Raw genomic sequence first — 72089 nt, 5'->3', positions numbered from 1 at the left:
TAAAAATAAAAGGCATCAGGGGATCATACAGGGGTTACCTAGCAAAGTATGCACTGACCCAGGTTCCACCCCAGCACCACTAGACTTCCTGAAAATCTCTGGATATGGCCTTGGAGACTCCAGCACCACGGGATGATCCTATTGGTCCCCAGCACCACAGGGTCAGAGCAGAATCACATCCTGGGACCTGAGCACTAAGCCACCAGCCTGGTTGGCCGAATAGCAAAGTGACTCCTGAGCCCTGCTTGAGCACCCCCTTCTTTTATTTTGAAAATAAAATCAATGACTTGTGCTGGAGGAAAGTTGTGGTAGATAGGTAAACTTTCAAACTAAGATAATCTAAAATGTTTTATTTATTTTAATAAGGTATTCTAAGAATGAAAGAACTTGGGACAAATAAGAAGGAAACTTGTACCAAAATCTAAGAATACAAATCAAGACTACAAGAGAGAATGTGAGAAAGATTTCCATTTATCTTGTTGCTTGATTTATTTTAGTCTATAGCAATAGCACAGGGGTAGGGCGTTCGCCTTGCACGCAGCTGGCCCAAGTTCAATTCCTCCGCCCCTCTCAGAGAGCCCGGCAAGCTACCAAGAGTATCTCGCCCGCACGGCAGAGCCTGGCAAGCTACCCGTGGTGTATTGGATATGCAAAAAACAGTAACAATAAGTTTCACAATAAGAGACGTTACTGGTGCCCGCTCGAAAAAATCAATGAGCAACGGGGTGACAGTGACACTTGCAAGATCATTCTTGGGGGTGGCAGGCTCCCAGGCAGGGTGCAGGGCCTCAGTGATACTTGGTCAGGTGGGCCAGTCTGAGTGGCCTCCAGGGCTATTCCCATGAGTGCTCTACGGACCAGGTGGTATTGGGATTCAAAATTGGTCCAGGCTGACATGGAGCATTTTTGTGCCCCTGAGTGCTACACCATGTCTCTGGTCCCTGCAGTAGCATCCTAAATGGTTGTGCTTATGTGAGATATTTAAATAAGAATGAACACATGAGGAATATCATGAAAAAACTGTTAATCACTCTTTTTTTTTTTTTTTTGCTTTTTGGGTTACTCCTGGCTCTGCACTCAGGAATCACCCCTGGCGGTGCTCAGGAGACCATATGGGATGCTGGGAATCGAACCCGGGTCAGCCGCGTGCAAGGCAAACACCCTACCCGCTGTGCTATTGTTCCAGCAACTAATCACTCTTTTTTTTTTTTAGCTACCAAACTAAAAGGCCACTTGGAACATTGAGATAGATCATTATGATAAAGTGATTGGCTACATTGTTTTTTTGCTTAAAAGGATAAATTCTCCAGACAAGTTTAGCTATTTGTCCCTTTATCTGACTTGCCTCATTTCTCCCTTATTATATTATTCCCTCCTTCTCCCCACCCCCATTTTATAGCATTTCCAGGTGAAATCTAACCTAATGCATTTTGCCTGGACTAAGTTCAATGTCATGTGTAATATAGAAAGAAGAAAGAAAAATCACCAGTGCTTGTCCTGGGAAAAGTAGTAAGAAATGAGAAGGTACTGGAGGGGTTGTGGGAATGGACAGATTTTAAGCCTAGAAAATACATTTAAAGGCCAGAGTCTTGCTCTCTGCTTTCCCTGATTCACATCAGAAAGATCCACATAGAAGAGAGAGAAGGGGGTGACAGAGTATGAACTCACAGTTATGCCCTCTCCTGTTGAACTGCAGGGGCCTTGTCTGAATCTGTCCCAGGAGGCAGACTTTCACCCAGGAAATTTCCCAAGTCTCTTTATTCCTCTAGATTGCAAATGTTTTCTCAACTTTTGGAAACTTGAAGTCAATATATTCTGAGCCCGGTCAGAGAAAGAGTCAACAACTGTTTATAGAATTCCCATCACGACGAACCTGTCACTATTCCAGCTCCCAAGGGACATAAAGCAAAGCAATACCATCTTTTTCTACCAGGTAGCCAGGAAAAGGGTGGCAAAGAACTGCAAAGCCCTTGATTTTGTGGTGCTTAATATCTGAAGGAAAGTCTGACAATTAAACCAGTCTTAGTGAAAGTAGAAAATTGTAAAGCCAGATATAGAGCAAGTAGACCTGACTCAGTATGATGACTTAGGAAGCTCTTCCCAGAGTGGAGGACATCTTGGTGATACCCTAATGATGAGCAAGAGTTAGTCTGTGAGGAAGGAGGTAAGAAGATTATTAAGCAATGGGAACAACATGGGGAAAAGCTCAAAGGCAAAAGAACTCAAGTATGGATGAAAAATTGTGTGTGTGTGTGTGTGTGTGTGTGTGTGTGTTTCAGGTTGGGGTCAGAGCAGTGAGAAGCATCTTAAACTGAAACCATTGCTAATAGCCAACCTCACCAAATGATTCCTTGGTGGCCTTTCTCTAACCTCAGGGAATTGTTTACCCAAAATTTTCAGAACAAATCATGACTGGCCTAAACTTTTTTTTAACATTTTTTTTATTTTAATGAATCATCATGAGATACAGTTACAGACTTACAAATTTTTGTGATTATGTTTTAATCAAACAGTGTTCGAGTACCCATTCCTCCACCAGTGCCCATTCTCTACCACCAATGTTCCCAGTGTCCCTCCCACCACCCTCACCCCTCCCCACCCCCTGCCTCTGTGGCAGACACATTCCCTCTTACTCTCTCTCTCTCCTTTTGAGTGTTATTGTTTGCAACATAGGCACTAAGGTCCATAGCCTACTTTCAACACGCATCTACCATCCTGAGTGATAATTTTTCTTTCTTGACCAACGGTTCATCTATTAGCCATCAGTCATATGAAAAGCCCAGCCTTAAAGAGTATGTTAAAGCACGAAAAAGAATAAGTTACTCTCCTCATTACTATTCAGTGAGACAGTTTATTACAGGACAAGTTCCATGGAAACTTTGAGTGGGAAAGAGCAATGGAAAGTTGAGTCAAAGGCGCAGTATGCAGAGTTGGAAGTGGAGAGGTGGATGACACCAAACTGTGGAGTGAGAACATTGATGTAGCAGTGTGGGTTTAGTGAATTAGTGGAAAAGAACGGAAATTCCCTTGATTTTGTATATTACAGAGAACAAAGATCCTGGGGCTGAGGTAAAAGGAAACAGGTCCATCATGGGAGAGCAAGGCAAAAAGCACAGCTCCCCCATGGAAGAAGATGGAAACAGGACTCAATTTTGTCTGCTGTCTGCCCATGTTCAGTCTTCTCTCTGCAGACTTCTCTGCTTCCTTTTCCACAGCATGGACATGAATCTCAAATTTACACATCCTATTATAACCACTTTAAACCCAATTTCAGAATCTGAGGGAAGAAGATCTGATTGTCAGAGTTGAGGTAAGTGTCCTTCCCTGTCCCAATGAGCCAGGCAGTCATGGGACAATATTATTGCCAGGCTGGAGTTCCTATGAGTCATATATCAACCCAATTGGTGTAAACACAGTAGGATGAGAATCTTTGCAGTATGTTGATATCCTGAGCATAAAAAATATAGAGGAAAGAGAGGAAATTTCAGACCACTCTTGGAAACTGCCTATTTTGAGAGTTTCATTCATTCTGGGTGAAAAGAGACACACACAGAGAAACTGGGGTCTCCACACCCAGGCCCAGTCTCGGCAATTCCGAGTCTCTGGTTTGGTACAAAGCCAGAGAGTCATTATCTGAAAGTAGTTGCTTCAAAGTCATAATCGTAATTTGAGGAATTTGGTGCTACTTGCTCATGGCAATGTTCAGGATTCTAATAATGCAACCAGCTAAAAGTTGTTCCTTCAAGCTATATTTTAGCATTCTATAGACCATATATGAATCAAGTTATTTTCTTTGTTGACTCAAATCTGCTTGAAGTACAAAAACATCTTTTTTGGCACCATATTTCATTGATATTTCCCAATTTCACTCTCAGTGCTAAAATTGCTGCTTCTTAATCATCCTTGATGAATGCATCTGACTATATTTTCTCAGTAAACTCTTTACCCAAAGAAAAGAACTTACTGCTAGTGACAGACTTAATCGTCTGTTGATCTAACTTTTTATATCACTTGGCTAATTAACACTGTTGTAGCTGGGGAGTATAGGAATATTTTGCCTTTTGAATGAAGAATGTTTTACTTCTACTCCTTTTTGGTATAGGCATAAAATAAAAGTCTTGCCATAAATAAAAATGTTAGACTGAATACTGAACTAAGAGCAAGAGATCTAATTACTTATTTTTCCTAAATGAACAAAAAAACAAATAAGCAATAAATTCCTGAAGTACCTAAATTGGCAGAGAACGTCAAGTATATATATTTCAACCTATTATTATGTTTGCTGTAATAGTATGGAATATTTATTAAGTACCTACTAAATGCTAGGCATTTGTGTTATTTACAATATATTATTTCATTAATCTTCATACTATCATTTGAATAGCAGAATATTGGGACTGGAGAGGTAGTATAGAGGGTAGGGCACTTGCCTTGCACACAGCCAATGTGGGTTCAATTCCCAGTACCCCATATGGCCTCCAAGCCATCAGGAGTGATCTCTGAGTGCAGAGCCAGCAGTAACCCCTAAGCACTGCTGGATGTGACAAAAAAAAATTAAAAGGAATATTATGTAAGATGGAAACAGGGCTTTAAAAAAAGTATTGTGAAAGGGTTCATCAGTACAGACAATCAATGAATATAGGAATAATATAGAGCCATTTGCTGTGTCTCCAAGCCCAGCTCTATAAACGTGGGATGAGTGAGACTGGACTCTAGGGCCGTTTATATTTGACGATATGTCTATCTCTAAGTTAAATGGAGGCCAGTGGGATAACTGCAGCCACGTGTTCATAAGCACGTGGACAGAAGCCTGCTCCATGAGTTTGACCTCACTGCTCATTATGTGGGGCTCATTAAGGACCCTACAATTTAAAAAAAAATGTTTCAAGCAGTTAGAGAAGAGAGATGCAGGATTTTAGAAGGTACTTCTTCAGAAGAACATGTGAAGGACTGGGGAATATTTAAGCCCAAATTACCTGAATGAAGATTCAAACACTTGAAAGGATGTGGGATGGTCTCACAGAGGGAATCCATCCGACTCAGACAGCAGCAAGAGGGACAGCAGGTGGGCCCCAGAGGGAGACCAATTTCAGTCATGTGAGAATTTGCTTTCCAACAATGGTGAATTGTTGGACGAGTAGCCGGTTCCCTGTCCTTAGAAACTTCAGGAGAGCGGCTAGAGAACCTGGCCTGGAGCTTGGGAGGACAATCATCACGAATAAGGAATTAGGTCCTGTCACCTCCCAGGTCCTTCCAGTCTTGAGAATGTATTTGTTCTTCTTTTTTTTAAAAGTTTTTTGGGTCACACCTAGCAATGCTCAGGGGTTATTCCTGACTCTGCTCTCTGGAATCCTTCCTGACAGTGCTCGAGGGACCATATGTGGTGCCAGGAATTGAACTTAGGTGGGCCACATGTAAGGCAAATTCCCTACCCACTGTATTATTGTTCCAGCCCAAGAACAAATAGATTCTTGAACAACAGACCGGTTTCAGGAAATTCCTAAGCAGGAGTCACCATTTCAGGGCATTGAAACAGAAAAGGAAACGAAGGAAGCGGATGTCTTGCTTCTAGGTGGTCTCCAACCAGCAGATGAAACAGTATTTTTTTTTCTTTAACTTTTTATTAAATCACCATGTGGAAAGTTACACAGTTCTCAGTTTTATGTCTCAGTTATACAATATTCAAACACCCATCCCTTCACCAGTGCCCATATTCCACCTACAAAAACCCCACTATACCCCCCGCCCCCATCCCCTACCCCCTACTGTATTACTAATGAATTTCACTTCATTTTCTCTTTACCTTGATTACATTCCATATTTCACTATAAAACTCACTATAGTTGTTGGAGTTTCCACCCAAGAGAGACAGACCTACTACCAAGGAAGTATTTGATAATTAGTTTTCCATTGCTGGAAATGAAGAAATATGTAGCCCCACTGCTACAAGTACATAACTCTTCTCTCTTTTTTTTTTCCTTTTCCCTTTTTTTTTTCCGTCATCCCCCTTCCAGCCTCATAGTATGGTGTACGCCACGCCGCGTCGGCCAGCGTGGGGCTTTTGCTTAGTTCACAGTCCAGAGAGGTGGCTACTACATTAATAACCTTCAATATTTCAACAAAAACTTACTGTTATTATTTGGAGTTTTCCCCCCCAAGCCAGACATGTTCAAAAGGAACCATTTCACATTGCTGACAATTAAAAATGTTCAGTCGCGCGGACGCTACCGCGATTTTGGATTTCTGTATAAAGTCCAGGGAAAATTCTGCCAGAAATCACATAGCACAGCTCACAGTCCCAGTGCATTGCTGTTCTGGGGACATGGTTGGGAGCACTTGCTGGGTTCAGAAGTCATCTAGGTGGCTCCGGATGTTGGGTATACAGCAGCAGAGCGGCCGTGCAAACGCATGGCCACCCGGTTCGAATCCCCTGAAACAGTATTTTTAAAAAGTAACAACACTCAGATGCCTCTTTCAATGTCTACTAACACCTCATTGAATAAAGCATGGAGATAAAGGTGATAGGATAAAGACTGAGCCTGGTGAGCACAGATAAAATGGAGACCCTACCAAAGGATGACATGAGACTTATTAAAGTCATGAGCTCAAGGCATGACCAAAGCTTACACTTACCCATGACACCTCTTTAAGATATTCTGATGATTACAGACAAAGGACAAAGTAAACAGAAGTCAAGTAAAGCAATACCGTGTTGGCATCTATAAATTAGTCTCCAGATTCCAGTGACCTAAGCTGTGTGTGCCCCAGCAGAGAAGCTCTCAGGCCTCAGTTGGGGGCCTTGAATGACCTCATTTATTTCCCACAAACCTAAGCCCTCACCATGAACCTCACAATTCTAATAGACAATGAGGAAAAGATCAGAGTGACTCCGTTCTCATGTGAATTTGGTCTCCTCTGCTTGCCTGGGGTCTTCTCAATCCTGAGCCCAGATCCTGCCATCATGTGAGAGAAAGGAAGATGGATATAGAGGCCCAGAAGAAAACAAAAAGGAAGAGGAAATATGGCATTTACCTATGCCAAAGCTGTTCTCTTTAAGGGCACCTGCAGATCACCATTCCCAGTCTGAACTCCGCCTTCATCCAAGGAGGAAGCTCATATGGGGCCCATCGCATCCCATGACAGGCAGGGAGAGAAGCACTGGGTGAGTGAGAAACCAAGGTGGGCTTTGACTTTCTACTCCTGGGGTCAGCATCGCTGTCTTATAGCATAAAGTTGATAAATCTGTTTCTCATTTACCTAATAGGGCTGCTTGGTGCGTTTTATATGTGCTATAAACTCCTTGAAAAAACATTAGTTGTACTACGGCTTAGACTGAATGTTGGAATCTCAATTTTTTTTAACTGTAAGGCAATGGTTCACTAAACATAAGCTACATAACAGGCACTTTGTCAGGACCTGCTGTTAAATACTAAAATTGATTCTCATAATAACCACATCATTTAAGGATAATTATTAGTCTGATAAAATGGTTTGCTTTCCAGCACACAAACATACTTCTGTTCATTTCCTTGCATACTATTTAAGCAAAAATTTCTTAGAAATCTGCCGTGTGCTCATGTTCTGCAGTTGTGTTTGAGCTACACAGATTTCATTTATCTTCTTTGTAAATGCCCAGACCTAGGGGACTCCTTATTTTGCTGCCATTTTTAGGCTTTGAGAATTTCCGAGTAACCACACAGCCATATGCTTGGGGTCCACTCTGATCCATGCCATCTCCCCAGAGCTGGACTCTCGCTGTTGTCCAAGCAGTTACTTTTCTCATCACTTGTTGATTCCCCCGTACATTCCTCATAGTACTGCTTCCATTTTCCCCAGACTACTTAAGACATCATCCTTCTCCCAGAGCACTTTATTCCTAGCAGATGGTCATTCTGCTAAAATATAGCTCCCCTATTCCTTCAAATGGATGTTACCCTGACTTCATTCCATGGAGATACAATCACTATGGCAACCACTGTCAGCCTTGGTTCATTTCCTCATAAACCCCAACTAGCAGAGATGGCCAAATCAGGGAGCCACTGCAGAGAAATACATGGAGAACTTGGAACTGGGTGCAGAAATTTCAGAAGCCGATCTGAGTTTAAACAGAAAGAAACATCCCAAAGAGTACAATAGGGAAGCCAAAAAGAGTCTAAAAGCAGCAATTTCTTTTCTACTGGCTCCTTGGGGGAAGTCAGAGGTTCAGTGAAACAATAAAGATGTCAATTAGAAACTGATATCCTGAAGTGAAAAGATATTGTGATGTCTGGTATCATAACTTTGAATACACATTAAGAGTGTCAAATTTAAGGAATAAGCACCTGGCATTATTTCCCTTTTATCATTTCAACACTGAGTGATAATGTTTGGAGGCTTGACATGTGAAACTTATTGAGCAAACACATGTCACAGTATTCTATGTGACAGCCACAGTGCCAGGTGACGGGAAAGAATGAAGACAGTCTAGAATCTGTCCTAAGAGAAGAGACAGGTGCACTAGCAGGAAAGTTTCAATGCAAGTTTAGAATCGAGGGGTGGAGCCATGACTCCAAGAGCCTCAGGGAGCCTCAAATTTCATCCCTGGCACTATGAGATCCCCAGAGCACCCCTGGAAGTGGTTGAAGTAGCTCCTGAGCAAATGCTAGAAATACCTCTGTGCATCACTCGGTGTGGATCCCTGAAATTTAAGAAAAGCAGAGTTCTTACTTAGACTTAAGTCAGGTCTTTCTGAGACATTTCTATCATGAAGCCCAAATATTTGCAGGCCTGCTTTGAGAATGCCATGAGTCTTGGGAGATGCTATTCAAGTGACTATTCAAGTGACCAAAAGTGATTCTCTTTGAATCATTGTACCAGGAGGCAGTATTTTCCCTAGAGGTTCCCCTAAAAGGCCTTTTCCTTCAAAGTTTATGGGTGTTTGAATTTTCTCTCTCCTTCTGTCAATCTCATGTGTCAGTAGCTCAAAAAGAAGTTCTCTCTCCATCACAACCTCACCTTAACAAGTTGAGATTACCCAGTGAAAAGCTGCAGTACAACATGATGACACCACGGTTCATTAAAGGACAAAGCATAACGTGAAACAGGATAGAGGTCATTCACTTGGTCCTAAGGTAAGGGAGAGGACGAGATAGCAGCATTTCATGGAAGAGAAAATATTTAAATTTTCTCCTCCTGAAATTTGAGCTGAAACTTATCCTCATCATATAGTTTTTTAAATTATAAAAATGAAAATGTTTTCTATTACAAGTTTAACATGCATTCATAGAAATTAGGAAATCCCACAATAATTCAGATTCTGATCCTCTGCTATATATGGGCAGGTGACCATCAAGTCAAAGAGGCTGTTGTCAGTAACTGGGTACAGAGGGCTTAGAAGTCAAGCGATTTATGTATTATAACCAGACTTAAAAATAAAACAGAAACAAAAACTCAACACACACAAAATAGGAAGAGAAACGGTGGAAAGGAAAAGGAACCATCCAAAAAGCTAATTCATTTAAATTCTGTTTGTCTTTACCTAGAATTGTCAGAGCTTCTTTGTTAAGTTTTGTATTTAAATTTTTTTATTAACAACCATTTTGGATAGAGCCTTATTCTTCTTCTACCCCCTGAAGGCAGCAAACAGTTACTGATTCACTTCCATGTCCCTTAAGCTTGCGTTACTTAATTTCTTTCTCGCCATTAAATTAGATTTTTTTAATCTATTAGTTTCCTCAAAGTGTTTTTGGAAAGATCAAGGAAATCATCAAATCTTAAGAGTGCTGGAAACCTTGGGGACACACATGGCATTCAAATTCTGGAGACGGTGTCTAATGATATCATTTTTCAAATGTCTTTCATTATTTTGCCATGTCCTGAAATCCCATAAAAGCATAACAGAAATGGACTTGGGAATTTTGCTAAATTAAAATTTGCAAGGAAGGAGAAAAGGGAGTGATGGTTTCCCTGGTTTTCATTATATATGTTCATCCTAGGGAAAATCCAGGAAGTGTCAAAGTTTAGTCAAGACTCACAATTAGAAGACACCAGGTAGAAAGTCAAATAAGGTGTTCAAAGCAGAAAAAAAAAAAAACAATCATTTTAAATTTAACAAAGATTCAAGTTTACCAGTTCTAGAATTTTCTCTGCTACCCCCAAAATTGTTTTTAGGGCCCCATGTATTATATTCAGATTCATCAATATTGCTGAAAGCACTTTAAATCTATTAATTATTCTACCTGCCTTTCTAATTAGCTGTGGGCACATCTCTGGAGAATTGGAAGGGAATGGTTATCAGGAACCCCTCCTTGATAACTGGAAATCAAATGATTTGTCCCAAGACAGCTAAAAGGCAGATTAGAATTGACAGCTAAATCCAAATTTGGTTCAACCTGAATAAAGAAAAATGCCACCTCATTTACTGACACCAAAATACTTGCCTTCACCTACAAAATGATTATTTTTCTGGCATTATTTTTCCCTTCGTTTAGCCTCAGAGATAATACTAATGATTACCAGCAATGGTAGTGAAAGCCAAGCTTAATCACCATAATTGACAATTAAGTTGGGTAACAACATAGAGACAGGTGATTTCACACAGGCTAATGAAAATGGGCTATTAAAATCCGCACACGTTTGGCAGCAATTATGAGCTCCTGGAGCCATTTGCTTTGAAATGTGCACATTTCACAGGCGGCTGCCTGCCAACGAGACAAGTCTGAGCAGGACCAAGAAAGAGAGGAAAGGAGTTGCCAGGGATTTCTGGAGATGCCATTTCCTTCCAGGGCCTTGCTGGATATTTATGGTTACATGCCTGGGATTTCAAAGCCAAAAAGAGATGCACCTTGCAGCTGTAGAGAACAACCTCCCATTTTCCTACAGAACTTTGACGCGACTGTCAGAGGACAAGAGAGGAAGTAGGTGTCCACAAACACATGGGGACAGATGAGAGGGCATCAGGGACTAAGGGCAGGGTGTGAGAGGACAGATTTTTTTTTTTAATCTGTTTCCTCGTCTAGGATTACCTATTCTAGGGGGGTCCTGTTTAGAACACACTAGGGCACTTCAGCAGTTTTCACACAGTGTAGAAGTAACAATCAGCCTCCAATAAAGGACAGTAGCTAAATGACTCAGTTTCTTAAAGAACCTGGCTTACCAGATTCTTGGTTTCACTCTGAATCTCCCTCTTTACTATCTTTATTTTTCTTTAATGTAGAAAAAAGTGGGAACTGTTGACACAACTCTAGGATTAAAACTGGTTAGATAACAAAATTGCAAAAAAATCAATAGATCTAGAAGATAAATTTATGTGAACATTGTTATATCTGATTGCAGGATTGGTAAGTCCTTGTCTAAGAATCGATTAAGCCTTTTGTTGCTTCAGGAGGTGTCAGACACAGCCACATGGTCCAGATACCTCCAGATCTATGGTCTGGGCCAAAGAGTCAACAAGGTGACCGATGTGGATGGTGGCCGGGGCTGCTGGGGCTTCTGGAAGTATGGGTGTTGGGAGTTGGGGGAGAGGCTACCCTCCCCCACTCCGAAAAAAACACCAGACTTCTCTGCCAGGGTGCAAGTACCTGAAATTATTGAGATTGGTGTCTCTGCAGAGAATATTCATGAGGCGGTGAGCTGAGCCCTTGGTGTGCTGTAATGGTGGGGCCGGGTGCAGCTGCTGGAGCCTTGGTGCAGTGTGTATTTGGCCAGCCTGGCTCCTGTGGGTGTTCTGGGGTTTTCAGCAGCAGGGCAACAATTCCATAAAGTTCAGCTGCTCGCCGTGCATCTTCTGATAGATTGAGTCAGGATTTAGTGGAACAGGGCTGGCGAGTGAGTTGACATGGCAGCAGACATGGGGAGTCGGCCTCCCTGTGCTATCTTTCAACATTTGGCCCAAAGTCCCTTTCCTTTATGGGCTTGTGACGGCATCTTCATGGGCTTGTGACGGCATCTTCAGCCAATCTTTGTCTTGTGAGCCGGACCTCTCACCTGAGGAGCCGTCTCTGTGTCTGAGTAGACTGCATCAGATTTCTCTGGCATTCTCTGAGCCCCGCTGGTGTCTGGAGTGCTTGCCAGTTTGAGCAAGCCTCCCATACTTTCATTGAAATCAGATACAATTGCCTTAAACAACACCTTTCAAAATTTTTGTGACCAATTGTGGAAAAAGTGTTTTCATTTCAACCATCTATTCTCTGAAGGAGGAACTTGGTAGTAACAGATATCAAGGGGGAGAAACTCACGTGCTGCTTTATCTTGCTGCTTGTTTCTAGCTTTTAAGAATAAGTTATTTAGTTTATAAGTTTAAAATATGCTTGTAAATCAAGAATCTATAGGTTTGAAAATTGCTAAGAAATTAAATTTAGATTGAGTGCATAACTTTCTTAAATAGTAGAAATTTATAAATAGCACTCCAACTTCCCTTCAAGTTATCTGATTCTTTCCTCAATAGTGTCTAGCTTATTTATGAGCCCACCAAAGGCATTCTTCACTTCTGTTCATTTTTTCTTATGGTTCCTTTTGATTTTTAGAATTTCATCCTCCCTACCTACATTACTCAACAGTACTTACAAGTTTCCTACTTTTTTCACCACTAGAGTCCTTAACCTAGTGGGGAAAAAAGTCCCTCTTTGATCATTACAAAATCTATTTCATATATGAGTTTGGTTCTTTAATTTTTTTTCTTTTAGTGGGTCTTGTAACTTTTGTTGAAAAGTAGGCATGAACTGGGGAACAGGAACTGAAGTAAAGTATGAAGTTTCATGTAATTTTAGTGAAGAATTGGGACAACAATGTTTGCTTTAGTTATAGGTGCTAGAGAGCTCAACTTCCCCTATGTTCTTGATTTTATATCCTTAAATTTTGACTGTGCCTCGCATGTCTTTCAACTATATGTTGTAGTTATTCTATAGCCCTGTTATATAATAGTGGGAAGGACAAGCATTCTATAACTGCATGATTTCATCTGTCTTTGAATGGACCAATGAGCCTATATGAGACAGAAAGGCTAAAGGTAGCTCAAGCTGGGTAAATGTCTTTTTCTCCTGGCTGCTTTGGTCTCTGATAAAGTATTTGGCCTTGAAAAGTTAGCCTGTATTCTGTAAAGTGCCTGGGGAATATTACAAAATGATCACTTCTGCTCTCCGACTTCCAAAGATTCCAGAAACTCAATAAGATTTCTGGAAGCAAAACCCATGGAAACACGGCCTCAGTTGTTGGGTATATTTGCACACTAAGCCATACTCAGCCCCTGACCAGTATGTCAAAAGTTGTCGTTTAGTCTTTGCTGTTAGTTTGAGGCAGCAGAAGCTGTAGTGATCGTGCAGCTGGTAGGCACTTTCCTTTGTTCGCGACTGACCCAGGTTCTATCCCCAGCATCCTATGTGATCTCCTGAGCCCCTCTAGGCATGCCCCCTGAGCACAGGGGTTACAGGAGTAACCCCTGAGTACTGACAGGTGTTGCCCAACCCCCCAAAAAATAAAAGGAGAAACATGTGATCCTGATAGGCAGATCTTGGCTATAATTCTCTGTATTTGCCCATCTCTGGATTGGGGAGGAAGATTATCTTGCCTGCAATCTCAGCTCTCTGATGAGTCCAGGATAAGTCACTGGATTTCAGTTTGTTGTCTTATAAATTTGGGAGTTACTAAATCTCTGAGGAGATGCAAACCAAGCAGCTAAAATTCATGGACACACTGGTCCCCACTGCTGAAAACTCTGGGGATCTCAGGGGTTAGGAGGTGTCATACAGCCATGTACATGGATGTGCGGTCCAGAGACTTCAGGATCTATGGTCTGGGCCAATGAGTTGACATGGCAACAACTGTGAGAAGTGGGCCTGGTTCCCAGGGCTTCTGGAAAAACAGAGGTGTGGATGGGAAGCTGCCCCCCCACTCCAAGAATACCCCAGAGCTCTCAGCCTGAACACTGGGGTACCTGAAAGTTTTCAAAATTTGGTTTCTCTGCAGAGACTATTAGTGCAGTGGTGGAGGTGAGCTGTTAGTAAGGCTGCAGCAGTGGGGTGTGGGCATGGCTGCTAGAGTTTCAGCAGGGTAGGGATGCAGACCTTCCCCTCCCAAGGACACCCCAGAATTTTCAGTCAGGCAAATAGCTGGTGTGTCCGTGAATTTTACCTGCTTAGCTTACATCTTCTTGCAGATTTAGTCATAAATTAGTAGACCAGGACCAGTGGTTAAGTCAACTTGGTGGCAGCTGTGTCTTTTAGTTTTAAAACTCCATTATGTGGGGTCTTGGTGGTATCATACAAATTTTAATAGAATTCTGTAGTCATAGGACTGGAGCAATGGCACAGCGGTAGGGCGTTTGCCTTGCATGTGGTCGACCCAGGTTTGATTCCTCCATCCCTCTCGGAGAGCCTGGCAAGCTACTGAGAGTACCCCGCCCCCACAGCAGAACCTGGCAAGCTACCCATGGCATATTCAATATGCCAAAAACAGTAACAACGTCTCACAATGGAGACTTTACTGGTGCCCACTCGAGCAAATCGGTGAACAACAGGATGACAGTGCTACAGTACAATCATAAAAAAAGTCACTGGAACTTTTATCAGGATTATATTGAATCTTTTTTTTGAGGGGGGAGTCACACCCGGAAATGCACAGGGCTTGCTTCTGCACTCAGAAATTACTCCTGCTGTGCTCAGGGAACCATATAGATGCTGGAATCAAAGCCAGGTCTATCGCCTGCAAGGCAAACACCCTTCCCACTGTGCTGTCGCTCTGGCTCCAGGATCGAATTTTTAACCATTTTAACTATGTTAATTCTTCTATCCCTTCTATCCCTTGAATCCCTTGTATCACTTGTCATCCCTTTGCTCATTGATTTGCTCGAGTGGGCGCCAGTAACGTCTCCATTCATCCCTGTCTCGTGCTAGTGTACCCAATGGCATCTGCTCGCTCCAGGAACACGAAGAGCCTCAAACCGTTCACTCAAGGTCTTGACAAAGAAGTCTGACCATCTCGTAGGTGGGAAGCCAGGCATTCTTTTGATGTCCTGTGGAATCCAATCTGTAACATCTCTAGTCCAGTGGTCATCTCCAAATCACATTATGTGTCAGGCCCATCTGGTTTTTGATGCTTTGGCAAACATGGCAGTGTCCCCAATCCTTGATCATTGATGGAGGTCAGAGCTCTGGATTGCTTCTCTCACTTGAATGAAACATGATACTCCAAGCATAGCTCTTTCGATTCCTCTTTGGAATACTCGAATAGTGTTACTCATCCTGTTTTCGTAGGGCCCAGGTCTCTGAGGAAAATGTTCACGCAGGGAATAGTGGAGTCGAAAAGATGTGCCCAGACTCGGAGGTTCTTCGTCCTCTTAACAACTTCTTTGACGCTCTTGAAGGCGTTCCACACCGCTCTCTTCCTCCTGCGAAGTTCTGGTGCCAAATTCAGCAAGATGGATATGTCATTCCCAGTGTTCTCCCTTCTGAACTCCAACACACCATTTTGTCAGTAAAGAAGCATACAGCACCTGGTCCGAACAAGGTCAGACCTGAACACCTGAAGAATCTGCCACCAGTTCTTGTCAATACACTGGCTCGGCTCTTCACAAGCTACCTGTCTGAATGCAAGGTTCCGTCCCAATAGAAAACCAGCAGGACTGTCCTGTTGTACAAGAAGGGAGACATTCACGACATCGGCAACTATCGCCCGATCTGCCTGTTGTCCGTCATCTACAAGTTGTTCACTCGAATCATCCTGAATAGGATTGGCAGAACACTGGACAAAGGACAGCCATGCTAGCAAGCCGGGTTCCGAAAAGGATTCAGCGTGATCCACACGGTGACCAAGCTCACTGAGGTTTCGTGAGAGTTCAAGATGCTGCTCTAACATTCATTGATTTGAAGAAGGTCTTTGATTCTGTTGAGACTGAAGTGGTCATTGAAGCCCTAACCAAACAGAGCATTCAAATTCAGTACATCCAGATCCTCTTCAAGTTGTATTACGGCTTCACCACCAGGATCTCACCATTCTACAAGGAAGTCATCATCGACGAAAAGAGAGGGATTCGGCAGGGCGATACCATTTCACCGAAACTCTTCAATGCCACCCTCAAGAAGTCATGTGACGACTGGAATAGGAAGGAATGGGAGTGAAGATAGATGGTTGGCAACTACACCACCTTTCCGCTTCACTGATGACATCGTTCTAATAACACTAAACATTAGCCACGCAGCAGGAATGCTGGCTGACTTCGACCGTGATTGTGGAAAGGTCGGACTGCAGCTGAATCTCACGAAGACAATGTTCATGAGAAACAAACTAGTTCCTGACATTCCATTTGCTCTCAATGGAACAAACATCTCCGAATGAAGCAATTATGTGTACCTGGGTTGAGAACTCAACATTCTATCCCTTAAGTATAGAATATCTTTCAATTTCTCCATCTTCTATTCCTTTTAGCAATATCTTGTACTTTTGATTTGTAAGTCTTTCACTTCATTATTTGTAGATATTTTATGTAATAAAAATAAGATTGTTTTCTTAATTTGTATCCTGTTCATTTGCACATAGAAATGCAACTGATTTTTGTATATTTCGTAAGCTGCCACTTTTTTATATTCCTAATTATTTCTAATAGTCTGAGTTTTTATTTATTTAGGCACTGTGGTTTCAGACATTCAGTGTCCCAAGTACATGTGTTGGCATCCCTCTACCAATGACCAATGGCTTCCTCCCTCTCCCACTCCATCTAATTGTTTTTCTTTTTTATGGACTCTAGGGTTTCTATTTATATCATGATATCTGAAAGTAGTGACAGCTCCTTTTCAATTTTAATTTTTTTTCTCTTTCTTGTATAATTTCTGTGGCTAGGACTTCCAGTATTACATTGAATTAATAATATTGATGAGAGTGGCGATCCTTGTTTCTGATCTCAGAGTAAAAGCATGCAATTTTTGTAATAGAGTATAATGTTAGGGGGCTGGAGTGATATCAGTGGGTAGAGCGTTTGCTTTGCACAGCCAACCCAGGCTCGATTCCCAGCATCCCATATGGTCCCCTGAGCACCGCCAGAAGCAATTCCTGAGTGCAGAGCCAGGAGTAACCCCAGTGCATCACTGAGTGTGACCCAAAAACCAAAAAAAAAAAAAAAAAGAGTATAATGTTAGCTATGTATTGTCATAAATGGAATTTATTATTAAATTCCTTCACTTCCATTTTAGTTTTATCATATATGGATATATCTTGTCAAAAGCTTTTTCCAAATTTAAATGATCACATCACTATTACTCGATATTGGTTTATTATGCTAATTAATTTTTCTGTGTTGAACTATCCTTGCATCCATGGTGTGTGCATGTGTGTGTGTGTGTGTGAGAGAGAGAGAGAGAGAGAGAGAGAGAGAGAGAGAGAGAGAGAGAGAGATGGGGGAGGGTATGTTGAAATTCTGTTTCTTTGTTTGAGGCCATACCCAGCCATGCTCAGGGATTACGCAGGGATCACTCCCGGTAGTGCTCAGAGGACCATCTGGGATGCTGAGGCTCAAACCCAGACTGGCCGCATGCACAGTAAGCACCCACTGTATGATCTCTCTGGCCCGAAGTTGATATCCAACATTTAAGATTTTATTGAGGGGGCTGGAGCGATAGCACAGCGGGTAGGGCGTTTGCCTTGCACGCGGCCGACCTGGATTCGATCCCCAGCATCCCATATAGTCCCCTGAGCACTGCCAGGAGTAATTCCTGAGTGCAGCCAGGAATAACCCCTGTGCATCGCCAGGTGTGACCCAAAAAGCAAAAAAAAAAAAAAAAAAAGATTTTATTGAGGACTTTGCTGAAGATTTTTGCATCATCAGACATAGTGATAGTTTTCTTGATGTCCTGGTCTGCTTTTGGTTTGAGGGCAGTATCATATTCATAAAATATATTTAGAAGCATTCCCCCCCCCTCACTTGTTTAAGGAATCTAAGGGACTTCTGTATTAATCTGAAATTTTGGTAGGATCTCCTAGAGAAACAGTTTAGCTCTGAGCTTTTGTTTTGGGGAAGTGTTTTGATTACTATTCAAATTATATTTGTGATTGTACGCCTTCTTGATTTCAGTCTTGGAATGTGAAATAATTCTAATAATTTATCCATTTGCTTTAGATTTTTCAGTATATGTACATTATAGTTTCTTATGATTCTTATATTGTTTTTTTGGTTGTGTTGTTTTGGTTTTTGGGCTACAGCTGACAGTGTTCAGGGCTTACTACTGTCTGTGCTCCGGCAGGTTCTAGGGACCATATAGGATGCTGGAAATTGAACCCAGCCTGGTCATATGCAAGGCAAATACCCTACCTGCTGTACTATCACTCCAGCCCTCTTATGATTCCTTTATTTCTCTTCTTTGATTCATCTCGACAAATTCTACTTCTACATTTTAAAAGTTTCTGCTGTTAATGATACTCCAATTCTGACATTTTTGTCACTGCCCGAGGTTATTCATAATTCTATCTTCCATTTCTATTATTCTTATGTTCCTTTTACATTATGTATAAATGACATAAAACATATTAACAATGTTTTAACATCCTTGCCTTCTAATTTCATCATCTCTTTTATAGCTGAAATAGTGTTTATTGTCTAATTTATTTTACCCTCCTGGTTTGAGACCAAGTTTTCTGAACCTATGCATTATTACTGTTGTGATTCTATAGTGTTGACTACTAGATTCTGCTTTCAAAGACTTAAATTTTGTTCTCCACTGCATTTGTGTTCAGTTCGATTCTTTCGAGGCTTATTATTTGTTCTTTCAGGGAAGGCCTTTAGTAGTGTTTGCTCTGGAATTGATTTCCAAGGTGTGGCTTTTTTCAGTTCTCAACTTAAATGCCCTGGGTATGCTGACTTTTCTCCATCTTCCCACTCTGATTTTAAAAACTGAAGCTATCATAATCTCTAGAAACTCATTTCCTTGACACACTCTTTTGCCTAGAGTATGTTCTTCCCAATATTATGAAAGTAACCCTACCACATACATATTTCTATTTATTTATGAACTATAGTACCTACTATGTATACTTCTGTACTTTCTTTGCATATCTCCATTATCTTAGAAACAAAGCTCTGTGAAAAAGTTCAAGGGTCCTTGAACTTCCAACTCTTGTCTTTTAGTCATTGACTTTCATGGTTTGGGTTGGGTTCCTCTATGCCATCATGCGGCTTAGGTGTGGTAGAACTCATCTTTTGTTTTTCTTTTCTTTTAGGGATCACTATTCTGAGCTTCATATTGCTCCATGTCTGTAAAGCTTCTCCCCACCACCATAACTTTCTAGTTGTCTGTGATGGGAAAACAGTTGTGAATTCATTTGCTTCTTCGAGGCCAGAAGTAAAAGATGCCAAATTGAAACAGCTCATAATATTTGGAGCTATTTCTCATAAAGCTGATTCAACAGCTTCAATCTGTATTGTCATTAGCCAGAACTTAGTTATACAAACACCTCTAACTGCAAAGGCAGTGGTAAAGTGTAACTGTATTACTGGATACTACACACACACACACACACACCAATACAAGTTTTTTAACTGTTCTTTACATGAAGAAAGTAAAGAAAAAAGCAAACATCAAATTTCTGCTTCTGCTGTAACTTTCCTGTTTTTTACCAATAGTATAAAACTATTGGAATGATTAAAAATGCTTTACAGTAATGGTACATCACTTATGTGATCACTCCACTTTTGTTAATGGACATTTAACTTCTCTACAGTAGTGATGCAGTTGTTTTGTTTTGCTACTATAAAATCTCATTCACTTCCACTTATATTTATTATACATTCTCTCATTCACTTTCACTTGATACATAAGAACAGACATCCAACAATACAGTAATAAGAAATATGTTATTTTTATTAATCATTGTAATCCTTGACCTAAAAATAAAACAGAAAGTCAGCATTAACAAAAATAATCAAATAAAATAAAATACATCAGGGCAAGTTCAATGGTTACATTCAATTAATACTTACAGTAGTAATCAACACTGTTCTACTCCCAATGTTAGAAAATCCTCCCTTTGAGAAGAAATTTCTCTTTGGGAGTTCAGTATTGCTCTGTCCCTGGGGTTCAAGTATTTAACTGGAATGGATGCCCTCTTAATATTTCCCTTATTTCAGGCATATTTCTTTCTCCTGAACTTCTAGACTATTTAGTTCAAAACACAGTGACTTTAAGGGATTGTTGGGCCCCCATGCAGTGGGTGACTTGGCTCCAAAGAAAGTGCTTGGAATAATTCTAATTTATTCAACCTTCTGAAAGAATGTGAGAGTTAATAGTCAACTTTTGAGGGTTTGGTGGTATTCATGAACAATACCTCCTGGACCACGACTTGTGTTCTTGTTCTGCCCAGTAGTGAGAATTGGAGGTTTGTAGGATAACATAGCCTCAGGTAGTTTAGGTTTATTGGGTTACTCCCTGGTGCTCCCATTCCTCTGTGTTTATTTGTAGCTTCTTTCTTAGTGTTCTGTTGACTTGTAAATGTTTTTCTCTTCTCCTTGAGTCCTTTGCATAGTTTATTCAGAGCCATGTCCTTTTTGTATGGACACAGGAAGACTTAGGAAATGCCATGCTTTTGTAACCTGGGAGTCATTTGACTCTACATGGTATTTTCCTCCTGGGCATCTGCTCTCTCGACCTAAGCCTCTGCTCCCCTTACTTCCTAGCACCCCCAAAAGCAGGGTCCCGACGAGGGACGAGACGGACCCAGGGCAAGCGGTGAGTTGTGTGCTACCCTGGCATCGAGATGGGCCTGGCCAAAGTGCCTAATGCTTAACTATAAGTTAAGAGCTTGATCATGAACAAATGTTGTCATGATCCAAACAGTGATAACTAGATTCGGACCCTGCTAGGGTTAGGAATGATTAATCTGGCCTGAGTGCTGTAGTCTGAGTCTGTGGCAAGATGTTGCCAGGAGAGCTGCCTTGCAAGCCTCAATGTATCTCTTGCTATGTCCATCCAAAAATAACTAGTATTAAGATGGTAATAAGTGTTTGGACTGAGGAAAGGAGAAAAACACTGAGTAAGGAAGGGCTTTGGAATGCCAGGCCCTCAGGAAGGGCTTTCTTATGTTGATTTTGCTACCTGGCTGGGTGTAGCCTAGAGGGCAAGGTGGGAGAGACAAGTAGGGAGAGAGACAGAGAGACAGGAGAATCCAGAGAGGCTGCAGCAGATCCAGAGAGAGGACAGAGCTGAGAGTGCGGGAGATGAGAAAGATGGAAGATTGAGTAAATGGTAACTGATCAAACAACCAATTTGGCCTTCTTCCTTCCGTCGCCTGCCCTTGACCAACAGCCACACACAGAGGTTCCAGGGCACCGAACGTGGGCAGTGTGATAGAGCCGCCCAGAAAGCCCGAGAGTGCACACGCCCCCCTTGGTGTGCCTTAGTTTTATACAGAGATTAAAGCCCCCTACTGCTATTATGTTGTGGCCGATGTGAATTGGTGGCACCTTTGAAATACTGAAAGACATGTCAAGTAGATACACAAGCACAGAGTAAACAGCTAAGCTGGAGATACAAGATGATTCACATTAATAAATGGATAAATTATAAAAGATGCTTTATAGTTGATTTTTAAAGACATGATGAAAGTGCGGTGGCTCAAATGAGGCCTATTTCAACCTGGTGTCCTTATAGAAAGTAAATTTGGACAAGAGGGCTATGCAGAGAAAAACTGTGCAAGGAAAAGGCAAAAAGAGGACCATCTGCAAGCCAAGGAACAGGCCTCAGAAGAAACAAAAACGCTGACATCCTCATTTTCACTTTTAGGCCTCCAGAATTATAACACAATTTCCAGGCTATTATTGATTTTTTTTTCTAATACAGGCTATTTCTAAATATGCTGAGGAAGGCAGACTGGAGTGATAGCATAGCGGGTAGGGTGTTTGCCTTGCACGCGGCCGACACGGGTTTGATTCCTTCGTCCCTCTCGGAGAGCCCGGCAAACTACCAAGAGTATCCCGCCTGCACAGCAGAGCCTGAAAAGCTACCTGTGGAGTATTCAATATGCCAAAACAGTAACAAGTCTCACAATGAGATGTTATGGTGCCCGCTCGAGCAAATCAATGAACAACGATGAACAACAGTGCCACAGTGCTGAGGAAGGCAGCTTTGTCTTACAGATCTAACTGCACCTTGCACGTAGCCTGTGCTCTACCTCTCGAGCCATCTGCCCAGCCTCTGGGTTTTCTTAAGTTACTTGTTCTGTGATCTTTCGTCATGACAGTCCTGGTTAAAAAGAAGACAATGTAAAGATGACGACAGCTCTCACAGATCAGCCGTCACAAAGAGAAGTGGTAGAAGCCGGCAAGAATGAGGAAGAAGTGAGGTGCAGACTAAAACGCTCTCTGACATTAGTGATGGGAGGTACTGGTTAAAGAGAAGGGTGAAGAATAAGTCATCATGGACTTCTCAAGTTTGGAGTTTGGCTGTGACAGAGGGAATAAGGAATTGAGGGAGCTGTTCTTTTTCTTTTTTTTTCTTTTTTGGTCACACCCGGTGATGCTCAGGAGTTACTCCTGGCTCTGCACTCAGAAATTACCCCTGGCAGTGTCAGGGGATAATATGGGATGCTGGGAATCAAACCCAGGTCAGCCGTGTGCAAGGCAAACACCATACCGGCTGTGCTATCGCTCCAGCCCCGAGCTGTTTGTTCTTAATGAGAGACCTTCATCCTGCTTGTAAGTCAACAGAAAGGGATTTAAATGGAGAGATGAACTATTTAATTGGTAGAATAAAGTTAGAGAGGGTGAAAGAGCAGCGTTCACAGCACCAGTGGAGTTGATCGCTGTGCTAACACAGAAAAGAGCCGGGTGCAGACAGAAGAGACCCTCAGGAGAGGCGGGAGAGGGGAGAGGGCTGGCCTCCATTTTTTGGTTGATAGAGGTCTTCAGTCTAAGTTGTCTGTGCTGCCAAAATGGCATCTTAGTTCTACTCTACCTTATAACTGAAGTTGTTTCTGTACATTCTGCCATTTAATTGACTGCTTGTCTATTTTCAGTGTGATCTGAGTCTTCATCGTAATGTCAAGAGTATTTTAGGGAGAAGTCAGAAGCTCCAAAGGGCAGTTCCTAGTCACACACCATAAAAATGTCAAGAGTCTTTCCATATTCTCAAGTTTTATATTTAAGTATTTAAGCCATCTGGAGTTTATAATACAGAAGAAGTCTAATTCTTTTCCCAAACTGCTAGCCAACTGTTATACCATTTCAATTCAACCGATATTGTAGTGCTTGCTAATTGTTTTGTGTGATATGAAAAATAAACCAGAAATTATCTTTCTCACAAACCTTATTAATTAAGCAAGGGTTAAGGAAATATACCAACAAGTAGAATATAAAGTGCAATGAACTAAGTGTCATAAATAATCATTAGTAGTTCAAACACAGAAAGACTACATTTTAGGTAGGACTACGGGAAATGCCTTTTTCAGCATTGTCAATGAGCACCCAATTGGGTAGGGAACAATACTAAGCTGAAGAGAAGGGATAGGGTTTAGAGGAGCACTGTGGTTCAGGCAGAGATGTGAATGAAGAAATGAGGAGGAAATGCAGGTCTTTGGGCAATGAGAAAGTAGAGCACAGACCTGGGATGTGGCTCAGCCAAGCTTCCTCATGCAAGGGGTGTACTGGGTTCAATCCCCAGTCTGTTTCTTTCTCTGTCTATCTCTCACTACACACACACACACACACACACACACACACACACACACACACACACACACACACACGTGTAATAGTAATACTGAAAGTAAGGCAAGTAATGTGGTAATATTGAAAGTAAGGCAAGTATTACTGAAAGCAATTAAGCAATTTTCTCCTCAGTAATTAATGAATTTAGGACCTAACAGGTCTTCATCACAGATGCTAAATCATTGACAGGTGAGAATTATCAGAAAGGCGTGGGAAGGAATTATATCCCCTTGTGCTAAAGGCTCTGCTTCCCTCAAAAAATTTTGATCCTGACCAAGTTCCCCTAAGGCCAGTTCAGTCAAGAGTCCAGGGCTAAGGGCTCTGGAGAGGCTCCACCCTGTGCCCGGGGCCTCAACAGCAGAGATAGGCTCCTTGCGCAGGGTCAGCCAAGGCGGAGACTCCCTCAAGAGGCTCAGCTTCAGTCTTCTCTCAGACACTTCCTCAGAGGCTCCCGGCCTCCACGCCCTCCAGTGACCACTGGCCATTCCAGGCCGGCTTGGTGTCATGGGAAGAAAGTCTCTGGCTTCTGTCACCACATTCACAGGTCCCTAGGCCAACACACTTTCTTCTAGATTCGACGCTACAGAGTGCTGCTGAGGAGAGCACAGAAGGTAGCCGCGTGTGTCTGGATCAGGAAACTCACTTCTCAGCGGCTGCATCCGAGGCCTCTCAAAGCTATGGATTGGCAGACAGCGCTTCCTTCCCCTGAAGCCGCCCTGCTGTCCAACTGCCTTTCATTCCTCCTGCAGCCACAGAAATTTTCATTCCATTTCTCTCTAAGGAAATCAGTCTGGGGCTGAAGCAATGGTACAGAAGAGGGCCAGGTGCTTGCACTGCCCACGGCTGATCTGGTTCGATGCCTGACATCCCACATGGTACCCCCGAGCCTGCCAGGAGTGATCCCTGAGTGCAGAGCCAGAAGTAAGCTCTGAGCACTGGCAAGTATGGTCCAGAAAAAGAAAAAGAAAGAATTCAGCCCGTGGAGAAGAAAACTAAACCAGGGGTGGGAAGCAGTAAAAAAGCCATTTAAGACACAATGTTTATTGTGATGAAACTAGCTGTAGGAACCCAGCAAGTCCAAGCAAGCTGCCCGAAGCTACCCACAACACCCCTATATTCCAGGCACCACAAGAGGCCATCCCGGAGAACAAAAGCAGAATTCCAAAAAAAGAGGCCTAGAGGACGCTGAATCCTTCCTCAAGTACGCATCCACGGTGGCTCTATGCAAACGTCAGAATAGCCATTGCTGGAGGCTGGACGTGATGCAGGACCATCTAAGGCACCAGGTGTCCTGAGGGAGCAGACGGGGCTGCCTGTGCATGGGGAGGCTTCCGGGGAAAGTAGTAACTGTTGCGAAGGCTGTCAAGAAAGACACTCATTGCTTTCAATTTTACCAAAACTTCAGTTCCCTGGTAAATATGGAAATACCCACACCAAAGGTAGCAGGCCTCAGTTCCCTCCCCCCCATCAGGAATACTGTTAGTACTTATTACTTCAATGGCTCGGATGCACTCAAACTCGATACGGCCCGGACTATGTAAGACACTGTTTGAATTGTGCAAGGTACCACTGGAATTGTACAGGCACCTAAAACACAACTTGACAGAACAGAGCGATAGTACCGTGGGTCAGGCATTTGCCTTGCATGCACCTGACCCTGGTTCGATCCCCAGCATCCCATAAGGTCCCCTGTGCACTGCCAGGAACAATTCCTGAATGCAGAACCAGGAGTAAATGATGAGCACCTCCAGGTGTGGCCATTAAAAGAAAAAAAAAAAGACCAACAAAATACTCAACCTAAAACACAACTTTCTCTGAGTGTTTATAGTGATTTAAAAATCTTAAAAACAACAGCTGGGTGAATTAATTTTGGTAAGTAAATAAAAAGATGGAATTTCTATACCATTATAACAGTTGGGGGTCAATTCAGTTGCTTCAGTATAGTAGTTCAAACAACACTAATTTATATAGCAAGGAAGTCATCAAAAGAAAATACCAGTTGGGCAAAATTAGATTATAACCTAATGGTTAAATGAATTTCACACTGCTTCTTAAGAACTTATCAAATAGGTTCAGGAATCAGTGAGTTCACTTGTGGTATTACAGAGAAACCAGATGAGAGTATGGCCCGGAGAGAAAGTACAGTGGGCAGGGCACTTGCACATGACTGACCCAGGTTTGATCCCTGACACCTCATATAGCTGTTACCCTGAGAACTGCCAGAAATGAGCCCGGAGCAAGCCCTGAGCACAGCCAATAAATAAATAAATAAATAAATAAATAAATAAATAAATAAATAAATAAGAAGGGAATAGTACTTTTGTTTTGTTTTGTTTTGGAGGGCCATACCCAGCTGGCTCTGTGCTCAGGGATCACTCCCTATGGGCTCACAGAACCATCTGTGGTGCTGGAGATCAAACCTGTGTTAGCCATGTACAAGATAAGCATCCTACTCGCTGTACTATCTCTCCAGCCCCCAAAGTATCAAATGATGGCAACCTCTGTCCTTGCATTACAAAACTGAGATTATCAAGTAGAGGTGGGGGGCAAAGGGGGTGGGGGTGAGTTTGAGAGATGGATTAGAAGTGTCATAAAGACAGTAGAAGGGTCTTGGGCACTTTGATGGTGATGAAGATAACAGCAACTATAGACATTAAAACCACATATGTTAACACCTCTATAGCTGTGTTACCTAAACTATATTTTAAAATCACTATTTTAAGAAGAAAAGAAATTTTTTTGGCTTTTTGGGTAACACCCAGCAATGCACAGGGGTTACTCCTGGCTCTGCACTCAGGAATCACCCCTGGCAGTGCACAGGGGGCCATATGGAAATTGAACCTGGGTCGGCTGCATGCAAGGCAAATGCCATACCCACTGTTGCTATTGCTCCAGCCCCAAGAAGAAAAAAATTTTAATTCTAAGAAGCTCTGAACTAATTCAAACCTTGCAAAATAACACAACTGTTTTTATAGTGATATACTGAAACTCGTCAGATTCATGATACTTATTGTTACTTTACAAATCTTATTGGGGCTGGAGCGATAGCACAGCGGGTAGGGCGTTTGCCTTGCACGTGGCCGAACCGGGTTCGATTCCCAGCATCTCATATGGTCCCCTGAGCACCGCCAGGGGTAATTCCTGAGTGACGAGCCAGGAGTAGCCCCTGTGCATCGCCAGGTGTGACTCAAAAATAAAAAAAAAAAAAAAAAGTTAAAAAAAAAAAACACAAATCTTATTATTTCTGATTCTTAAAAAATATTTTTAAAAAGCTTAAAAACAGTTCAGTTGTTTGCTTGTTTCAGTTCAAGCTCTTAGAATTTGCCTTTGTCCATAGATCTAAAGATGCTATAGAGAAGAATCATGAAAATTCCACACAGGGTAGAGGGGAGGGAGGGAGGGGGGGGGGAAGAGAGAGAGAGAGAGAGAGAGAGAGAGAGAGGGAGAGAGAGGGAGAGGGAGAGACAGAGAGAGACAGAGTGAGCGAGTGAAGGCTTGTATCCCCCCAACCTGTTGTCCCAAACACTGGCAAGTGGGGATCTGGGTCACAGCACTGATGACACAAAAGAGGAGGTGAGGGAACAATGAGGTGGGGCTGGAGGGAATGAAGGCAATGGTCTTGGATGCTCTAATAGCTAAATGTTTTTTTAAAATGAGTGTCCTAAGGAGGTGCAGTAGGGGCAGGAGGGGACCTTGGGACAATGACACTGGTGGAGCTACAAGTCTGGAGCTGGAACACTGAGGGCTTGAAATTCTATTCACAGAACTGTACATCATGGTTCCTAAGTTTAAATATTTTTTCAAGTGACACCAGAAAAGGTAAGACATGTGCTTTGTGAGCGGAGAGAGCACTCCACCCAGGGTCACAAAGGATACATGTAAGTTGGGATGCCTTTCGCAGCCAAGTGCTTCCTGATGAGTCGTTCAGTGCCATACCAGTTGAAACCTTTTGTGGCATGTCCAATACGTGGAAGATGAACACTTGCTGTTAAAAGAGAAGCATCACTCATCAAAAGCTGGTAGGACCAAAACCCATCGCAGTGTGGAGTGTGGAGGTGGGTGCAGACTGTAACAGAGGAAAATTCTAAGGACTTAAGTTCTAGAAATCGGAGCGGGGTGGGTACAATAGAAATAAAGCATGACTGCCATTGAAATGTAATTAGCCTACGAAGTCAACAGACACACTCTGGGTTTGGAAAGCAAACTAAACTCAGCAGAGGAGTTGTCTGCTAAGGCTGACTGGGACTCAGGAGGAAAGACGACGCATATGGCTCACTTATTACATGTCTGCATCCTCTGCTTCCTCATCTGCAGACTCATGGTATATAAACACCTGAATGAGCAGAAATGGGCCCTGGGTAACAGATACAACAGTGATTGACAGGAAAAAGAACCAGGGCCAGAGCCATAGTACACCAGGTAAGGCACCTGCCTTGCATGCATCAACAGGGGTCCAATCCCCAGCCTCCCATATATGATCCCCAAGCCTGCCAGGAGTTATTCCTGAGTGCAGAGCCAGGAGTAATCCCTGAGCACTGCTGGGTGTGGTCCCAAACCCAATATTTTAAAAAATTTTAAAAAGGAAAAAGAACCATATAAATACAAGCTGCTGGGGAGGGAACTTCTCTGGTCCCTTATATTGGGGATTTACCTTTCTGTTGGGTCAAATGTGGTCCTGACATTTCTTAGCCCCCTTTAAAATTCACTTCACATGCCTGGAAACAAACTGATCTACTGCTGAGGACAGTTGATGGGGCTTACCTTTCTTTTTCTTTGCTGCTGAAAATATCTTCCTCAGGCCCTCTTCTAGGGCTGCCATCTTAATGCCAGACAGGGCATTGGAGGAATCCCGGTGCTGAGCCACAATCAAGGCCAACTAGGAGGAACAGACACTGAATGAGTGACCTGACATGGAGGGGGCAGCATGGCCACCCTGGTGACCAGCCTGTGGGGGATGAAAACAGGCCTCTGGAGGACATGGACTTCATGGCGACCTTGGCTTTCACCCCAACCGTGAAAAAATGTGCCATCACTGCACACACATCCAACAGTTTTCTCTGTTTATGACAACTATACTATCTTTTCTATAGTACATAGAAAAGTAAGTACTATAGTATAGTATTTCTTCTTTTGACGGAATTTTAAAACCAGTATTAGGAACACTGTCCTGGGGGCCAAGATATAGGACAGACGGGAAGCACCTGCCTAGTAGGCAGCTGCTTTAGTACCCCGAAGAGTTCACCAAGCCCCGCCAGGAGTGATCCCTGAGCTCAGCGCCAGGAGTCAGCCCTGAGCACAGCTGGGTGTGACCCAAAAACCAAACTAAAAAACCAAAAAGACTGTTCTTTCTAAACACTCTCAAGCATGAAGATGATTTTTCAAAATCTTATGAGCAGAAAGAACTTTAGTGGTCCTGCCCCCAGGTTCCCAGGAACCTCTCAGCCCCAGAACTTGTGCACAGTCTTACAAATCTTTTCAAATAGTTCCCATGGGGGATCAAACACCAGATCTCTCCACTCCAGCCCTAATCTAAGTGTGGGAGAGCTGGCAAGACCAAGGGCTGACACCACTACACTCATCAGAACAGCATGTCCCAAAAGTCAGAAACCATTTTCTGGAGTCACTGGCATCTGGGCTGTTTGTGGGCACCGTGCTGCTCTCCTCTGCACTGTCCTAGAAATGCCTCAATGAGGTCACCAGCCATTGTTTTGTAAATTTCTTCTGTCAATAAGATTTGGCTCTAATTTAAATATGAATTCAGGGGCTGGTAGCACACCGGGTATGGTTCCCTGAGCACCACCAGGGGTAATTCCTGAGTGCAGAGCCAGGAGTAACCCCTGAGCATCGCGGGGTATGACCGATAAAGCAATAAATAAACAAGTAAATAAATATGAATTCAGGTCCTGGAGGTGGAGTAAGTCAAAAGCTCACAGAAATTTCAAATGACAGGAAAAACAGAGACATTGAGGATGCCAGAGGAGAATTTATTTGCATAGAAGAAATATGGTTTGGGGCCCCGAGAGATAGTACAGTAGGTAAGGAGCTTGCCTTGCACGTGCTGACCCGGGTTCAATACTCAGCAACCCATATGGTGCCCAGAGCATCATCAGTGATTCCTGAGCGCTAGCCAGGACTAACCTCTGAGTATCAAAGGATGTGGCCCAAAAACAAACAAAAAGAAATGAGTTGGTTCCTTTTCTCTGCTTACTTACCAAATCTTGTCCCTTGTTTCTTGACTCTTTGTCATCAATGGGAAATAAAAGAACACCTCCCAAACTCAAGTCTAAGGGAAAATAAAAAGGAAAGAACATTATGGTCTTCGGCTATAAGCTAAGAACCCTGGAGAAAGACTATTGTGAATTCTCTTTAGATACCTGTCGCTTCAACTCTCTCTCCTGGTCTCGGCCTCTGCATTAACCAGACACTTGTCTGAATGTCTTTGCTCAAAAAATTTTACTTGAAAAATCTCTTAACTGGGGCTGGATAGTACAGCAGGGAATTTGCCTTACAGTTGATTGGGGTTCAACCCCCAGCATTCCATATGCTCCGCTGAGCCAGGCAGGAGTGATTCCTGAGTGCAGAGCCAGGCATAAGCCCTGAGCACTGCCAAGTTAGGCCCCCAAACAAAATCTCTATGGGCACCAGGATAGAGCTCAGTGGTAAGGTATAGGCTCTGCGTTTTAGGTCCTGGGTTCAATCTCTGGTCCCATCTTTCCTCCCAATAGTCAAACTGTGGTAGAATACATGTGACAGTCAATATAACATTCTATTTTTAAGGGTACATATAGTTCATATGTACTAAGTACAGTCACATCATTGCATACCCAATCTAAAACTTTTCAGCTTGCAGAAGTGAAGCTGAAGAACACGCATACCCTCCTGGCTTAGACACTGGCAGTCACCAATCCACTTTCTGTTTCGGTATTTGTGCTTTTCATGTTGTATCAGAGAAATTCATGCCAAGACCAATGTGGACGAACTGCTTTTTTCCTGTTTCCTCCTGAAAGTTTTATGGTGTCAGATTTTACTTCTTGGGTCTTTGATTCATTTTCAGTTTGTTTTGTTTTATTTAAATAAAGGGTCACATTTCATTTTTCTCCATGTGATTATCCAATTTTCTCAACACTGTTGCAGCTGCTGAAGTTGCATGCAAGGCAACTGCCTTCCTCCTGCAGTATCTCTGGCCCCTGTGCTGCACTGCTCAATTACTAGATATCTGCAGACATTTAGTACATTTGAATTTAAGAATAAATTCCGGCCTCTCCCTCCTATTTCTAGCTCTTCCTACTCACTTTGCTCCTCAGTAATGTCCTCATTTGTCAATAAATTCCTTCTATTTCCCCTTCTTCCTCTGCTCTCTCATTTTTCTGTCCTATTTCTCTCAGTTTCAAAGGAGGATCCAAATAGGACCCCTTGGTCTCTATAGTACCAACATGCCTGAAGTCTCCACTTTCTCAACTACATGATTAATCTACATCGCTTCAAGATGCTGAACCCTTCTATCAATAATCTGTTTTAGGAAGAAGAGCATTCTGAGTCTTTATGCATCCCTTACCCCATCCCCGCCCTCCCCACCCCAACTACAGAGCTGTGCAGAAGAATCAGGAAAAGCCATCTGAGAAATCAGGGGCCAGGTGGTTGGGAAATACACATTAGTGAAAGCACAGGTGACGGAACACTGGTCACTGAACCCCAATCATGAACAACTCTGAAACTGTGGTGGTGGGGAAAAAGTGTTCTTTCAAAGCCGGAGAAAGCTCAATGGACTGACACAGGCTTTGTATACAGAGGCCCAAACTCAATCCTCAGCACTGCCAGGTGAGACCCCAAAACAAACACACTCAGACCTCAGTGCCCTTTTCTATGATCATCAACAACAAGGCTCTGCGTCCATTTCCCCACAGCCCAAACCGCCTTGCTTCCTTCTCGAGGGAATACTGAACCCCAGCCTGTCTTAACATCACGATATAACCTCTTTTAGCACTCAACTAGCTCTTTACATTCTCATGGTAAGTTTGATTTTCTCCCAAAGGTCTCTGACGTTTACATGGGATATTCCCATACGAAGTTGAGTAAATAAAGGAATGTTCTTAATACCCATATTTTAACATGAGTGCAGAATCCGAGATGATCAAAATATACACATATTCAGTATCTTCACCATGTGTCCCATGAGATAGGTAAAGTATTAATAACTGTTACAGATTACAGGTGACAAATCAATGGTAAGAGACAGTAAGAGACTGATTCAGTCGTGTATAACTGGGGGCTGGAGCAATAGCACAGTGGGTAGGGTGTTTGCCTTGCACGCGGCCGACCCGGGTTCGATTCCCAGCATCCCATATGGTCCCCTGGGCACCATCAGGGGTGATTCCTGAGTACAGAGCCAGGAGTAATCCCTGTGCATTGCCGGGTGTGACCCAGAAAGCAAAAAAAAAAAAAAACAAACAAAAAACAAAGTTGTGTATAACAACTGTGTGACTGACAACAGAATTCAGACTCCAACCAACTCTTCTGTCTCCTGGTCAGTTGCTCTGTACCTCAGGATCCCTGCCCTAAGTGTCCTGTCCTCAAAAGCCACCCAATCATTCTCTTATTTTTCTTACCTTTCATCTTCCCAGCCAGCTCATAGACCTTTCTTGGCTCTGCAGATCGTGTTTCCAGAGCTGTGAACAAGCCACCTCTGCCCCAGCGGCCAGAATCATCTAATAAAAGAGACACTTTCATCCATAGAAGGCAAAAGAAAATAAATAAAATCTATTCTCTAAGAGAACAGGAATATCATAGGTGGGACTTCTCAGGTATGTTTAGGTCTTTCTACAATGTACCTGGCATTGTGACTAAGCAGCGAGCAAAAATCACCATCTGGGAAGAGTGAAATCTCTGGTTGCCTGCAATAATCCTAGGGAGGTGGCTGAGGAAGGATGGATGTCAATATAAGGCCCTAAAGTACTGGCACGGTGGTGATGCCACAGCACACAAGTCCCATTTATCAAGGAAGAGGGAAAGCACAGAGACTAACATACATGTTCTACTTATAATCATGTAATCCTTCTACAAATCGCTGTCAGTATGTGTTATATGTCAGGCACTCTTTTAGACAATAGGAGATATACATATACAAACACATACACACATATATATACACACACACATACATAAAAATAATATTGGTGAGAGAGCAGCTTCCCTTGAATCTTCTTGGCCACTGCAGTGAGTCAGACACATAAATGCATACACAGAACCACCTGAAATATCATGCATACAGCACGAAGACGAATAGAGCAGAGGCCTTAAACCAGGGTGTATTTTCTAAGAGGCAATCAGAGACCTCCCTGGGGAAAGCATATCCAGGCAGAGGCAGGAGCCACAGGGGACACACGTGGAATTCTGTTTTTCTTCCTGCCTCCTCTAAAAGTACTAGTGTTATCTAATGGCTGCTTCATTCACACTTCTTTACTCCTGTTCGTTCTCTTTGAGCTGTGAAGAGAGCTCAATGGTAGCCTAGGCTAGGCAGGGCCCCCTGACCCACACCCAAGCTCTGCCCCTATTAAAAACAAAAAGGCCTTCAGCAGCCAAGAAGGCAGATGTTATCCCAACACACAGTAAGGAAGTTGAGGCTCCGGGAAATCAGACTCAATCATCTGCCTCTCATTTACCAAGGCATAAATCTGAGGGTTTGCATCTGGGCCCCCTGCTCCTACCCACGCAGTGCACGATGACAGCATCCTCCGGCCCGGCCTGAGGGTGGGTGACATCACCGCTGATATACGTGATGGAGTGCCCATCCTCGTCTTCCTCACTCGATGGGCCAGCGTGCTCATCTTCACCATCCTCCAGGTCCTCTGGGTCGCTCTCCTCGGAAGGCAGGCAGGAGGACTGGTAATTGTTGGACTCCCACCAGGCCATCCTGCAGCAGTCCAGGGAGAAAAGGAAATGACCAGGGTCGATCGCCACTGCCCCTGGTGCACGCTCGGCAATGCCCATCACAAGCACTGAGTGCCCAGTGCAAACTCAACTAGAAATAACCCAACTGAGGACACTGGGTATTTATTCACAACCAAGAAGTCTCATGGACTGTCCTTGACTACAAAGATCAGTCAGAAATGTCCATTGGCTTTGTTTGGTTGGTTGGTTGCTTGGTTTTTTGGTTTGGGGGCCACACCTAGCGATGCTCAGGCTTAACTCCAGGCTCTGCACTCAGGAATTACTCTTGGCAGTGCTTAGGGGACCATAAGGGGATGCAGGGGATCGAACCAGGGTCATCTGCGTGCAAGGCAAGCACCCTACTCACTGTACTATCACTCTGGCTCCACATCCATCGATTTTTTAATAGAAAACAGAGGCACTTTACTGACATGATAATAACTCAAGGTGGAAGGACATGCTCCAGCTTCAAAGAGAAGGGGAGCTGGGGTCAGTGTTAGGCTGAGTAGAAGAAAGTACATCACAAACTAGAGTCCAACCGATTTTCAGGAACTACGTCCACAGTCACAAAGGAATACAGCAAACATGCACAGCTGAGGAGCACTCGATGGACCCACATCCCATGTAGAGAGGAAAAGGCAGAGAAATGTCAAGGGGCGTGTAGCTTGGTGATGAAGAGGAAGGAGATGGGGGCCGATAAGGGCTCTGTGGTGCTGTCTCCACAGGTCAGTACTGCCTGGCGGGGGCCTGGGGTCTGATCGGTGCAAGAGTCTTAAACTTCTGCTCTGGCTCAAACAGAGTCAACTGGAGGCAACAGGGCAGCTTCCCCCAGAGAAGCTGTCACACTCACCAAACTGCAAGCTTCGGGCCTGTCTGCTATAGCTTTTTAATAAGCTCCAGGCAGAGAAAAGTGGTGATGTTACAATATTTCACTCTTTCAAAAGGAAAGCAAGCAATATGCATTCTTAACTCTTGTTCTGTTCTATACCAAGTGGGTGTCTTGGTCTTTGCTCTGAGAGAAGATCAGTTCATCATCTTATCTGTCATTAGTAACGCAAGTAACCACTGACAGCTTTGATCAAGCTCATTCTCCCCTGCCCATTCCTGGGATACTAGTTTCCTTTTGCTTTCCATTTCCTTCCCATCTTGTTTTCTGCCAAGTGAGAGTGCAATTTTTCACACGAGCCCAAGCTTCGCCAAATATGTCTGTTTTATAAGAGCATGACTATTCAAGGAAACTCTTTTACTTCAACTGAATATAGTCTCTGCCTTGGGCACTCCAAGACTTTTCACTAAAAGTTTAATTTCTTTTTAAAGGAGGAGGAACAGGAAAGAGGAGGGAGGGACAGGGAAGAGGGAAAAGAAGTGAGAAAAGAAAAGGAGGGAGAAGATTTTTTTAAAAAGACAAAGAAAGGGGCTGGAGTGATAGTACAGAGGGTAGGGCATTTGCTTTGCAGTCGGCCGACCCAGGTTCGATTCCCAGCATCCCATATGTTCCCCCAAGCACCGCCAGGAGTAATTCCTGAGTGCAAAGCCAGGAGTAACCCCTTAGCATTGCCCAGTGTGACCCAAAAAAGAAAAAAGAAAAAAAAGAAAGAAAAGGACAATTCTTGTCCTACAGATACTGATGTGACCGGTGTTAGAATAATAAACAGAGGGGCTGTAGAGATAGTACAGCAGGTAGGTAGTTTTTGACTCAAATTCAATACCTGAAATCTCATATGGTCCCCCAAGCACCACCAGGAAAAATTCTTGAGTATAGAGCTAGGAGTAACCCCGAGCAATGTTGGGTGTGGCCCCAAAAGGGAAAACAAAAGGAAGAATAAGAGGTTCAGGTGCCCAGTGCAAGCCAGCACCGCAGGGCACTGGCATCCCCAGGTGGCCGGGTCATTCTCAGCTGATCACACTGAGCTGCCCACTCAGAGGACCCCGGGCCTCCGAAGTCCCACTTGAGAGGCGGCCCCCAGTTAGAATCTCACTGGCTATTACCAGAAGGAGCTCTGCCAGTTTTATGGAGGCTGTCTGCCATTTTAAGGTGAGTTCAGCTGTGAACTCACTCTTCACCCCTGCCTCTCTGCATCCTCAGCAGCACACTTACTTCTTCTGGTGTTCAGCTTCTTCCCTTTTCCTTTTTTTCTCCTCTATCAGTCTCCTCCGCTTGGCTGCTGCTTCTTGTCTTTTCTTCCTTCTGTCTTCCAGCTCCTCTGGGCTCAGAATTCGCTTCCTTCTGGTAGCACCTTCCACCAGGCCTGGGACGAGAACCTACAGAAAGAGTAAGATCCACTCCAGGTTTCCCTCAGGAACTCCAACCATCCCTGAACATGCTTTGCTGGAAGCAACATACCCCGTGCTTCACAAAACACTGCATCTGCACACCCCTGTGTGTGACAGGTGGTGGTATAAAATACTTTCATCTACTGTTCATGATCCATAGCTCAGGCATGGTGATTAGGACATGATGCTTTGAAAACCACAAAAGCACTGGTGTACTCTGCACCACGACATGCACCGTTCCCCCCATTTCATTAGGAAGACGGCCCTCTAAAAAAGTAACTTCAAGGGTCCAGAGTAATAGCATAGCAGGTAGGTGACCGACTCAGGTTCGATCCCTGGTACCCCATATTGTCCCCTGAGCACTGCCAAGAGTGATTCCTGACTGCAGAGCCAGGAGTAACCCCTGAGCATCACCAGGTGTGCCCTCAAAACCAAAAACAAACAAACAAAACACACACAAAAAATAAAAAAAATCCAGACAAACCAACCAAAACTTCAAATGTCCCTAAGTGTGCCTTGTAGAATGCCATTTAAAGCTTAGCCATTTATAAGTGCAATTTCCCCATAACTTATGATTCTTTCATATTATTTCCACATTGTGATTATCTCAATGATGCATGTACTTAGCCAATGACAAGTGCCAAGTACTGTGGATCTGACATATACTTTTATTGCCCCCACCCTCAATGACACAGCATACAATTATCCACAGTCCAGCAGCAGGATTTGAGTGTCCCAAACCGCTGGATGAAGAGGGCCGCTTCCACCTACACTCAATCAGAAGTACACTTTTTTAAAGCATAGTTTGTATACTGACGCACAGTTCACTATACTTTTCAACGTATCCATACTTATTTAACAAATCACTCGCAGCATCATTTTTTGTTATGTTAGAGTGAGAGTTAAGAATTTACATAAATAGCTTACACTGCCTTTATTTCGGAGTAACCGGCCCTCTTGACTAGTTTTCTCCAAAAGAGTTTTCTGAAGAGTCACTAGTTGTTCAAATGATTTTCTGTCTTCTTTACTAGGCTCCTTAGAGTAATCTTTACCTTCAAATAAGTACATGTGGTCTTCTAAAAAGCACAAAACACAAGGAGACGTGTTAGAGACTACTAGAAAGAAGGAAGGACTGGTTCTATTTAAAGCAACATCTAGGCGAGGAAGGTGTCACATTCTGATCCCACTGACATGTGAGTTTGGAATCCCATGCATGGAATTTCCAAAGAACTAAGCATGACTAAAGTCATTCGTGCCCTTCCCTAGATGGTCTGGGAGTTTCTGAGGGATAATCTACTGACCTGAGTCTCTGGTCACTAATTCATTATACACCAGTAGATTTCAACAATTTTACACCAATACACCAATCCAAATCAGCAGACCACTGGTCAGAAACCACTGTTTAAAGCTATTTCCCACCATAAGTCTCACTGACAGTAAGATCACTTCATAAGACTTAACCAGGTGCATACAAAGGTCTCTCACCCACAATGACATAAACTGCCAAGTCTGTGACAATCATGCTCAATGGAATGATGCATACTCAACGGAAATTCTGCACACTTGTTTCTCTTCCCAGGCCAACAATATACGCAGTTATAAAGACTCATGTGTTCCCGGTCCAGCCGAAGGAGATAAACCCATAATACACTGAGTTGTCAGCGTTTTCTACCTGCCACAGGTTTACCATGATGTAATCTCGCCATAAGCTGAGTAACATCTATACTGTTTCATTCAGAACTCTTCACATTCTAGGAAAATGAGGTAAAACTATGAGGAAATGAAGCACAAATAAACCCTTAGATTTACAAATTGCATGAAGCATCTTCAAGACCCCACCATGATCCTGGTATAACAAACCTCAGCCCCATTTAAGACAGGGGAAACTAAACCTCAGAAGGGGTGAGGGGACTCCTAGTTACCACTGCTAACAGATGAAACGACAGATTTTCTGACTGGAGGCTAATGTTGCTCTTGTCAGTATATTGCTGTGTCTATGGAAGGGTGGCGTGGTAAGAGGCCAGCTAATAATAAATGCGGCAAAGACCATGAGGGAAATGGTGCAATGCAGAGCTGCACTTGATGCTCACATCTACTGTCACATCTGTATAAGAGCAAGGAAGACACTCGGCACCACTTCTCAGATGAGACATAAAGGCTCACAGTGGCTGCTTGATCTGTAAAAGATCGTGAATCAGTGAAGAAGATCATGACAAGTCAAAGCCAGCAACCACACTGAGGTGAGAGGATGATGCTAAAGTGAAGCATATTTAATAGCCCATGTTACCAGGGAATGCATTTTCACAGCATTAGAAAATCAGTTATAAGTATGTTTTCCCTAGAGAGCATGAAAGCAAAACATTTTCACTCTCAAGAGATCAATCGCTTCGCACTTGTACCCAAATCCAACCAGCTGTAATTCTAATTGGCATTTGCTAATTAAATCAGCAGGGGGCCTTCAATGAGGTGTTTCATCAACAAGTGGGGGAAAGCTGAGAAGTGTCAAATGTGATCAACATATGTAGCTTCATACTGCACAGCCACTCTCAACTTAGAAACATGCTCCATAAAAACAGGCCTTCACAGTAAAACAACTGTTTTTTAATTTAATTTTGATTGTGCAGCTATAAAGACTGGACTCTCAGAGTCATTAGAAATTCCTAGTGCTCCCTGTCTTTGGTCTACAGCCAAGAGGCTGGAGCGTGCAGGACAGGCACTGCCCTCCTCTGTGTCCTGCCAGTGGACAGTCCACCACCAAGTGAATTTGAACTAATTTATTCAAGACAAAAGTAACAATTTTAATACAACTAGGGAATCTTTTCTAGCAGACTGGAAAATATACATATGTATATTTATATTTTTAGCAGCTGGACTGAGAACTATCTCTTTAGGAAAATCAGATTTTATTTTTTTTCCTAGTAAACATTAGAAAAGAAGCTGAAATTCATCTAGATTAACGCAAAAATAGGTGCAAGCTTCAGTGTCTAAAATAATCAATATAACTTTAAAATAGGACCATGTGCATCTATTCTTTCTCCCACCTCAAACTACTAACTGCTGGTAAAGGAATTTGGAAAAAAGGCATAATGGGCAAACAGTGATAAAAAAATTTAACAACTCTTTGAAAAATCAAAAGGAGCTGGCGGGATGTTAACACAGAACGAAGGAAGCAAAGCCCAAATGCCAAGCCATGGGGCGGTTCTGAGAACAGAATTGCTTCCAGCCTCAAAGCTCAGCATCCAGACGGTGGGGAGGGCCAGGAGAAGAGTCCGTGCACCAAGTAACAGGGACACCAGGAGCCCCCGCCTGGGCTCTCTTTGATCTGAGCAAACATACTGACTCCAATTCTGACCCCACATCTTCTTCTTTTTTTTTTTATTATTATTATTGAGTCACCATGAGATGGTTACAAGCTTTCATGTTTGAGTTTCAATCATACAATGATCAAACACCCATCCTTCCACCAGTGCACGTTCTCCACCACCAATGTCCCCAGTACGCGCCCCCCATCCCACCCCACCCCCTGCCTCTATGGCAGACAATTTCCCCCAGACTCTCTCTCTACTTTTGGGCATTATGGTTTGCCATACTGAGAGGTCATCATATTTGGTCCTTTATCTACTTTCAGCACATATCCCCCAACCCGAACGATTCCTCCAACCATCATTCACTTAGTGATCCCTTCTCTATCCCAGCTGCCTTCTCCCCCAGCTCATGAGGCAGGCTTCCAACTATGGAACCCACATCTTCTAAGGTATTAGAGGATCCATGTCAGAAGCTGAGTTGTACAGTGAGGAGACGGCAAACATGGACTCTGGAGCAGGCCCTGCAGGGCAAAGGGATGCAAAGTGATGCACAGAGCAGTGATGAGGGACAAGGGCCAAGGCCCAGATATCTGCCAGCCCAGGGCTGCCCGCCCGCCCGCCTGCTTTGGTCCACCACCACTCACAAGATCAACAGAGAGAGGACCCCAAGATTTTCAGAAAAACCACCAAGAAGAAGAGATTCCTAGACAGTTTATATTTCATAAGAGAGAGAAGCAACTAGAGGAAAGACAATGTGGTAGGCTGAGGAATACTTTTTAAAAAACTGTAATATTCTCCCTGGGGCCATTTTTAAAGACCATAATAAAAGCCCTTAGAGAGGATACTGTCATCCCTGAAATGACAATACAACTTAAAGAGCAAAAGTGAGGGACCGTAGAGATGGTACAGCACGTAGGGTGCTTGCCTTGCACATGGCCGACCCAAGTTCATTCCCTGGTATCCCATACAGTTCCCCCAAAACACTGCCAGGAGTAATTTTTGAGTGCAGACCCAGAAGTAAGCTCCGAGTACCACTGGATACGGCCCCAAAACCAATAACAGTAGTAGTAGTAGTAGTAGTAGTAGTAGTAGTAGTAGTAGTAGTAGTAGTAGTAATAATAGAACAGAGACATCCCTTGGCAGCTTTGGGGTGAAGGGAAAGAAGGAAGTGGCAGGTCCCACAGAGGTAAGAAAATCTTCAGATCAGAAGCCAATGCCCAACCCAACCCCCAGCCATTAGGAGGATCACAACTGAGTGAGCAAACTGCACTTCTTTGTATAAATAGATCAGACAGACTTGAATTGAGAAGCCTCGTAAGGCTCTCACGGTGCTCACCTCGGACACAATGAATCTTTTGATACAGGGGCAAAAAAACGTTATTATAACACCAAAGAATAGGCTTTCAAAACTACTAAGGAAAAACCACTCCAAGTCAGACTCAAACACTCACAACAGAACATTAAAAAGGACACACATGAATCAATGTCAAAAGAAACCAGGAAAAGGACCCAGTCATGCAATGCTTTGCCTAAACTGCATGAAGAATTCACATCCACAGCACCTTCGAGGAACACCTCCCACAAAGACCACGGGAAAACACAAGGGGAGTGCGGTGCACGTGGCAGCACACACCTGGCACACACAATAAACAGGCAGTGTGGATCCATCTTAAAACAAAATCATTCTGGTGGGATGGAGGGAGAGCATAGCAGGTAGGGCGTTTGCCTTGCACGCGGCCGATCTGGGTTCGATTCCCAGCATCCCATATGGTCCCCTGGCGGTGATTCCTGAGTGCAGATCCAGGAGTAACCCCTGTGCATCGCCAGATGTGACCCAAAAAGAAAAAAAAAATCATTCTGGGATTCCAAATCAGAATCACGAGGGGCAGAGGTGCCCGCATAATAGAAGAAAGATTTATTGCTAAAGGACAAGATGCAACTGAGGGAGATAACGGACAAATTAAAGCCCTTGAGGTGTAAGCAGACAGTCCAGAAAGAACTCTGGCCCAAGCCAGTCTCAAAACGGGTTGTTCAAGATGAGATGAGGGATGTGTAGGAAAGGGATCTCACAGGGAGGAGGAGCCAGGACTCTCCAGGGACACTCTTACTCCTGCTTTTTTTTTTAATTTTTAAATTTTATTTTCATAAGGCTGTTCACATTAATTGATATATTCAATATATCAACACCAATCCCACCACCATTATTTTGAATTTTCCCACCACTGTTCAAGCCTGCCTGCCACAGGCAGATTCTAGACTGTTTATTTTCTATTGCTTACTATGAATATTATGAGAGGTCACGCAGCCGCAAAAGTGGCCACACACTCCTACAATCCTTCAGGACACTGAAGGGGTGGGAAGGGACGAACTATCTCTGCTGCCATGTGGCCTGGTCTCTTCAGAGCCTGTTCCGGGTACCTGGGTTTTTCTTCTGAAGGTTTATGGCCACCAGTACCCCCACTTTTCCCCTCTTGCTTTGCCCTCTCACCCCACTTACTTCCTTCCTCTTGCAAGCTGCTTCCTCCTTCTGTCGTTGACAAGGCCCCAGGGGCCCACTGGCCATTTTCTGTTTGCCCCAGGATCGACTCCAGGTCCACGTCATCCACGGTGCTCCCCTCAGTGGACAGCAGTTTATCCAAACCGAACTTGAGGATCTCACTCAGCTTGAAAGGAGCAAATACAAAGGTCCATTTTGTGCTCACACAAAGAAACATATAGCAGGGCAGGAGAGAGTTCTGAGTTGACTCCGGATGTATCAGAGCATGCGTCCTCATTCTAACCTCAAGGGCTGCTACAAGAGGCCTCTAAGTCCATAACGCAAGCCAACACTTGTTTTCTATCCAAGATTTTCTTCTTCAAGCAATTAACTCTAGCCTTTCCTCCACAGCTCCACTGGTGTAATTTTGAATCTCTGGTTTCATTTACCCTCCTCTCAATACGAAGAAAGGTAATGCAGCCACTGATCCAAGAGCATGAGGCTAAGAAGGAGGCTGAGACGTTCATTACTCATTACGCTGAGTCCTTTATTTCACCTAATTCCATTAACCTCCTCAGAGGAGACTAGAATAGCCTCATTTTTAGAAAAGCCCGCATAGCATCAGCAGAAGAAAAGCAAACAGTGAAATCCAAGAGATTAAGGTATCTCAAAGCCACACAGCTGACAAGAGTCTGGGCTCGGATTTTAATCCAAGTCAGAGGCATCAGAACCCAATCTGCGAGACTCTATCCGAAGTCTTGTTCTGGCATATACGTTTCAGCTCCCAGAGCGGCTGACGCAGGAGGGAATGTGGCATGAAAGTGGCCAGGAAACAAACGTGTAGCTGGGCAAAGGAGGAGTGGTGGGTGCTGGCTCCTCTCCGCTCCGTCTGGCACCACAGAGAACACTGCCTGTGACTCAGGACATCGACTACGGTGAGGAACACGGTCTGGCACCTACCTGGAGGCTGGCCGCAGGGTTCTGGGTGCCCAGAGCAAAGTGTCCTCCTTCGATGATGGTGTTGGTGAGCTGCAGCTTGGAGGCGGCTTTCCGGTAGACCATCTCTTCCACAGTGTCTCGACCAATCAGCCGGATAACCCTGACAGTCCTGTAGGAGGCCCAAGGAGGGCGGTGTACCATGAGCGTCTACAAAGCTGGGCACAAGTGTGCCAGGGCCAACAAATGTGCCAGAGAGGAACCAAGCCTCAATGCTACACTCAGCCCCAACCCAAAGGAGGCTGAGTACCTGAGATAACTCACTGCAGGCCGTCACGGGAGCCAAGGAAGGAATGACCCAGAGGCCACAACCGGGGTCCGTGTCTGTTAGGTGGAAACTCTGGGACAACTTGGTAAGCCTCGGGTCACCAGTAAGATCTTTGTCATTCAGCTTCCTAACTTCGTAACTGTTATTTTTAACCAAATTAGGACTTAATATAGGAAAGACAAGATAAATCACTTCTCAGGTTGTTTTGTCTTTTCACAATTTGTTTTTTGTTTTGGTGGGGACACATGGGTGGTGCTCAGGGCTGACTTCTGGAGCCCTCCGCTCAGGGATCACTCCTGGCAGGGGACCACACAGGGTGCCTGGGATCAAACCAGAATCAGCTGCCACACAATACAAGTGCCTTTCCCACTGGACCATCTTTCCGACCCCTGAATTTCTTCCTTTTAACAACACCGCCTGGGTCCAGAGCGATAGCACAGCGAGTAGGGTGTTTGCCTCGCACGCAGCTGACCAGGATTTGATTCCCAGCATCCCATTCGGTCCCCCAGCATGGCCAGAAATAATTCCTGAGTGTAGAGCCAAGAGTAACCCCTGAGCATTGCCAGTGTGACCCAAAAAGAAAACAAAAAACAAAAAACACCGCCTGAATGGAGACCGTCCTGCCCAGCAGGCCCCCAGGGTCAGCTGCGGAGCTGGGCTCGCAGCCCATGCAGCTTCTTCCTTGCAGTCGGCTCCACCGGCACCACAGTCCCTTCCACCCTCCCCAGCCCTGAACTTCCAGGGAGCTGGGGGCTGGGGGCCGAGAGCGGCGGTGGGGGCATGGGGGAGATGCCAAGGTGTGAATCTCACTTGTTCTGGCCAATCCGGTGAGCCCTGGCAGCGGCTTGCAGGTCATTCTGAGGATTGAAGTCACTGTCAACAAAGATCACAGTGTCTGCTGCCGTTAAATTCATGCCAACACCACCTGGAAGCAAAGCAAGAAGGGAGGTGAACGGCAGCACTGGCCTGGGAGCAGCAAAGAGAGCCCGAGGGACGGTGCTCAATGAGCCCCAGGGACCCATCGAAGACCGCAGCTTCCTCCTTCAAACCTGCTCCAGCCCGGCTGCACAGCCTACAGCGGCCCAAGGGCTGAAGTGCAGAGGCCTGTCTTAGAAAATGTTTATTTTTCATTCTCATTTTTTAATTTGCACATAGGTTAGAGTACAGGGGTACTTGTCCATACACCTGCCTTACACACAGCAGACTCGGGTTCAATCCCCGACACCACATATGGTTCCCCTGAGCCCCACCAGGAGTGATCCCTGAATACAGAGTCAGGAATAAGCCCGGAGCACTGCTGAGTGAGTCTCCAAAACTATGTGTGTGTGTATGTCTATATATAAAATGTATGATGTAGATACACATATCTACAGGTAAGAAAGGACATCCCACTGCTGAGGACAGGAAATTCCCTGCACTGACCAGACAACGTTCTGCAAGCATCGAAGAGCAAGCAGAGCCAACGGAAAGCCAAGAATTCAGGGACGACCCTCTCGTCTGGGCTCAGGGCTACAGGAGAAAGTCTCAAACAGTTCCCTGAAATTTGCAAATTAACAAACAGATCCAAGAAGGCAAATGACATCCTTCCCTCCGGCTAATGTGGGAATTCATCAGAACAAAATCCCTCTTGCTCGATCACTGTTGAGACGGGTGAGCCTCAGAGGGCTTGTTCCAAGAGCCTGACTTAAAGACTGATGTTTCGGGGAGAGGAGACGGGAGGTAAGGCACACACCCTGCATGCAGCCCACCCCAGTTTGATCCCAGAACTACAAGATGTGGCCCAACCTTCCCCTGCCCTCGCCAACAAAAGGACTAATCCCAGGAAGGGTTACTGACTCCCAGACAAATCAGACAAGCACACTCTAGCTGCTCCCTTCACATTGAATTAACACTGGAATAAAGAGATGATACAGACAGATACAGCAGGAGCTGAGGGTGGCTCGCCAGCTCACGTGAAATATCCACCCTCGGAATAAGTAGCCAATCAGAAGTCCCTCCTTCTCCCCTCCTCCTCTCTTCTCTCTCTCCCCCTCCCCCTCTTCCCTCCTGCCACCCCCTCTCTCTCCCTCTCTCTCTCCCTCCCTCTCTTTTTCTTTTCCCTCCCTTTCCCTGCCTCCCTCTCCCTCTCCCCCATGCTCTCTACTCTCTCAGACCTCCAGGATCACATAGGGTGACGTACCCAGACACGGGGCCCAGTAAGGGCACGCACTCATGGCCAGGCAGGGGCAGAATATGGGCCCAGGGAAAGTGCACAGGGAAGCTCAGATACAGGCAGGCTCGGACGGCAGGTAGTGACAAGGTACTGAGCACAGGGCTCACATCCAGGCGTGTGTGGCAGTGGCCGGAGACTGGGAAACTATACACAGGATAAAGCGATGCAGGGACAGGAAGCGGACACTGTTCGTGGGAGGCGAGTAGATGGCGTGGGACAGGAGAGAGAAGTCGTTCCCAGGACTGGGCAGCGTCAAGAACAGGACTGGTGACATCGTTTGCGGGTAAAAGAGGGGCCTGGACATCTGGGGAAGGACCCAGTCCCTTCTACCTTTATCTGTAGAGTAAATCCTAACTCTTCATCGCCCTAGACTTGTATGCAAATCTTTCACACAATTCTCAAGAACCCACCAGAGCAGGAAAATCCGCTTTCACACTAATAAGATGACTGAGAAAGGCCACACCTGTGCTGTTTACAGCAGCCCTGTGAGCCGTTGCTGTTATTGTGCTTATTTCATAAACACTGGACTAGAAGCACAGAGAGATCGAGGAACTGACCTGAGCTTGCACAGTGAGAAAGTGAAAGAACCAGAATTCAGTGCCCTGTATCCTGGCACCAAGCCCTATGCTTGAACCCTGGCACTACCATCCCATAATCCTTCTAGGCACAAACTTCATTAAAGTGCGCACCACAAAGATGATCTTAGTCTTGGGTTAGCGTTTTAGGCTCACATCCAGAGGTGTGCAGGACTTACTCTGCACTCAGGGATCACTCCCGGTGGGGCTTGGGGGACCATACGGGATGCCGGGGATCAAACCCACGTCTGCCACGTGCAAGGCAAGCGCCCTGCCAGCTGTCTCATCATTCCAGCCCCTCTTGGGTTAGTGTTATCTTAAGCACAAGTCTTCTCTGCAGGGCTGTGTTCCGTCAATAAGCTCTATCCATTCTTGTGGGGACACTCTCATGCAACCTCCCTGCCACCTGGTGGCAATCTGACTCAATTACAGACAACTGAAAGCTGGAGGAAAACTTGTTAAATAAATGATAAGGATGTTGTAAATCTAACAGCTCCAAACACAACAGCACAGGTGACAGGTACTTTTGTAAAAAGAAGGTGTCTGGAACTGCTTTGGTTCCTTAAAGAGATTATTTGGTTTTGACTGATTCTGGGTCCTCCCAGATTAGACAGAAGAAACCTCTTTCTTCCTGATTTTAGATGTTTCAGCCATCATGCTGTTCTATGAATACAAGGGTGACGACATCAGGAAAGCATAACAGAGCTGTCTCTGCTCTCAGAAGTGGGGGAGAATGAATCAGGATGCTACGCTGTAATACAGATCTAAGGCATACACAGATAAAGCAATCTCCTCACAGTCAGAGACTGCCAGTAACATTCTTTGTATACAGCCTGTAGTACATGGCACTCACGAAACGCTGACTGAGCTCTCTCTGGTGCCAGGAGAAGTTCAAGGGCTGGAGTGCATGGTTCACGTGCAGGATGCCTGGGCTTCATTCCCTGTACCGCCTGGTCCCCTGAGCACTGCTGAGAGCAATCCCCAAGCACCACCACACGTGACCCCAAATCAAGATAAAGACTTAATTCTCTTTTTATAAAGATAGTTTCTTCATAACAAAGAACACATATCCCTTTAGTGTTCCTGTATCTATTCTATGAAAATTTAGGTCCGAAACATAAAATAATGAAACTAATATTCTGTGAGTTAACGTTTCTTTGCACCATGATGTAAAAATAAACTTCATCTTCGAAAACTGAATGTTAATGAAAGGTTTATGAAACCTGAATTTTAATGGAAGGTTTGTGAAAGCGATCAGAAACATATTAGCCCATATCCCACCTCCCATAGCCGCCATCAGGTCAACTCACGCCCTAAATCTCTGAACAGATGCAAGCCAAAAAGCTGAAATTCATGGACACTCTGTCGCTGTCTCCCACCACTTCCCCGTGAAGTCTCTGGGGTGCCTTCAGGAGGCGGGTGCAGAGTGTCCCTGCCCTGCTGAAGTCCCCGAAGCTGCACCCACACGCCACTGCTGGCACCATGCCAACACCTAACTCCACGGCTCCACCGAGAATCTTTAGACTCCAGTTCTGCAGGTTCTGATGTTTCCGGACCATGTGGCCATATATGCAACACCTCCAAATTCCATAGTACTGAAATCCCAGCAGGAGCACCCCAAATTGGGTGAGAAAGTGACACAGAAGCCAACTAAATTCAACAAACAAAAAACAGTAACAGAAGGTTCAACTAGGATGAACTTAGTAAGTCCTCAAAGACTTAACAACCCCAATGTGATATAACAATTTTCCCAAGTTTTCTTTTACTGAACTATTTTTGATAACTCTTTTAGCCATTTGGTTGTAACAAGTAAAATAAAACAAAATATTTTGGGCCTGCTAAAACAGCAGGCTTCAGAGGTGGTTAGGAAAATGGGGACAATGGTGGAGGGAAGGTCACTCAGGTCATGCGGATGGGTGTTGGGACATCAAAAGCTCCCAACAACTGTCTTATGAACAATTTTGTAAACACCCTGCTGTTAAAATAAAGAAAAAAAAGACACTAAAAAATCCCTGGTATCAAAGTACAGCAAATACTGTACTTTGTTAGTAGTAGTTATAATAAGTTATTAGTAGTTATAATAAGATCTGGGCTGGAGTGACAGCACAGTGGGTAGGGCATTTGCCTTGCACATGGCCAACCTGGGTTCGATTCCTCCACCCTCTCGGAGAGCCCGGAAAGCTACTGAGACTATCTCACCTGCACGGCAGAGCCTGGCAAGCTACCGTGCCGTATTCGATATGCCAAAAACAGTAACAAGTCTCACAATGGAGACATTACTGGTGCCCGCTCGAGCAAATCGATGAGCAACGGGATGACAGTGATACAGTGATACAGTGATGACAAGATCTATGGCAACTCATACACAGATAATGTTATAACTAACTCTAAAAGGCCAGCAATTTCATTATTATCACTTTTTTAATACCAGACTATTAAACCACTACAGTATTCCAGAGCTACTTATCGAGAAAGGACAAGAGCACACAAATGATCTCATTTTCCAAATTATTTTTGTCCTGTCTAGTTTTTGTTTTGGGGAACCCAGCAGTGCTCAGGGATGGAACCCAGGTCAGCCACGTGCAAGGGAAGTGCCTTAATCCTGTCCTATCTCTCTGGCTCGTTACTTCCCAGATTCTTTTTTTGTTTGTTTTTTTGGGTTTTTTTTTTTGCTTTTTGGGACACACCTGGCTATGTATAGGGGTTACTCCTGGCTCTGTACTCAGGAATTACTTCTGGCGGTGCTCAGGGGACCATATGGGATGCTGGGATTTGAACCCGGGTCAGCCGCATGCAAGGCAAACGCCTACCCGCTGTGCTATCGCTCCAGCCCCTTCCCAGATTCTTGACTGGGAAGAGTTGCCACTTAAATGTAAATAAAGCTTCCTATAAAACTACAGAAACCCTTCGGCAGCAATGATCAGTGCAGATTAGAGAGAGAGAGAAAGAGAGAGCGTATGAGTGAGTGTGTGTGTGTGCGTGTGTGTGTGTGTGTGTGTAATGCCAGGAATCAAACCCAGGACCTCACACATATAAGGCAAGTGTTCTACCACTAAATCCCATTCCCAGCCCTAAAATTACTTCTCAGCAGACCCGGGTTCCTTTTTTGAGGCACTCAGAGCGTCAACAGCTGGACAGAGAATTCTAAGTCTATGCTCAAAGTCCATTCCTGTCTGACTCCAGCTCCCTGAACTGTCAAATACCTCAGCTCCCCGCTTTCGGCACTCCTCAGTCATAGCCTAAGAGTTCGGAAGATGAAGCGGGGAGTTCCTGTGAGGGAGAAGCAGGGCACCATCCCTGACTTGTCTGCTTCTGTTCATGCTGGCGGGACCTACCTGCCCTGGTACTCAGGAGAAAGACGAAAATGGGTTGCTGCCCGAAGTTCTTGATGGCAAGGTGTCTCTCTTCTCCTCTCACAGAGCCATCCACACGCTCGTAGCTGTAGCCTTCGGAGATGAAGAAAACAGACATGGTCACCCTCCGCAAGTATTCTCTGGAGAGAAAAAAACTGTTGGCGCAAACACAAATGCCACCTGGGCTCCCTCCATACATAGGAAGTTTAAGTAAATCCCATGGGAGAGAAAAAGTCTGAAAATGAGGGAATATTTTATTGTTTTACAAAAGAACTCACCAAAATGTCCTCCTCTGGACTGGTTTTTATTTGTCTCTTTAATGCAGCTGACATACCCTTGGTCTACTAGCTTGGTCATGTGCAAGGCAAGTGCCCCACCCTCTTTACTACCTTTCTGGCCCTCACTCCTAATTTTCAATCTTCCTCTGGTTCTAAATAATGTCTTTCACTGCTTCCCTGTCAATCCCCTGCCCCAGGTGACTCCCATGAACTTAATCAGGACTGTTAAGTCTAAAAGGGCTTCGGCAATGTCATGACCAGGCTACACCACCTCTATAATCCATGTAGTCTTGGAGAATATCCAACATCTGGGTCATTTGGGAGAAAAGCAAAACTCGATGGCCCCTGGCAAGAAAACAAAAAGGTGCAACTGTCAATTACTGCAGTCCTTAAAGGTGAGTTTCCCTTTTTGTTCTCTCTCCTTTTGGGTGCTGTAGTTTGCAATAGACGTACTGAGTGGCCTGCCGCAGAGGCAGGGTGGGGTGGTGGGGGATGGGGTGGGGGTGGTCGGAGGGATACTGGGAACATCAGTGGAGAATGGGCACTGGTGGAGGGATGCGTAAAGATCACTGTTGACTGAAATGCAAACACGAAAGTTCATAGGTTTGTAACTGCACCTTACGGTGAATCACTAATATTTTTAAATTTTAAGTAAAACTTAAAAAAAAAAAAAGGGTGAGTTTCCCTTCCGCAAAACTTACCAAAGAATACAAGCTTATGAATAAATACTGAAAGTATGAATATAAGGGAGAGTGCCTCACAAAGAATACATGCTTTATAGGAGGATAAATATAACTCTCCTTGCAGATAGATCCTTCAGAGCAGAAGCCCTTAAACTAAAGTGGGAATATTCCCAGGAACACGAATCAAGGCACCAGAGAGACAGAGAGTCCTAGGAGGGCCATGGGCCGCCTCCTGCAATGTGTGACCACTCGGTCTCTGCCAAGCGAGGAGAGCGGGCGGGTCACTGAGAAACAAAAAGGACTATTTCATGTGTCAAAAGAAAAACAAAGGGGCTTTGAGTCTCCAACTCCAACAGACCCAAGGTTAAGAGAGAGAGAGAGAGAGAGAGAGAGAGAGAGAGAGAGAGAGAGAGAGAGAGAGAGAGAGGAGAGAGAAGAGAGAGAGAGGAGAGAGAGAGAGGAGGGGGGGGAGAGAGAGAGAGAGAGAGAGAGAGAGAGCCTGGTGGAGCAGGCTGTAGGTGCCTGCCTTGCACACAGCCAGTGCAGGTTCGATCCCAGCCACTAGCTATGGTCCCCCAATCCCCACTGGAGTGATTCCTGCGCAGAGCAAGGAGTAAGCCCTGAGCATCACCAGCTGTGGCCCAAATACCAAGAGGAAAAAAAAAGAAAAACAAAAGAGAGAGTGAGAGAACCTTCATCTTGACTCTTCTCTGTGTGAAGTCCAAAGTACAGATTAACTCACACACCTCCTAGCCACCTAAGGAGGTGCTGATGATACACACAACACAGGAGCATGTAGTCCTTATCTGCATGCACAACGCTGGCATGTCCCAGCCGTGCCACTCAGCAACTAATGCACATTTTCCTCCCCTTAGTGAGCTCAGAGAGCCCTCACCCCAAGGCTGGGGTGGTAGTGCAGGAGCCAAGGCACTTGCCTGGCATGTGGCCGACCCCTGCTTGACCCCTGGCACCACATAGTCCCCCAAGCATCGCTGGGTACAGGCCTGGAGGCCCCCAGCTCCACCCAAGTCACCTCAGGCACTGCAGGGCCCTCACAGCTCTACATTCACAGGTCCTTGCGTTGAACCTGCAGCCAGCTGGCCAAGAAATGTGAGGAGGGACCTATGGGACTTCTGATCATCACTTGGAAATCAATCTCTCTCTCTCTCTCTCTCTCCCCCCCCTCTCTTTCTCTCTCTCTCTCTCTCTCTCTCTCTCTCTCTCTCTCTCTCTCTCTCTCTCTCTCTCTCTCTCTCACACACACACACACACACAAATAATTAAATATATAAAGAAAGAAAGTCCTAGCCCAAAGCCCCTGACTCCCTCAAGAGCACAGAGCACATGCCCAACACCTCCGGTGTACACTATCTCTTGACTAAACCTCTCCGCTGCTCTCCTCACTGTAGCCTTGAACCTTTCTCTGACACAAAGAGGCAACAGGGCTCCAACTGCATCCCTTCATCCACATGACAAATGGATGAAACTATACCTTTTTTTTTTTGGACACCCAATTGTGAAGAATAAAAATGCCACGTTCAAATATGCAAAATTTGAACTTTTTCCCGAAGAATGTGTGGAAGAGCAATTCTAGATCGTTTCTGCCTGCGTGTTCGAGGGACCCTGTGCTCTTTATCTATAGCTACTTTGGTCCAAAGATCTAAGAAGTGTCGTTTTAGAGAAACAGGGAACAGGCAGCATCTCCTAATCCATATGATCCATGAGGAAAATGCCCGTGTGGGATGAGGAGAAGGAAAGAGATGAAATGGATGGGGTCAAGCATGAAGTCACGAGTAGAGGCCCACGTTACCAGTCGGTATTTTAATTTTGCCTAAACAAAGATATATGATACTGTTAAGACAGTATTCTCACAGGAAAACTAATTTAATCTGAGTGTTCAATGGGTATAAGAGCAATGATGGAGAACTCTAAGATTCTAGTCCCAGGTGGGTGGGGAAAGGAGTGGGGTTGAGGACCTCAGTTCAGATCCCATTACTGCCATCTGCTGCTCTCTGCAACCTCTCTGGCCTGTCCCATCCACTGTAACACGAAAAGGCTGAAGAGAAGGTGAGTCTGTGTCCCCCTCTAGTTCCGACCCACTCATCCACAGACAGCAAAGCACAGTAAGACACACAATCACTTGCCTTGCACATTCTGAATGCTGGCAGATGTTCCCAGATCTGGAGTTTTAGGTGGGCCCAGGTCCTCACAGAATAGTTGTCCCAAAGAGACAACTGTGAGATCCCTAGAAATTTGGATTTATTTTTTTCTAGATGCTTCTATACTGCTGGGAATCAGATGCATGCCACATTCCTGAGCACTCAGCCAATCCTTTACAAGGTCCAGAAGGGAACTGATCTCTCAAAGCCCCAACCCAGGTCTCTGGAAAAAAGTCCTCAAGTTCTCCCTGGGTTCAAACCAAGCCCCAAAGTCAAGAAAAAAGTAGTATTTACTGAGCCTGTACTATGTACCAATCCAATGCAAGATAATTCAGATGTGTCTGCTATTATCAAGCCTCCCTGTGAGAACAAACAATACAGAGGAGTGATACAGATAATACAGACCGGGTAACCAGAGAGCAGAGTAAGCCAGAGCACGACTAAGAGCTAGAGCAGGACCCCACGGGGAGAATCCAGGCAAGGACAGCACAAGTTTTAGAGGACTGAGAGGGATGGGATGGGGTGTGAGGCAGCGGCAGAGAAAGAGAACTTTAGTCACTCTCTTGAGCAAAGCAAACTGGAAGCAGCCCCCCAAGTCAGTGAGCTGCTTACGCCCCTGGCCCCAACAGTCACAGGCTCGGGGGAAAGTGTCAAGCGACCTGGGATACAGGAATGCCAGCAGCTTGTCCAGCAGATGAAGTTTCCCACTGGCCTCGATCAGGTGCTCTCCAATCTCAAAAGGCTCGGGTTCCACCCCTGGGAAAGAAAGCAATCTCCCATGTGAAATAATCCCCTCCCCAGGCAGGACAGCCCCCTCAGGGGAGGAGCCTCTGGCCAGCCACAGTAAGAAGTCAGGCTTCCGGCTCCCGGGGGGGGGGTGTCACAGCTCTCTCTAAGGCATCTCGCCATTACTTACCTGCATGATAGCACAGCGTAAAACCACGGCGCGTGACATACCCAAGACACTCAATGTACATTCATCCAAGGAACAAACCCACTCCTAATAAGGGAAACTGAGACACAAGGAGATGCTACAGGCTAAAGAGACCAAAACTTACTCTAGGGGAAAAAAAAATTAAGAAACAGCTTTGACCCATAAACTCATAAATTCTCCTGAGGGGTGGCCTTGAGAATAACGTGGAGGTGGGCCAGCAGACAACACAACAGGCTGGAATGCAGGCCATGCATCCAAGGGCTGTGACCCCAGCACCACAGACCCTCAGGAGTGACCGAGCCCTAGCAAAGAGTCTGGAGTAGCCTCTGAGCTCCACTAAGTATGGCCCACCAGCAAAAATATCTTTCCGAAACCTACCTGTTCCCAGCATTCCTTTCCCTTAAATTTCTTACATACACCGAAAAAAATATTCTGACATTTTTATCCCTACAAATATAGTATGGATATTTCCCAGAAAAGTAAGAATAGAGCTACCGTAAGAATCGGCAACTTCCATTCATGGTTCCCTACCCACAAGACAGAAAAACACTCATTCAAAAGGAACATTTTTCACTGTAGCACTCAGCATACTAGCTAAGCTACAGGTGTCCAATGACAGGTAGATCACCATGGTGTAGAATATATACACAACGGAATACTATGCAGCTGCAAGCAAGGATGAGGTCATGCAATTCAGGGCAACCTGGACAGAACTGGTGGATATCCTGTTAAGTCAGAAAAAAAAAGGACAAACACCCAATGATCTAACTCATCTGTGGAATACAGAATAACTGGATCAGGGAACACAAAGTATCAAAGGGGGCTGTCTGGGGGGCTGTCCTGTGCCCTATGTGATAAATGAGGACAGGAAAGGGAAAATATCAAGGGGGAGGGAGGCAGAGAGTAAGAAGAACAAGAAGACAAAAAAGAAATAAAAAGAGGCAGACAGGAGGTGAGGGGGCAGGAGTGAGGGGCGGGCCCCCTGGCTGGGGTAGGGATGGGGTACAGGCATATATTCAAACCACAGAGCCAACATCATTAGTTTAAGACTGAAACTACAATAATCGAACTTAAACAAACAGACAGGAAATACAGGCAATTCTTTCCATTGGCTACAATGTCACCCACAAAAAAAAAAAAATGATAACTTGGGAGGGGTAAAGGGCAATGTCTCACCATCAAACAAATACGGGTGATCCACACACTTTCGAAGCTGGGACAAGACATTCTGAAGTTTCACTTTCTTCGCCATCTCATTATCAAAGGCATCTGAAATTTTTTTTTAACAAAGGCAAATTGGTTACTGAACAAAACCAAACCTCCGTGTTCCCATACCTGCCTTTAAGTTGTTTAAATAATATCTTTCAAGCTTACAATAACCTCCCAAATTTCAACAACTTGCATGAAGAATCACACAGGTCAGCTGCACATGCCTGACATGCATGGGCTCCTGCTTCAATCCCTGGCAACACACGGGACCCTGAGCCCCACGGAGAGGCCCTGGCAGCCCCAAGCACACCCAGGCATGGCCACGGGGGTCCTTCACCCTAGAGCGGCAGCAGTGAAGCGTCCTCGGGCCTGATCACTGAACCATCTGGACCACGGAACCAATTGTTACCAGGGGTCCCCCAAATGCCTAAGCACTGTTGGGGCGTCCAACCCCACCACAGAAGAATTAGCAATATATCCATATGCAGTTTTCTTTTTTTCCTTTTTTGGGTGGGGGCCTCATCAGCACTGCGCAGGGCTTACTCCTGGCTCTGCACTCAGGGACCAATCCTGGCACGGCCCAGGGGACCAAATGGGGTGCCAGGGATCAAACCAGGCTCAGCCACATTCAAGGCAAGAACCCTCTACCCACTCTCTATCACTCCAGCCCCATACAAAGTTTTCTTAACCATAATTTGTTTGAAAAGGAAGCCTAGGGCAGAGAGCAGGGTGCTTCCTTGTACACAGCTGACCCAGGTTCAATCCCCATCATGGTCTACGGTCCCCTGAACACAGCCAAGAGTGATCCCCGAGCCCAGAGCCAGGAAGAAGCTCTGAGTTTGCCAGGTGTGAACACAACAACAACAACAATAATAATAATGAAAGGAAGCCTAACTATAAATGGAACTCAGGACTACTTTGCTATTTTTTGTTTTCAATATACTAAAATTCCTCCTGTCACTGCTATTGTGGTGCCAAGCAACCCCCAAATGCAAACCAGGGTGTCCATTCCTAATCTCCCACACCACTCCCAGTCTGCAACATGCTCACATGCCAGGGAGAGAAGATCCCTGAGAAGCCTGGGAGTGTTTGCTGAGCTACAGGCAAGAGCAGAGCCGAGGGAAAGGAGGAAAGCTCACACGAGCAACAATCAAAAAGTGAGACTGTTGTGTGGGACGGAACGCTGCCAGGCTCACACAGCTGACTCACACGTTACACAGAATGCAAAGTTCCCTCCCGTACTGCTTCTAGACAAAACAAGCCCGATCATTTTCCTACATGAAACCCCCGCCCCCAGGGGCTCCTCAGGCGCAATGTCCTCTCCTCACCTAGGTCTTTCATCAGAATGGCCTTGTAGTACTTCTTCTGCAGTGCTGACATGCCGTGGTATATCACTACTTCCGTCTTCTCGGGAAGCTCCGCTGCCACCTCCGCCTTCACTCGCCGCAGCAGAAAGGGCTGTAAGAGTCTGTGGAGTTCACTAGCTGCACAGAAGGAGAAACCAAGACAATCAACTCTGAGACCACTTATATGGCCACTGATTTTTATTTATTTGTAGGCCAAGTCTGCAAGCAAGGTTAAAATGGTAAAAAAATAATAATAATAATTAATATTTGTTTAATGAAAGAACCGTGACTTACCAAGTAACTAATGGTAGAGTTTTAGGCATAGAATATTTCAACACCAATCCCACCCCCAGAGTCTACTTCCCTCCACCAGGGTTCCCATATTCCATCTCCACCCCCACGCCTGTCACCTTGACAAGCACATTACAAAGTCTGGAGGCAGCAGCTTAGACCTGTTCTCAGTGTGGCCGAGCCTGTGGTCTGGCTTTACAGCTGTACCACCTTCCCACATCACCAGTATAATGGAAGCCCCTACCACAGCCAGTTCCCCCCATGACTTCCTTCCTCAGCTCCTTCCTTCCCACGCTTGATTTCTTTCCTTCTCTGTCCTCCTCCCGAAGCTCTGGGGTCAAAGGTGATCTAGGCTTCCTCCCTTAACTACATGACATTTAGGGTGGTAACTTTTCATAGTATTTATTCCTTCCATGGGTTCCTCTCCCAGTTTCTTTTGGAATCATTACTGGCTCTTCATCACGTGATTTTTTGGATGTCACTGGAACCTTGGTGGTGGTGGTGAATCTTGTACTTATTTACAAGTACAGCTATGTGTGCCCAGTGACCTGAAAGTCTATGATGTCGTAAACTAAAGATAAATCAATTTTAAAAAATTTTAAAAAACAAGAATACTCAACTTTTGTTTGGGAGCCATACCTTGTGGTGTTCAGGGCTCACTCCTGGCTCTGTGCTCAGGGGTCACTCCTGGAGGGGCTCAGGGGACCATATGGGGTGCCAGGAGAGTAACCAGAATCAGACACGTGCACGGCAGACTCTTAAATCCCTGTACAATCTCTCCAGCCCAGGCAGAATCAAAGAACTTGATTCTTACCAGTAATCTCATTCACATCACTGTATCACTGTCACTGTCAATGTTTGTCGATTTACTCGAGTGGGCACCAGTAACGTCTTTATTCCTTTCAGCCCTGAGATTTTAGCAGCCTCTCCTTACTTGTTTTTCCCAGTAATTGGAGGCTCTTTCAGGGCCAGGGGAATGAGACCTATCATTGCTGTTTTTGGCATATCGAATATGCCACAGGTAGCTTGCCAGGCTCTGCCCCATGCGGGAGAGATACTCTCGGCAGCTTGCTGCTTCTCCAAGAGGTATGTATATACTGTCATCCCACTGATCAACAATTTGCTCGAGCAGGCCCAGTAACATCTCCATTCATCCTAGCCCTGAGGTTTTTGCAGCCTCTCCTTACTTGTACTTCCCAATGGTGCCACATTAGAGGCTCTTCAGGTCAGGGGAATGAGACACATCATTGTTACTGTATTTGGCATATGAATATGCCACGGGGAGCTTCCCAGGCTCTCCTGTACAGGCAGCAAACTCTCAGTAGCCTGCCAGGTTCTCCAAGAGGGAGAACTAGGCTATCAGATGTCTCGCGGCTGCAATGCTTCTAGAGCTTACTTCTTTCTAAATTAAGTCTCAATGAAGACTCTCTTGCTTGACAAAAAAAAATAAATAAATGTTTAGAAGTGACATTAAGGGCATATCTGAAGTGACATTAAGGTACAGTAACTTTTTACGCAGGAAAGAGAGAACACACATGCACAAGAGAGAGAAGAGAACTGTCTGCCACAGAGGCAAGCTGGGAGATTTCTACTGGCTGATTTGGTACTTAATAGAAGAACTCTATTCATTACATATGTTTGCTTATCTGATTTGTTTTAGAGAAATAAAAGTTTAGCAACCTATGTAAAATAATAAAAAGTACTGTACATGTAAGGATAGATTCACAGAAAAAGCCATGGCCAAGATTTTTTTGATCTTGTAAAAGAAAACATTTTGTTCAAGTTTCAAGGGCTGGAGCAATAGAGCAGCGGGTAGGGCATTTGCCTTACATGTGGCTGACCTGGGTTCGATTCCTCCATCCCTCCCGGAGAGCCCAGCAAGCTATTAAGAGTATCTTGCCCACACAACAAAGCCTGGCAAGCTATCCGTGGCATATCCGATATGCCAAAACCAGTAACAACAAGGCTCACAATAAAGACGTTACTGGTGCCCACTCGAGTAAATCGATGAGCAACGAGATGACAGTGACAGTGACAGAACTATTTAGTTGTACACTGCCAAAAATAAGAATGAGTTAAGTGATTTCTTAAAGGGAAGATTAATAATTCATTTTTCATTATGCCATATTTGTGGAAGAGAATCTATTTAATGTTTATTACCACAGAGCTCCCATATGTTTGAGAATTAATAACCAGCAGGTACTTGATAATTTGCCAAGCTGTGTGAAAATGACCAGTATTCCTAAAACGATTGCTCTTGACATTTGTATTTATAATAGTTATTCATAACAGTACAAGATGCAGTATTCTAAAAGTATGCTAAGGGGGGTGGTGGGAGGGATACTGGGAACATTGGTGGAAGAGAATGGACACTGGTGGAGGGATGTAAACCAATACAAACATGAAAGTTCATAAGTTTGTAACTGTACCCCACAGTGATTTACTAATAAAAATTTTTTTTAAAAAAGTATGCCGAGGGCTTTAAGATTTTTTTTTAATTGAATCACCATGAGAAACACAATTACAAAATTGTTCATGACTGGGTTTCAGTCATTGGAATGTTCTAACATCTAGACTGTGAACTGAACTAAAATATCAGAAATCCAAAACCAGAGCTCATAGAATCTTCATTCTCAGCAATGAAAAGAAAGTATTAAATGATGCCTTTTCAGCAGGCCTGATTGTTGGGGGGAAACTCCAAACAATAATAGTGAGTTCTTTATTGAAATATTGAATGCATTCAAAGTATAGAGAATAAAATGAAGATTATTAGCTACTTAGGTGGGGGCTGGGTGGGAGGGGGGTATATTGGGTTTCTTGGTGGTGGAACATGTGCACTGGTGAAGGGATGGGATTTCAATCATTATATGACTGAGACTTATACCTGAAAGCTTTGTATTTTTTTTTTCACGGTGATTCAATATAATAAAATTAAATTTTAAAAAAAAAACACGGAACAAAAAAAAAAGTAAAAATTAATCTGAATTGCAGGTGCACAATGAATACTTTCCCAGTATGCATATGCCCCACCGAGGCCTGGCTGAGCGTCTTACATCTCACCGGTAGCCTAAGCTGGGAAGTCATCTCAGTGGGTTCCTCAAGCCATTTCCCCGTGTGGTGGGCGTTATTCTGGGAGACACCGCAACTAGCACGCACACAGCCACAAGCAGGCATGCCTACCGTCTGTTTGGAATGATCATTCTGGTTCAACAGTACATCCCAGATACAGAGAAAAACCTACAAGCCGAGATGCAAAGGTACACGAGAAGATACGGCCTGCGGCTACTATTAAGAACGACTTCCCTCGGCTCCCATCACCTGCCCATCCCAGACGTCTGCGCCCCAACCAGAGTCTGAGGCTCTAGAACCCACAAACTCTGGAGGTAGCATGGGAAGGTAACAATGCCTCAGAGAAATGACATGGTAAAGAAGTCTTAAAATCGACACATTCTTTGCTTTTTAAAACAATTTTGAAGAGAGGTATAAATAGCAGATAATTAACACATCAGGCAATAGCTAACATAACCTTACTTAGCGAGGCTCTTTCATCTCCCTGAAAGGTACCCTCTGGTTACGGATTCTTTTCCTTCTAGAACCATTATAGAAGAAAAAAAAAAAGTAACTGGCCATAACTAGAGAAGTTGCCAGGTACAAACTCCTTGGGCATCACTCAGAGGAAGGAAACTTGCCTGATTCCGAATCATTCGCAATATCCTGGTAACGCTGAATAAAATCTTCCAACTGCTCCCTGGAAAAGATCCTGGGCTCCACAAAGCTGAGGAGGGCATACAGCTCCTGGAGGCTGTTCTGGACAGGGGTGCCGGTCAGCAGGACACTGAAGGTCACTGAGAACTCAATGACATAAACACAAAGTCAGAATTCTGTTTATTCCCCTTTTATTAATTGTACTTTAGGTAATAGGGCTACAATCGTGCTCAAGTTGTACAAAGTTACTGCACAGCCCCACCCACCCAAGTGACCAAGAGCCCCTGTGCTCACGTCCCCTTGGGCCTGGCCCTCCCTCCCGCCCACCACCTCCATTCTTTGCTGACTGACAGTTCTGGTGTGGATGCATCCCTCAGCACCACCCACGTGCTCCAGACTCGCCATCTATTTGGCCAATCAAAGTAACAGCTCTGTACAATGAACACCGCCGAGTTCCCATCACAACCTTTACCCAAAAAGGGGCGCGAAATCGGGTTGTCTATGCACTTTTCTCTAGGAAACATTACACTAGAGTTTCAACTGAAAAAAGGGGGACGGTAATCCCGAGAAGGAGGCAGCTCTGTGGGGATGTGAGTACGCCGCGTCCCACACAGCTAAGTGGAACAGGGTCCCTGAGGTGGACGGAGAAGGTCAGCGGGGTAAGGAGGGCTGGACAAGCAATGCTCATGCAGTGTCTTTCCTGAACAAGCAACAGACTTTTATAGGTCTCTATAAAAGAACCTCTATAGAAGGAAGCAGACACTTGAAAAGTATCCAGGAATGTTCAGGGTACGTAAGTTTAGAACACACTGGGCGTCTAGACCTCAATGTTTCCCTTGGTTATATACTGATACACCTTAGCAACATGTTCTGCCCTAAGACCAGGAAAGAGCCGGCTAGAAAAACAAGAAAGTCAGAATGTGTAACCCCAAAACAATGGTTTCTATAAACCAGCCTTTAGACAAGAACTTTTCCCCAGGACAAGAACTTTCTTAATATTTAACTAGCACAGGCTCCCAACATGAGTAAAATCCCCTTGTGGACAGAAACCGCCTGAGTATTTCCCTGGGCTCCGGCTCCGGGTGGTCACCTGCCTGGCAGCATCTGCCCCTGCAGTGAGAGGGAGCCGAGGGAAACATCAGGCTCCACGAAGACCAGCAAGAAGACCTGCAGTCAGTTCATGGGCTTTGCAAAACTTTCTGGTGCATCAATACAAAAGCTGTAGGGAGATTTGGAGGTGGAGCGGGGCCATGCATAGCTCCAAATGGAAAGAAAGTCTTTAAATCTGAACAACGGGGGCCTTATACAACTAAATTAAAGATAGTACTGTAGCACTGTAGCACTGTCGTCCCATTGCTCATCAATTTGCTCCAGCGGGCACCAGTAACGTCTCCATTGTGAGACTTGTTACTGTTTTTGGCATATTGAATACGCCACGGGTAGCTTGCCAGGCTCTGCCGTGCATGCGGGATACTCTTGGTAGTTTTCCAGGCTCTCTGAGAGAGACAGAGGAATCGAACCCGGGTCAGCCGCGTGCAAGACAAACACCCTACCCCATGCTATCTCTCCACATGGGGTACTGGGGATCAAACCAAGGTCAGACATGTGCAAGGCAAGCGCCCTGCCTGCTATACTTTATCTGCATCCCATAATCAGATTTTTTTAAAAAAAAGAAATTGCCAATGGTGGGAAATGTACACTCGTGAAGGCAGCCTCTGTTGGAACATTCTATGAACATTGTATGACTGAAACCAAATCGTGAACAACTCTATAATTGTGTATCTCACTGATTCAATTAAAAAAAAAAGATAAATTAAGAGCTTCAAAAAAAGAAAGAAAGAAAGAAAGAAATTGCCTCACTGGGACACTTTCCAAAGTATGCGTACTGGACTGCGAAATGGTCCTACTCACTAGATAAGCAGAGTTACATGATCTCCTGTGTAAGACATCAGAGAAGGAGACACCAGGTCATAATAAGCACTACTCTGTCACCTACAAAATGTTCCTTTAGCCCGGAAAAAAAAAAAAACCCACTTCAACTTAATTGACTTTGTCCATGTTTAAACTATATTTTCTAAAACAGAATCCTATTAAAAAAAAAAAAAAAAACTGAGGCTCTGCTGTCAGTTTACCTCTGAAAGTGTCTGATGCAGCAAGGAGCTTTGGTTTTTCAGCCTGTGAGCTTCATCCACGACGAGAACACTCCACGGGAAGCTGCAGGAGAAAATCCGAGGTGAGTGACACGGCACTCCACCCACAACAGACCACCGAGTCCTACTGTACGACAAAGACCCCTGTCTTGTGACAATGGTCACTGCTCGATTAAACCCATAATATCAGAAACATACCCAGACTGCCCTCGTATCAGAGAGCCACCGTGCCCAGGGGCAGGACCGAGGGGAGGAAGGCAGCCAAGGCAGTTTCTTTCCCAAGCAAGGAAGGACCCAGGCACTGCAGACGGAGGCAGAGAGAAAGGAAACATCCAAGACCCAGCGTGAGACACTGCATGGAACTCTCTCAACCTGACTTAGCCCAAAGGATTCAATGAGGTGAGGAGGCAGGAGGGTGCCCCTGAATCAGAGGGAACACGGGTGCAGAAGGTTGGGGGACTTGGTCACACAGTCATAAAGCAAGTCAGACCACAGAGACGGAATTCAAAGCCAGGGGGTGGTTTTAGGAAGGCCCGGAAAGATGGAGCCAATCAATTTGCTGAGATGGAAATTGCCAGCAGCTGTTGGGAGGATATACTTCCTTTCATAATGTCTCAAGAAATCTCAGCAGCAAAGCACATCTTTTGGCGAACACACTTGGGGAGCTGTTCAAATTTTTTAAAAAACTCAAAATATAGGGTCAGGGACGTTGCACAACAGTAGAGCACAGGCCTTGCATGCCTGAGTTCAATCCTCAAGCCTGAGAGTTCAATCCTTGGCTTCACAAAATATGGACTGTGCTCTATGATGCACTATCAAAAACAGAGGAAAATAAAAGAAAAAGAGAAGAAATATAAATTTTTTCATTTGTTATTGATCAGGATTTGTGATTTATGACACTGTCAATAATGGTTTCCCATGCACACAGTTCCAGCACCACACCCATCACCAGTGTGCACACCCGCCTTTCCTAAAGACCCCAACACCCTCCCTTCAAATCCTCCCCCAGCCAACCCAATTGTGTGGATCAGTTGCCTTTGGAACTCTGCTGCCACCATGCTGTGTATTTCTAAGCGCCACATATGAGAGTACACAGCATTTTTAATGATAAATACAGATTAGGCCCCAATAATTGGTGGAGGGAAGTGGACACTGGTGAAGGGATGGGTTTGCAACACTGGACACCTGGAACTGAATCATGAATAACTTTGCAATTCACAGCGATTTAATTTTTTTTTAATTATAATATAAAATAAATCGAAAGGGAAAATGTCCTACATAAGGAACAAAGCAATAGTATTGGGGTTAAGGTATTTGCTTTGCATAGTCACCCCAGTTCCATCTCTGGTACCAGATAGGGTTCCACGAGGGATCTTGGCACCTCCAGGAGTGACCCCTGACCCCAGGGCCAGGAACAAGCCCTGAGCACTGCCAGTGTGGCCCCAAAACAGAAAACCCCTATATAACTAAAGAAGATAATATGATTATACCTTTTCACAAGTTAAAAAATATATATATAAAAGATAATAAAGTGGAAGTTATAAGATTTTTAACTGTAGTTTTTCAAAGGGGTCACTCCTGGCAAAGCCCAGACACTACCAAAGCCTCACCCGGCAGTGCCAAGTGGAGCCAGGGATTAACCACATGACCTCACACATGCTAGGCCTGTCCTCAACCACTGAAGGACCCGATAGGCTTAGCCCTTCCTTTTGCTTGTAAACATTCTGTAGTCCCGTTACATTCTTTTTGCACCTATACATACATCTAAGTATGAGCATGGTAATGAGTGAATGAAATGTAGAGATCCACAACACTGCCCATCTGCTAGCGGAACATGGGCCAGGAAGAGGCAGCACACAAAGCAGGAGACAGAGACAGAGCGTGAGAGACAGGCCTTTCGGGATCCAGTCAACACAACTTCCAATGCAGTGTAACAGACTCACGATTTTAGGAAGGATGCGTCTTTCAAGCAGACCTGGAAAACGAAGGGAAACCTGTGAGAAAGGATGGGAGTGGACGCAACCTGCCATTAAAGCAGTGAATTCCTCGTGAATGCCCCTAAGCTGCAGGCCAAGCCGAGCCACATTCATTCACCAGAGGTTCTGGGCCTGATTTCTAAGCAGCACGGTCCTTAGACAGACAAAGGGCGGTGTCAGGGAAAGGCCCGCTTACACCCGACACAGTCTTACTCATTCCATTCCCGGGCCCAGACACTGCTTCCTGGCCTGTCTGCAGCCCGCCAAAGGGAGCCCTGTGTCCTTGCCCTGGGAAGCCACCCCACAGAGGGGAGAGAAAAGAATCTGACTGGGGGAACTGGGGGGGTGGCAATTGAGTCACACCCAGTAATGCTCGGAGCTTACTCCTGGCTGGTGTCTTCAGGGGACTGTATAGATTGTCAGGGAACAAACCTGGGCCAGCCACATGCAAGGCAGGTGCCCTCCCCGCTGACCATCCCTCCAGCCCTGAGAGAAAACTAAGCTGAAGAAGGGGAGAGAGAACCAACTTGGAAGACAATCTCATTCTTCCATAACAACCTCTCTCTAAAAACCTGATAAAAGCAGACACACACCCCCGCCCCCTGCCCCCCAAGCCCAGGAAAATGTGAGCTCTCCAAAAAATAAAACCACCCCAGGGGATTTTTCTGAGCTCACAGGTACCTCAAAGGTGGTCAGTAGGACATGAAAACGAGGCTCCTGCTTGAGGTCTTGCTGTAAGCTGGCTCGGTCCTCCTTGTCACCGGCATACGTCACACACGACAGACCTGGCGCAAACCTGAAGCCAGGGAAAGAGGAAGATGAATGGAAGCGTGGAGCCTTGGGCAAGGGCTGCAGGCCTGGAGGGTCCCAGAGACAGCCCTGAGGCCCAGGAGGCCCAAACGCTGGGGAAGGGATGGAGTGGATGAACATCTGCGAGGATCTTACACCAACTCCAAAAAGGGTTTTTCCACCCTGGTTAACTACTGTATATGTGAACAGGAGAGAGACATCCCCCTTACTTCAGGAAAACGTATGTATTACAAATGAGCACTGGCCTTCAAAGTGCTATTACAATAAGAGCCCTTCACCCTGCCACCCCCTGCAATCTTCAGAATCTCAGGTCAGACTGACTCTTCTGGAAGAAATCGAGGCACTGCTTGGGACAATGCATGAATTTTATCCTACTCCATATAATCTCCATCAAACACTCATGATCTGTTTTAGCAATGAGATTTCCACCACTCTGCCTCTCTCTACCTCCTTACCTCTCCATCTCCTCTTTCCAGTTGCTCAAAACAGACAAAGGACATAGGATCAGAAACGGTCCTTCATCATTTAGTCTTCCAGTCAAATAGAGGAAGAGAGCAATGGTCTGAAACACAGACAAAGAGGCAATTTGGGTCACATCACCACATGACAAGTGGTCACAGATCTCCAACCACCTGTAGGAGCCTTTTACAGAAGATTTGGTTTTCAAAAATGAAATGTGCACTTTCTCTCATTAGTAGAGTTCTTCATTCCTCAGAAACCAAGCAGGCTTTAATGACTGCCAAAGAAATTTGTGGCAACAGTTTGTGAGCAATGGTGCTCAGCATTTGAATTTGAACCTCCAATGTAAAGGGGAAAAAATCAGGAAGTGCAACAGAAATCAATGAAAACAATGCAAGTAATGCGCAAGACTGGGAATCATCTGAAGACCAAAGATAATAATCAAGAAGACCAAAAGTAAGGTGACCTCACTGCCTGCCAGTCAGGAGTCTACAGCATAAGGCCAAGGGAACCCACAGGAGTCTCTGTGCCCGCCCTAAGTGCCCGCTGCCTGGCACCCACACACATTCGAAAACCTCAGAGGTCTTGATTATAATTATGATTATAATCAAAACCTTAAATGAACACATCTCCAACACCTGGTCAGACTAGCCCGGATCCACACCTGCTCCTGTCTGGCATTTAGCTACGAAGGATAGACCCCAGGGGCGACTGAGCTGCCGTGTCGCCTCAGGCAACCCTCTGGGTGTCTAGAAACTTGTGCTTCCCTGGTTCCTGATCAAGCAGTCTCTTTGCGTCTCCTGTCTGCACTGGTGTCCTCTGGCACCCGACAGATAAACTTAAGGGGTGTGCAGTTTGGAGTCTCCCCTGATCCAAGCTCACCACAGACTCTGGAACTTCCTGTGGGAGCTGGAACTTCCTGTGGGAGCTGGCAGAGGAAACAGGAAATCGCCCCTACCCACTGAGGCACAGGCAGTGGGGTTAGAAATGACTCAGGAAAGTGGATAAGGTATTTATGAGGCAGACAGAGACCACCTGCTCCCAAGATAAGTCTAACTGCTCTACCAAAAGGAAAACAATGCCCGTTATGGCGATTCTGTTAGGCCACGGCTAGATCACGGTAGAGGCACCGTTTAAAACCATCCACAATCCCACGATCCCAGGTGGATTTCTGCCACAGGATTGTCCCTGGAACACTGCTGAAGGCCAGGGGCCAGCCCGAGGTCTCTTGATCACCACCCTCCCCCACCCAAATAATAAACAATAAAACTGTGCCCATTACTCGAAAGACTAACTTTTTTTTTTAGCAGTTAAGATGATTTTTTTGTTTTTTATTAATTAATTTATTTTTTAATTAGTGAATCACCATGAGGGTACAGTTACAGATTTATACATTTTTGTGCTCATGTTTCCCTCATACAAAGTTCGAGAACCCATCCCTTCACCAGTGCCCATTCTCCACCACAAATAAATCCAGCATCCCTCCCACCCTCCCCAATCCCATCTCCCCCCACCCCACCCTGCCACTGTGGCAGGGTATTCCCTTTTGTTCTCTCTCTCTAATTAGGTGTTGTGGTTTGCAATAAAGGTGCTGAATGGCCACTGTGTTCAGTCCCTAGTCGAAAGACTAACTCTTAACAAGAGCTCAGGCATCCTCTCGATAACAGACGAATAACTGGCAGCTCAGGGAGTGGCCGGCTGTCTCAAAGCTCTACTGACGGGTGCCCCCATGTCACTCACCTGGCACGTCTTACCCAGGCCCATCTCGTCGCCCAGGATGCAGCCATTATGACTGAGGAAGCGCTGAGCCAGCCAGTTCACTCCCTCCAGCTGATAAGGACGCAAAGTAATCCCTAGAACGAGAACTATGCTAAGTGCAAAGAACCAATGTTCCCACACACACAGCTCTGATCTCACTCTTCACCTAGAGAACAGCCCACACCCCTGTCACTCAAACCTTACTGCCTCTATCTGCCAAGAAACTATGGCCGTGTAAGCACTCGCTGACTCTTCAGTTACATCTCAAACAGACTCAGTCCCCACAATATTCACAGTCACAAAGAGCCCGTCAGTGCTGCAGGATACACGTAACAGATGGAAAGTCAACCTGGACTTGGCTTCTGTGAGTTCTGAGTCCTACACCAGAGTCCATACTAGAAAATGAGGCATTACTGATGCGATATAATAAAAAAACAAAAGTTGGAAGCTATATTCATTTTGTTGTTGTTGTTAATTTGCTTTGTTTTGTTTGGGGGCCATATCCAGCAGGGCTCAGGGCTTACTCCAGGCTCTGTGCTCCCGGATCACTCCTGGCACATGCAAGGCAACTGCCTTCCCGGCTGTGCCCTCTCCTGCCACGTTCATCTTCTCACTTAGCTGAAACCACTTAAGTCTGCCATCAGGGCTAAAGAATCGAGCCAAAGTTCCCTGTCTATAGACCTACAGAGAAGCAGTGCTGATAAGGACAGAAGTGACGGAGCACATGGGAGGCTTAAAAAGCACTAACCCGGACTCCACATAAGGTTTTCAGCCCCCAGAAGCCCCAGGTGGGAAAAGGTGCCCAACCACCGCCTTTTCCCCCTGGCGGCTCGGGGGCGCCATCTTCCAGAGGCCAATGGACAGACAGGTTTGGGCCCGCAGTGGCTAGGCACGTGGGCCTCACGGGACGGAGGTGGGGCTGGCCCTTTCCACCCCCTCTCCCACAAGACCCCAAGTGGCTGCCCACCAACAGCTTCTCTGGCTCCTGATCGAGTTGCTGAACGGCCATCATCCTAGAGACTCAGAAACAAATCTCAGAACCCAGCAGTTTTGGGCAGAAATCCCTCCAGATTTAATTATTAAAATTATAGAATTCCAAAGTCATATGCTACTCATATCATAATCAGCAATAGAAAAAAAAAAGTGTCTAATGTTGCCTTTTCCTCAGATCTAAGTGTTGGGGGGAAAATATCAAATAACAATGGTGGGTCCAGTGTCGAAATATTGAATGTAGTCAAAGTAGAGAGAGTAATGTGGAAATCATCTGCCACACAGGTAGGGGGAGGGTGTGGGATGGGGGGGTATACTGGGGTTTTTGGTGGTGAAAAATGTACACTGGTGAAGGAACAGATGTTTCATCATTGTATGACGGAGACTTAAACTCGAAAACTTTCTAACTGCTCTCACGGTAATTCAATAAATAAATTTAAAAGAAAAAAGAGCACTAGAGCAGGCAGCAGAACTGTCTGAGAGCCTGTCTCTGGCACACTGTATGCCTGGAAAGTCAACTATGAATAACTTTGTAGATTAAGATGCCTTAATTTAAAAAAATATATACACACAAAAATATGTAAAATAGGGGCTGGAGCGATAGCACAGAGGTAGGCACGCAGCCTATCTGGGTTCGATTCCCAGCATCCGATTGTTAGGGCACGGTTCTGGATCTCCGACCGCAGACAAGAACCACGCAGGAATGCAGCCAGCAAGAGGGTAGTTTATTAAGCTGGCTAGCCAGGGTCGTACACACGCATACAGCGACACGCAGGTCTCATGTGCGAGGCAAGACCCCGAGCTTCTTCAAAGGAGATCTTAGATAGGCCTTCACCGGCCGTTACAGCAGAGCCCGCGCATCTCATAGCCAATAGATTTGTAATGATACATATTTCCCTGACCAACCCATTAAGAAGGACATCACTCCTTAGCCTATAGTTTTAGGGATCAGCATTTGCGTCGATGTTCAGGAATGTCCTGGGTTTTAGGGCAGTCATGGGTCTAGTGGCATGGGTGTTGTAGGAGGCATGTAAGAGGCATCTGGTTATCTGGTCTGACTTGCAACCTGGGGCACCTGTATCCAAGTTCCTTGCTCAGGGGCAGAAAAACAAGTTATTCTGCAATGCGGGCTCCTGTACAAAGAATCTTGAGAAAGCTAAACTAATTCCTAAGGTCTGTTCTGGGCCAATTCCTTACACCATATGGTCCCCTGAGCACGCCAGGGTTAATTCCTGAGTGCAGAGCGAGGGGTAAACCCCTGTGCATCAACGGGTGTAACCCAAAAAGAAAAAAAAAAAAGGAAAATAAGTAAAAAAAGGAAAATAAAATAAAAAGTGAAACAATTATTTAACTCAGAAATAAATATACATATATACACCTATCTCCAAATGTAGACCAAGTGCTGGAAACACAACATGTTAACAGGACGCTGGAGATTAAATTTTTGATAAACATTTTACAGAGAACACGTAGCTTACTCTGGTAAACAGAAATAGGAATTCTAAGTCACTCAAGTTTATTCCCTCTGAGAATCCCTATTTCCTGTATTTTTTTTTTCTCCTTCTCCACTACCAAATTTCTCTATTTCCCTGTTCCTTCACCCCTGGCCCGCCCGAGCGCGCATGCACTGCTCCGGCTGCACCGTGCAAAGGCCGGAGCCCGCCCGGGGTGAGCCCTGACCCCTGAGCCCCGCCGGGTGTGAGAGACCCCCCGACAGGTATCAAGAACACCTGGGGTCGCCCCGGCCCAGCGCTGCCCCGCTGGCGCCCGAGACCCCCGACCTGGCCGAGCATTCCGGACCCCGGCCCGGGGAGGACCCCCCGCCGGGCGCAGGCGGTCGGCGCGGAAGGAAACGGAGCCGGACACGAGCCCCGAGCTCCGCGGCAGCCCCCAGGAGCCCCGCGACCGTCCCGCAGCCCCCACTCCCCGCGCGCGGGACTCACCCGTCAGGCCCCACTGCCGCAAGTCCTGCTCCTGCACCCGCGCATGCAGCCCCGCCGCCCCGCTCTGCGCCGCCAGCGCCTGCAGGAAACGGGGCTCGCGGCCCGGGCGGGTGGCGGACACCGCGCGCTCCATGGACCGTCTCCGCCGGGACCCTGCGCCGCGCGCCGCGCGCCGCGCTTCCTGCCCGCCGCGCGCCGCCCACCGGGCGCAGCCGCCGCCGCCGCCGCCGCCGCCGCCAGAGGGCGCTGCCTGTCTGCCGCGCGCCGCTCATCGGGCGCAACCGCCGCCGCCGCCGCCAGAGGGCGCTGCCTGCCCGCCGCGCGCAGCCCACCCGGGTGCAGATACCCCGCGCCATCCTCCTCACCCCCAATTGCACCGCCCCCCACGACAGTCACCGCCGCCGCCGCCGCCAGAGGGCGTTGACTACTCCACACACAGCCACCCCGCGGGGGGGGCCAGCCGCCGCCAGGGGGCGCCACCAGCAACACAAGCACCGTCCAGCCCAAAGCACGCACAACCCGCCTAGGGTGCCCTGCACCTCCCCACCAGGGCTCCTCCTGTACGAGGGGCTTCTACAGGCTCAGGGACTCCTATGGTGCAGGTGCACCTAGGACTCCCGGGATTCTCGCTCCTTGTGCCCGGGTGATACACCCTCATTACTGCTTCATCAGCACAGACTGGTTCGTGCCAAGATCTCTGCTAGACAAGGAGAATTCAGCTTTCGTGCCTGCCCGCAGTGGCTCCTGGCAAGACTTTACGCTAGTAATAAACAACTTGGAACATGAAATCCTGTTTGATGTAGGTCAAAAGTTAGGAACCTTTAGACGGAAATAAAACCATGAAAGGTATTGCACGTTAGATTTCTCAAGCGAATTTGACAGGCAGGCTTGAGGCATGGTTGGGAAAATTGGAGACCATGGTGGAGGCAAGGTGACAGTGGTGGTGGGATTGCTGTTGGAATATTGAATGCCTGGAACTTTCTTTGTCTTATGTGGTTGCTGGTGATATGTATTTGCATCCTGTGACTTGCATGTCATCTGTGTATTTGCTCCCCTACAAGCTCTGTATGTAGACTTAACTGCTAAAGTAGCAGTATCAAGCACCTGGCAAACAAAAAGGTGTTTATTGTTTTTAACATAAAGTACATTTGTTTTAGCATAATGCCAGTGTCCTAGTTATAAGCTATGTCCATTTTTTATTGGTTTATTATGTCTGATATCTAAAACGTAAGTAGGGAAGGTCGCTGAGATGATATCTATCAAATTTTTACTCCAGATGTTATATGTAAAGAGTGCGAAGAGGGAAGCAGGTAGCAGTGAGGAGACCAACCACAGACAATGCAGTAGTCTGGGTAAAGGTGCCTTTTGCGGGGCTGTCAGAGTAACAGTGGAGAGGTGTGCAGTGGCCAAATACTGAATATTTTGAGAAAGTAGAGCATATTATAAAGGACTGTCTTATAGAGCATATGAGAGAAGTAGAGAAATAATCAATTTGGTTTTGGAGTTTTTTGTTTGTTTGTTGGGGGGGTTGGGTCCAGGTAACAAACATTTACTAGATATCCAAGTATAGTGCTTTGAATAGTCATAGTGGCACAAAAAGCCCACTGGGAGTGGGTTTATAAAAGAGAACGAACAAGGGGGTAAAGATGTTAACAGAGTGGCTGACTCCTCTTTTAAAGAATTTTTCAACCAAAAGGAGCAGAAAACTGGGACCATAGTTGAATGGTATTATGATGGCAAGGAGAGTGCTTGCTTTGTGTTCTGATGGGTGATAGTAGAGTTTGTTGACTACAGTGGGAAAGACCCTGTTTAAAGAAAACCTGGTACTTCGGGAACAGTGAGACTGAGGGAATTGTACCTGTACAGGACTGGGCGTAGATAGGAGCATGAGAGTTGATATGCTGGCGTGAGTGCAGGTTAGTTGGCGTGATCGTGTAAAAGATGTATTCAATATTTCCTGTTTTCTAAGCAGAACTGTGAAACAAGGTTATGAAATGAGAAGGGAAAGAGCGGTATGGAGGCTTGAGGAGGAGGAGCAAGGTAGTTATCTGGGGAAGCGGAGGATGAACTCACTAGAGGATATTACCCAATAACAGTGAGAGAAACGTGAGCTCAGTCTGCGTGGGGTGTGTTTGGATGCAGGTAGGGAACAGAGAACAAGTTGTACGAGGGCGGGATTTTTGCTAGAGTGATTAGACTGGCCAAATCCCTAATTTGTAGCACTTAGATTAAGTAAGGACAATAAGATAACCTTCACTATGAAGCTGATGTTCTAATGACGGACAGGGAGAAAATTGGGTGCAGAGGGGAAGGGAAGACAGCACAAATCCATTATCATGTGACATCAGTGCTG

General features: G+C 45.2%; 1 protein-coding gene across 1 annotated transcript; it reads right to left on the bottom strand.

Moving 5' to 3' along the window:
- Positions 1 to 24680: 24680 nt before the first annotated feature.
- CHD1L (chromodomain helicase DNA binding protein 1 like) lies at positions 24681 to 69928 on the bottom strand. Its single transcript, XM_055140166.1, has 23 exons — positions 69737 to 69928; positions 66786 to 66898; positions 65042 to 65148; positions 64458 to 64572; positions 63744 to 63775; positions 61783 to 61864; positions 59635 to 59797; positions 55637 to 55792; positions 54276 to 54368; positions 52825 to 52921; positions 49595 to 49668; positions 49028 to 49138; positions 43716 to 43830; positions 42602 to 42749; positions 41663 to 41828; positions 36788 to 36936; positions 35685 to 35848; positions 33364 to 33569; positions 32266 to 32364; positions 29872 to 29942; positions 28421 to 28535; positions 27536 to 27644; positions 24681 to 25006 (listed from the first exon to the last, which is right to left on the bottom strand). The coding sequence occupies exons 1-23, from the start codon at positions 69867 to 69869 to the stop codon at positions 24934 to 24936; spliced, it is 2691 nt and encodes an 896-aa protein (XP_054996141.1). The 5' UTR covers positions 69870 to 69928; the 3' UTR covers positions 24681 to 24933.
- Positions 69929 to 72089: the final 2161 nt, after the last annotated feature.

This window comes from Sorex araneus, chromosome 5 (assembly GCF_027595985.1).
Source record: "Sorex araneus isolate mSorAra2 chromosome 5, mSorAra2.pri, whole genome shotgun sequence".
In the NCBI taxonomy this organism is placed as follows: domain Eukaryota; kingdom Metazoa; phylum Chordata; class Mammalia; order Eulipotyphla; family Soricidae; genus Sorex; species Sorex araneus.
This window is presented reverse-complemented; position numbering and strand designations above follow the sequence as displayed.

What these genes read in the sequence shown, in the direction of transcription:
- CHD1L (XM_055140166.1), bottom strand. Translation starts at nt 69,869, where the DNA reads ATGGAGCGCGCGGTGTCCGCCACCCGCCCGGGCCGCGAGCCCCGTTTC. An exon ending in CATTCTGATGAAAGACCTAG is followed by an intron (nt 54,369 to 55,636) that starts GTGAGGAGAGGA and finishes AAAAAATTTCAG; the next exon opens with ATGCCTTTGATAATGAGATG. An exon ending in AGCAGCAAAGAAAAAGAAAG is followed by an intron (nt 27,645 to 28,420) that starts GTAAGCCCCATC and finishes CTCTTTTAACAG; the next exon opens with CAAGTGTTCATCTTCCACGT.